At 41.7% G+C, this 69,516-nt stretch overlaps 3 protein-coding genes across 3 annotated transcripts; 1 reads left to right on the top strand and 2 right to left on the bottom strand.

The window, feature by feature from the left end:
* Nucleotides 1-11,754: 11,754 nt before the first annotated feature.
* LOC124151597 (sodium-dependent glucose transporter 1-like) lies at nt 11,755-27,527 on the top strand. The gene is made up of 4 exons (XM_046524129.2): nt 11,755-11,796; nt 18,660-18,741; nt 25,726-26,011; nt 26,493-27,527. The coding sequence occupies exons 2-4, from the start codon at nt 18,676-18,678 to the stop codon at nt 27,470-27,472; spliced, it is 1,332 nt and encodes a 443-aa protein (XP_046380085.2). The 5' UTR covers nt 11,755-11,796; nt 18,660-18,675; the 3' UTR covers nt 27,473-27,527.
* An 8,112-nt stretch (nt 27,528-35,639) lies between these two features.
* On the bottom strand, nt 35,640-36,665 carry LOC125371992 (GTPase IMAP family member 7-like). Its single transcript, XM_048380767.1, has one exon. The coding sequence runs from the start codon at nt 36,663-36,665 to the stop codon at nt 35,640-35,642; it is 1,026 nt and encodes a 341-aa protein (XP_048236724.1).
* A 16,403-nt stretch (nt 36,666-53,068) lies between these two features.
* Nucleotides 53,069-54,040, bottom strand: LOC125371991 (immune-associated nucleotide-binding protein 1-like). The gene has a single exon (XM_048380766.1). The coding sequence runs from the start codon at nt 54,038-54,040 to the stop codon at nt 53,069-53,071; it is 972 nt and encodes a 323-aa protein (XP_048236723.1).
* Nucleotides 54,041-69,516: the final 15,476 nt, after the last annotated feature.

Genomic DNA, 69,516 nt, shown 5'->3' with positions numbered 1-69,516 from the left:
TGGGGTTATGGCACACTGAATGCAACCACTTGAAATAATGAGCTTGCACCAGGAGAGTGTATAGCCATGTCGTATGGGATTATGGCACACCCAATGCAACCACTTGAAATAATATGCTTGCACAAGGAGAGTGTATATCCATGTCGTATGTGATCATGGAACACTGAATGCAACTACTTCAAATAATGAGCTTGCACCAGGAGAGTGGATAGCCATGTCGTATGGGATTATGGCTCACCCAATGCAACCACTTGAAATATTGAGCTTGCACCAGGAGAGTGGATAGCCATGTCGTATGGGATTATGGCGCTCTGAATGCAACCACTTGAAACAATGAGCTTGCACCAGGAGAGTGGATAGCCATGTCGTATTGGATTATGGCACACAGAATGCAACTACTTGAAACAATGAGCTTGCACCAGGAGAGTGGATAGCCATGTCGTATGGGATTATGGCACACTGAACGCAACCACTTGAAATAATGAGCTTGCACCAGGAGAGTGGATAGCCATGTCGTATGGGATTATGGCACACTGAACGCAACCACTTGAAATAATGAGCTTGCACCAGGAGAGTGTATAGCCATGTCGTATGGGATTATGGCACACTGAACGCAACCACTTGAAATATTGAGCTTGCACCAGGAGAGTGTATATCCATGTCGTATGTGATCATGGAACACTGAATGCAACTACTTCAAATAATGAGCTTGCACCAGGAGAGTGGATAGCCATGTCGTATGGGATTATGGCTCACCCAATGCAACCAGTTGAAATATTGAGCTTGCACCAGGAGAGTGGATAGCCATGTCGTATGGGATTATGGCGCTCTGAATGCAACCACTTGAAACAATGAGCTTGCACCAGGAGAGTGGATAGCCATGTCGTATTGGATTATGGCACACAGAATGCAACTACTTGAAACAATGAGCTTGCACCAGGAGAGTGGATAGCCATGTCGTATGGGATTATGGCACACTGAACGCAACCACTTGAAATAATGAGCTTGCACCAGGAGAGTGGATAGCCATGTCGTATGGGATTATGGCACACTGAACGCAACCACTTGAAATAATGAGCTTGCACCAGGAGAGTGGATAGCCATGTCGTATGGGATTATGGCACACTGAACGCAACAACTTGAAATAATGAGCTTGCACCAGCAGAGTAGATAGCCATGTCGTATGGGATTATGGCACACCCAATGCAACCACTTGAAATAATGAGCTTGCACCAGGAGAGTGGATAGCCATGTCGTATGGGATTATGGCACATTGAACGCAACCACTTGAAATAATGAGCTTGCACCAGGAGAGTGTATAGCCATGTCGTATGGGATTATGGCACACCCAATGCAACCACTTGAAATAATGAGCTTGCACCAGGAGAGTGTATAGCCATGTCGTATGGGATTATGGCACACAGAATGCAACCACTTGAAATAATGAGCTTGCACCAGGAGAGTGTATAGCCATGTCGTATGGGATTATGGCACACAGAATGCAAATACTTGAAATAATGAGCTTGCACCAGGAGAGTGTACACACCTAAACTACTAACGGTTTTTGTTGACACAAATCCATTAATTCGAAAGCCACGAATTGCTTGAAGTAAGCAATTAATAGTTCATCCCGGGGTCTGCAACAGTTCGAAGCGCTTGCGCACTCTTCCAAAATGGCGGCGCAACTACAGCTTGGTTGCCTTGCCGTAATGAAGAACGTAATAGAAGAGGCTACTTTGAAGATGTGGAGCAGACTGAGGATGATGTGGCGTTGGCTGCCTTGCTCATTACCCAGTTGATCCAGTCAATGATTTCTTGTTCCGCTCGCGTACTCAGTCGCCATTTTGATTTGAGAACGAAGCGACCTCTGTTAGCGATTGGTATGATTGCAAGCGGTGAAAGTTAGCACCCCGTTGTAAGTCAAATCGCTGTACATAGCTTGCAAACAATTGGCGCTTTACAACGCACCCCAATTCTAACCCAAGCAACAGATATTTTACGCTCGTTTCCTAAGGTTCAGGGGGCACGGGTGGCCCAGTCGTCTGAGTCGCCGCGATTCGCTTTGCAGAGTTGCGTCCCTAGGGCACGCCAACATTCTATGATTGTGGGTTCAAATCCCGGTTCGCCTCGATTATGTTTCTAGATTTGTCAGCACCATACCCGTTTTCGTGGGTTTCACCGAAATCACTTCGGGCTTTCCTCCAACATTAAGCTGGCACGCCGTGATATGACTGGAATACTGTTAAAAGCGGCGTTAAACCCAACTCACTCACTCACTCCTAAGGTACATGAAAAGTATGTTTGAAACATAAAATTGTTGATAAATGTTGTATTAAGTTTCTTCTTTCAAAACACTTTCCCTATTTTTTTATTGGATTCGGGTTTTAAATCTCATAAAAAACATCTGATGTGTTTTATTTTACACATAACCACGGACAGGGAGGTAAAACAACGAATGGGCTCAATAGATTTTACAAAACATCTCCGGGCAGACGCTCTGCCCACTAGACCACGGAGGCGGCCCCTGTTCACATGAACATGTTCCACGTGTAACTGTGGATACTGATTCCTGTGTTTGTGTAAGGGAACCAAAGAACCAAGATGGTACTAGTTGTTACCCCGCCAGGTGCTCGGTATTAAGATGATAAATCAAGGACTGGTCGGCTCGGGGTACGTGTACTGAATCTGAGAGGGGTATTCATGTTCAACTGCGGCATGGTATCTCAGTGAGCTGGGGTGGTCAGGTAGCCCAGTGGTTAAAGCGTTCGCTCTTCATGCCGAAGACTCGGGTTCGATTCCCGACATCGGTACAATGTGTGAAGCCCGTTTCTGGTTTCCCCCGGCGTGATATTGCTGGTATATTGCTAAAAGCGGCGTAGAATCTCACTCACTCACTATCTCAGTGCGCTAGCACTATAAAACCGACACAAGTCCAGACTAGTACACTCAGCTACACACACGTGTATGTACGTCGCTATATAAATGCAACAAGAGTTTGCTTCTAACGTGGCTATATCACCTGCCCCTGTTGCAGAATTTATGACATAATTAAATCTAAACAAACCCTAACCTTTTTTAACCGAGGTGGAACTTGTCATGGAAATTGTAAAAAAAGAAGAATTTGGAACCTAAGTCCATCTTGTTGCCATGGAAACGTAAAATGTAAAAATTCTAAAATGTCTAAATAGCAAAAGGCACCAGTTCAGCATGTACCTGACAAACCTCCAAAGTTTCATAACAAAATATTGAACGGTTTATGAGTTATGCTCCGGAAACGAACCCTACCCTTAAGGACCTCTTGTTGCCATGGAAACGTCAAGAATAAAAAAATTTAAAATTTCGAAATAGCAAAAGACCCCCAGTTGACAGACCTGCTCCGAAAACGAAACGTGACGGACGGACGTACGGACGGACGGACGGAGCCCGTTTCTATATCCCCCGCCAACTTTGTTAGGCGGGGGATAATAATCGATATTTTGAACGTGAGGCTAAACGTCATTCCACCGGAAATTACATCACGTGACAACGTTATATATTGTATATTATGTGCGACTTGGTTTAATTTTTTTTATAAGGGCACACTGCTTCACAATACTTACATCGTAAGCTCCGGTGATGCGAAGAGACATCCAAGGGAAGAACTGACTTAGTCACGTGTGTGACGTCATGGAGCAGTAACTTTATATTTACAGATACATGTTCCATTATCGTTTGCCACGGCTGTTACAAATGAAAGTGAAACATTGGCGTTATCAATGTCTAACATAGACTATAACCACTTGATTATTTAGCTCCAGTGGCGGTCGGGTAGCCCAGTGGTTAAAGCGGTAGCTCGTCACGCCGAGACCCGGGTTCGATTCCCGATATGGGTACAATGTGTGAGCCCATTTCTGGTGTCCCCCGCCGTGATATTGCTGGAATATTGCTAAAAGTGGCATAAAACCGAACTCACTTACTCACTCATAATTTAGCTCCAATCAAATGCCATGAATGGTTTGTCTCACCTGGGGCAGTGGAGTAGCCTAGTGGTTAAAGCGTTCGCTCGTCACGTCGAAGACCCAGTTTTATTCCCGACATGGGTACAATGTGTGAAGCCCGTTTATGGTGTCCCCTGCCGTAACATTGCTTGAATATGGGTAGAGCGACGTAAAACAAACTCATTTACTCACCAAAACTAAACGTTGACGTCACCCGTGGGACCCGGGGGAGAATGTGTCCCCAGCACAGATAGTAGGAGTCGACTATATTGGAAAACCATGGAGATTCTGGGTTAGAATTGATAGATTTGATACCTTGCATACCTTGATACCAAGGTCAAGGTCAAAGTACCCCGACGGGGAAGATCATTGCTCGTGCTATTGTCTATCACTGGATTGTCTGGTCCAGATTATTTACAGTTGGTTGGTTTGTTGTTTAACGCCGCACTCAGCAATATTCCAGCTATATGACGGCGGTCGGACAATCCAGTGATTAATATCATGAGCATCGAGCCACGCAATTGGGATCTATGACATGCATCAACCAAGTCAGCGAGCCTGACCACCCAATCCGTTAGTTGCCTTTTACGACAAGCATAGTCACCTTTTACAGAAATATTTTAAGCCGTGGAACAGCGATGCTGAATCATTAAAATGTGACCCATGAAGATTCTTTCGAACTTCAGCCACACATGCTTGTCGTACGAGGCGACTAAAAGGGATTGCTGACTTGGTTGATGTGTGTCATCGTATCCCAATTGCGTAGATCGATTTTCGTGATGTCAATCACAGGATTATCTGCTACAGACTCGATTATTTCGAGTTCGACGTCATGTTTTTTTTAAATATTGCTGAGTGCCACGTTTAGCAAGTAACAAACAAGCAAAATATAAAAAAATATTCCTTGACATATAGGTATGCAGTAATACTTAGCTATATCACGGCGGCCTGGACCCGTGAAGATCCGGGGTAGAATAGGTCTTCAGCAACCCATGCCTGCCGTAAAAGGCGACTATGTTTTGTCGTATGAGGCGCCTAACGGGATCGGGTGGTCAGGCTCGCTGACTTGGTTTGATGCATGTCATCGTATCCCAGTTGCTTATAATGTCGATCACTGGATTGTCTGGTCCAGACGCGATTATTTACAGACTGCAGTCATATAGCTGGGATATTGCTGAGTGCGGCGATTTTATTATTTTTTTCAAATAGACTATATCTGCTGTCCACCTTTGTTTCAACGCCATGCATCTGAGCTCAAATGGGGGATTTTGAGCTTACCAGGAACTAACCGGTGCACTGTTCACCCAAATGGCACAGAGGTTCTAGGAACCACTATGGAGTAAAGGGTGCAATCTTGTATCCATCGATAAGTGATAAATATGTTAATTGGTTGAATTGAAAACGAACATCGAATTTAAAAAAATAATTGTTTCTTGTGGTGCTTTCCCCGACGGCATAGATCATTGTTCCGAAATTCAAGCACTGGATTGTCTGGTCCAGACTCGGTTATTTACATACCACCCTCTTATAACTGCAGTGTGGCGTTCCACAAGATACACTCTCGCCCAAACACTTGAAGTATTATGTATATATTCTTGAAATTACGGGCTTGTAAATGATTGACATACCTTCCACAGTGACACCGGTTCCAGTGAGTTGCTTTCTTTCTGTAAGCTATGTGGAGATTACACACAGGTTAAACGGCCACAATGCAAGCTGATTAGGCCAAAGGTACCCAGTGTGCATACCCTGCAGCTGTCAAACATAATCATATTCAAGCCACTTGCATCTGCAATGCAAAATCCATAAATATTAAGGCAAAAACTATTTTATTCCACTTTATATGCAAATGACAAGGGATCATTTGAGTGTACATTCTTGTTTATTCCGCTGACGTCTGTTATGTCATTTAGTTCGGCGGGTTGTTAAACGTGAGAGATCAACCATTTGATATTCGGGGGAGGGGGGGACATCTGGAGAAATACATTGACCCCGCAAATACTTGGAAAAAATAGTTAGCTATGCTTCAGACATGCAACTTCCCGAGGCAAGAAATCCAGTTTCCACCCTTGCCGAACTAGGCTGGAATTCCTGGGCTCGATCGTAGCGCCACCAGTGGCTATTACGAGTTATGTCCATTCTATGCCTCTCCCATATGGACCAATCAGATTTCATCTCTCGTATCACATGCATTTGCTTCAAACAAAATGGTGGCGCCCAGTCAAGACGATCTGATCTACCATCAAGATCTATTTGTTGATAAAACGGTTATTACTTCGCGAAGTACATCAAATCACGTGAGCACCTTGATTAAAAACATGAAAAGATTCGAAAATATCCGTTTTACAATCCTGCAATCACCAAACTCTGCATGATAGTTTACGAACCGGATTTCGATTTCGGTGCGCGATTTTGATTGGACTATGCATAGACTCGTCAGTCAACCCAAAATCTAACTCCATAATCCCAGCCTAGTTCGGCAAGGTGGAAACTGGACTTTTATAGTCAGTTAACTCTCTTGCCTCGGGAAGATGCAGACATGAAGAAAAAGGATGTCTGCCACAAAAAGTGCATTGTTGCAGCAAAAGCTGAAAATTGAGCAAAAAAATTCCTAAATACCACCAACAAAAGGTGTAGCATGGAGCGGAGTAATCCAACAGATGACGGCCCACTGAGATGCCATGCCGCAGTTTAACATGAATACCCCACTCAGACTGATTCCGAGCCGACCAGTCCTTAGGGCCATTATTGCCGTGCTTCAGGCACTGTAACAACACGTACCATATTTTTGGTATGACGAGGCCGGGGATCGAACCCCTGTCCTTCCGCTCTCCGGGCGGCCGCTCTACCACAAGACCACGGAGGCGGTCTCGCCCTTGAGGAGGACGAGGCCGGGGATCGAACCCCGGTCCTTCCGCTCTACCACTAGACCACGGAGGCGGTCTCGCCCTTGAGGAGGACGAGGCCGGGGATCGAACCCCGGTCCTTCCGCTCTACCACTAGACCACGGAGGCGGTCTCGCCCTGAAGGAGGACACCAATAGGTATTGTGGTATTAGGCGAGGACAGCGTATGTTGTTTGCACACAGCGGACTTCTACAGCGTCGCTATATATGTTAGTGAAAGCTGTTCACATTAAAACGTACAGAAACCAAAAATAATCAATGATGTCATTGTCATGACATCGATGTTCGAGTGTTTATGAGTGAGTGAGTGAGCTGGGTTTAACGCCGCCTTTAACTGTATTCCAGTTATATCTCGGCGTGTCAGCTTAATGTGGGAGGAAAGCCCGAAGTGATGCAGGTCTCAGACGTTTACCATTTCGGTGAAACCCACGAGCAGGGGTATGCTGCTGACAAACCTAGAAACATAATCGGGGCGAACCGGGATTCGAACCCACAATCATAGGGTTCTGGCGTGGCCAAGGGACGCAACTCTGCACAGCGAATCGCGGCGCCTTAGACGACTGGGCCACCCATGCCCCCGAGTGTTTATGAGCTGACAGCGCAGCTTCATGGGTACTTCGTGCAATATGGTGCAACATTTTACTTGTTAGTGAATCCAAGACTTATCCTGATCGCAGGAAACCTGGTACGAGCTGCACTTATGGCATAGGCTGATGTCAGTCATCGGGGAGACAGGACCGCCTTCGTTGTATATTGGTGGTCCAGACCGGCCTCGTCCTCCTCAACATTACGTTGCGAAGATGAAATCCTCAAACGTTGCGAAGATGAAATCCTCAAACGTCATTCATCTGTTTCCTGTCATCGACCCTGCGAGAGTTCTTCAGCAGCACAACGATCGACCACATGGTGTAGGTGTCACTATTTCCTACTGAACCAGAACATTACTTGGCTTCTACGCCATCAAGATGTGCTGATTTAAAACCAACTGAACATCTACGGGATGAACTCGTTCGCTGTGTCCGACGACGTCAACCGCCGCCCAAACGCGTCCGCATCATTGCATGACGAAGGGTAGGAATACCACAGGATCGAATTCAGCAACTCATCAGGTAATGGGTAGGCGTAGCAGAACTGGTAATGCTGCCATATCACGTAGACTAACATCTAGTCTCTGAAATATACATATCGTACAGAAAAAACAGTTGTTCAGTTATCTTAATAAAAATATAATAAAAGGGAGCCCAGTGACTTTCTTCATTTTCAGAGACTAAACAAATCTGCAGTGCTATAATTTCTTGGCATTTTACGACACGGGTAAATGATCATATCACCCATCACTGGCATGCCATTGAAAGTACTACCATATCACGCTGTGTGAACGTTTGTGTGACATTTACGTCAGATGTGACAACAGACACTTGACTTTCATCATGTGAAGTTTGACAATCATAGATATGTGCTTCGGTTCAGAAATATCATTTGAAAGGAAGACACCGTATTTAAATATTTTCCCCTGTTCCTTTTTTTTTTGGGGGGGGGGGGGGGGGGGGGAGTATGTTTATTGTAAACAACTTGACAGTAGATGGTGAAAACATAAGTAGGCGAAATGAAGATATGTCACCCTCTTTTATCATTCAAATAATAATAATCAGTGAATCAAAGTTAGAAGATTAATTTGAACATCGCAACCAATATGGTAATCAATCCGAATGAAATTACAAAGGAAATTAAAAAAAAATACAACATCGCATTTCTATGTTTAAAATTTCAAACCCCTATATTGAATTACTTCAGCATTATTAGATAGTTATTATTCAACACATGCTTATGACAGAACTCTTATTGACTCACCTGTATAACCACATGACCTATTATGTGTTCTGTAATAAACGTTTAATTCGTAGTAGGTAATTTGTAAAAGGATATTCATCAAAATTAATATATCGCACAAAATGTTACGGATACTCCTAAGCACACAGTTTCAATTAATTTGGATGGTATCCATGTCATGATTTTAGCATATTTACTATTTGTTGCAAGGATGATGGCTGTGCGTCACACGGCACTAAAGCAGCTGCTGTGAAACTCTCTACAAAGGACCGCCTCCGTGGTCTAATGGTAGAGCGTCCGCCCGGAGAGTGGAAGGTCCGGATTTCGATCTCCGGCCTCGTCATACCAAAAGACGTTAAACGATGGTGCTTGTTGTTACCCTGTCTGGCGCTCGGCATTAAGGGCTAAAACAAGGACTGGTCGGCTCGGAGTCAGTATACTGTGTCTAAGTGGGGTACTCTTGTTAACTGAGGCGTGGTATCTCAGTGTGCGAGCACTATAAATCGGCATCGGTCCGGACTAGTACAAGCACTGCCTCGTCATTAATATTTTCATTTATATTTTTATTATTTAGGTCAAGTTTATTAAACAACTTAAAAACGTATTTCCTTAGGCTTGACAATATTTACAATGTGAAATACTAATTGATTTGACCGTTTTCCAAAATAGTTTCCTATCGCGTGATAACAGTTGACGTAAAAGGCGACTAACGGGATCAGGTGGTCAGGCTCGCTGACTTAGTTGATGCATGTCATCGTATCCCAACTGCGTGGGATGTCATGATGTCAGTCACTGGATTATCTGGTCCAGACTCGATTATTTACAGACCGCCGTCATATAGCTGGAATATTGCTGAGTGCTGCGTTTAGGAGATAAACCTACTGTGTTTTGAAATTTGATGTAGTCCCACTGTAAAATAGATACCTCTTTATTATAATCTTGAATCGAGCGCCCCAAACATCCGATATCAAACTACCGTATTTCCTCTTTTTGACGCTACGCCGTCTATTAATTTCGCGAGAGCCCTTGACTCGGCGTGTATTAGAGACCTGGCTGGTATTAGAGACCCAGCGTGTATTAGAGGAAATAAAGATTCGTTTTACAGTTTATATGGGGGTCATCGATCGGCAGCCTTTTTTTACGAATCGCTGTGTAGGCTTTCTATGTATTCATGCGCACGTTTTTTGTGAAAAGGCTAAATATATTTGAAAGGGGTTTCCGTAGCAAAATGGAAACCTCTTTTTAACCAATCAGAATCAAGCCTTCATCAATGTCATGGTAGAATAAACAACCAACCAACCAACCAAGAGTTGTCCACCGCTGTGGAGGGCGACATGGGATGTTCCCTTTACTTAGTTCATGTTCCCCGAACCCAAGGGTGGTCTGATTCCATGCGCCGGGGTCTTCCAAAGTATTATTCAGAATTACTTATATCACTTTCTAGGATGCTTAGCTAAAAGATCAGAGGCGCCGACTGTAATTTATCATGCGAAACAGTACACTTTTTGAGTTACGCCATAATGGGGTGACGTCATGACGCTGTTCAAATTACCCCCTCCATGATCTAACGTATCCTTGGTAACATCGTTCTATCTTTCCTGTCAATCAATATGGTGCATTCAACGTCAAATATCGATTAGAGAAATAGTTTCTGTGAACTAGTGAATTTTACTTCTTGAAACATGGCAAGATGATGTCAACCACATACATACAAACATACATACATACATACATACATACATACATACATACATACATGTACATGTCAATCACTGGATTGTCTGGTCCACACTCGGTTATTTGCAGACCGCCGTCATAAAGCTGGGATATTGATGAGTACGGCGTTAACCAACTAACATCATCATATTGTAACACGCCGCTTTCGGCAATTATTGAAACCATCAAATCTGGACCAGATAATCCAATGACTGATATTACGAGCAACGATCCACGGATGTCTAGTTCACGTAATCAACGGGGATACCGGTGGCCCAGTGGTCTGAGGTGCCGCGATTCGCTGTGCAGAGTTGCGTCCCTTGGGCACGCCAGAAACCTGTGATTGTGGGTTCGAATCCTGGTTCGCCCCGATTATGTTTCTAGGTTTGTCAGCACCATACCCGTGCTCGTGGGTTTCGCCGAAGTGATAAACGTCTTAGACATTAAGCTGACACGCCGTGATATAACTGGAATACTGTTAAAAGCGGCGTTAAACCCAACTCACTCACTCACTCACGTGATCAACCATGTTACCAAGTCGGAGCACTCCATTCAGGAAGTTGCCGCATCTTTTGTCCGCACGGGCATCACTGCAATGATGATAATACTTCAACTATGTATATGTCACCTGAAAGTTTTAAAAGTTTGAAATCATCATCCTAGAATATATTTGTGTAAGTCACAGTAACTACACTTATCTTACTTGTTCAGTAAATGAGCGAGCTAAAATTGAACGTCGGCATTGTTTCAGCCATATAGCGATACGTGTTCAGTATCCTTGGGTATCCTTCAATAAATATGTATATGTGAATACAAAATAATAAAATTATAAAAAATAATTAAAATTATAAAAAAAGAAACAAACAGCAAATAATGTTATAACGTTTTGTGCCTTGTTTATTATGGGTAATTAATGTTGTTTTAAGTACTCACTTGTTATAAAATCAATGCCAATCCATGTCAATGTCACGTTGCTGGTACTATAAATAAAATGTATTGTTATAACCTAAAACGTGCCTTGTTTAAATACACAATGGTGACACCGTTGTCGCACGATGTGAATATATCATTTGAGGAAGATATGCACACCGATCCCAGGGGCCCCTGTGGCATGTACTACATCTACATCTAACAATAGAAACAGCCTCATCAGTTTAAACAAAACCAGTATAAATTTACATATATATGTTTCATTCGATTATCCTGGATTCACGACTGAACTACCATTCCAGCAAACCGTCCACATCACGCACATACAACAACGTATACGACCATCTGTCACCAATGCTAATAGAACAAGTGCCATGCATATTCACAGAGTGCACTCTTGCCGAGACGTACAGTTGCCATCTAGGAAGGTCGCCAGCCGTAAGTATTCTTTGCTTATTATTCAAACACTTTGCTTATTATTCAAACACTTTGCTTATTTTATTAAAATGAACCTTGAACATATTTCTGTTACTGACTGTATATCTAGATTGTGGTTAAGTAGCTGTTCTGCAAATGCTGTTAGATGTGGAATGAAGAGATCCCATTGCATCTCTTCGTCCGGTTCTACAAGTGGGATGGCAGTGTACAGGCAAATGCGTTCTATGTAAGGACGTTCATACTGTCAGTTATATTTACAGGGTGGGCTGGTTATAACTGATCCTACTTCAGCTAAGACAGGGGTTCAGTGTTCATGATGGACTAACCATCCCTTAGGTATTGTCGCAGAGTTACTTTATAACAGTTTGTTTTGACGACGTATATATAGTTTTTGAATGATACCTTTTTGACTACTTCACTTGTTCAGAGTTACATATGCTAAGGCAATCTGGACTATTTCACATGCTGCATCTATGCGTTATAGCGGTCAGTTGTGCTCTTGGTTGGTTGGTTGGTTGGTTGTTTAACGCCGCACTCAGCAATATTCCAGCTATATGACGGCGGTCTGTACATAATCGAGTCTTGACCAGACAATGCAGTGATTAATACCATGAGCATCGATCGACGCAATTGGGATCGATGACATGCATCAACCAAGTCAGCGAGCCTGACCACCCGATCCTGTTAGTAAAGTCGCCTTTTACGGCAAGCATAGGTTGCTGAAGACCTATTCTACCCCGGATCTTCACGGGTCAAGTTGTGCAATTGTGCACTTGTCCAACACTGCAATTCATACTAAGTCTTAATATAATAACATTAATAACCTTGGTCGATTAGTCCCTGTTTTAGATTTATAGGTGTTAGATCTACTTCCAAAACCACTAAATTGATATACATTAACTACGGTTATAACGAACTCAAAGGGACTACTAATTTTAGTTCGTTATAACCGTAATTCGTTATATGCATATATACAGCATAACTACAGCAAATAGTCGGGACTAAAAAGTTAGTTCGTTATATCGGTCAGTTCGTTATAAACGTGTTCGTTATAACCGTAGTTTACTGTAGTAGGTTCTACCATGACAGTTACTATATGACGGAGGCCCATACATACCCAGGGCCATATAAACCAGCGATCTGATGTTTTGACTAAAAGCCACAAAACAATTACCATAATTCATTGTACGTTTCTGACTATGTCATGAGCATGTGTTTATGAATCACTATTAAATTGTTTATGATGCCAGGTGTTCGCGAAACGGTGAGTGTATCGCCACATCGGTGGCACTTGTCACAAATACTTGCAGAGGAAAGTCAATTATTCACCTTAAAAGAACACGGGAACATACGGTACAAGCGAAAAGAAGGAATTGATCGGACAAAATCTTGGCCACCGATGCGTTAAATTGGGAATTGTCCATCGCAGTAATCCTCTTTGAAAGTTCCGATATTTCACGATGAATAGATGTTGGAGCAGATCTCCAAGCAAGATTCGTGATACATTGATGCGTTTGAAATAACTGCCGCCACTACATTTATCCATAACGTTTAGTGAAATTGTATATGACCAGAAACGTTCAATTAATCCTATTGACATCCGTCATCCAAGGGTCATTCTTTGGTCAACTCGACTTTGAACAGAGTTACATTTAGTACGCCTGTCGTTCTTATTCGGCCGGAAAGACTGAAGCGATGATGGTTTTAGACCTTTACCACTTTTATAAAAAAATATTATACCGGAACTACTTTCATTCTGCCTCAGTGTGACACCAGGAAGATCAGTTAAAAAGTACACAACAAATATTCCTTCCATCTGTGTTATATTGTGACATAACATGATCGTTGCGAGGCCCGACCATGCTACCATTATTAATCTATCTAATCTGCGCCACTCACACCTTAAATGTGTTTGTGTACATATAGGCTAGGGGCGGTCGGGTAGCCTGGTGGTTAAAGCGTTTTCTCGTCACGCCGAAGACCCGGGTTCGATTTCCGACATGGGTACAATGTGTCAAGCCCATTTCTGGTGTCCCCCGCCGTGATATTGCTTGAATATTGCTAAAAGCGGCGTAAAACCATACTCACTCACATATAGGCTAAAGGTTCAAATACAAATAATAACGAAAATACATTATGCGCATGTTTGTAGCATGGACTGATTGATACCCCTCCCCCCACCCCAAACACACACACACACCACCCCACCCAACCCTCGTTCCCATCCGACCCAAAAGACCGGACGCAGGGCAAGAAGACTGGAACCTTTGTTTAGGTCACTGAATGAGGCAGCCATGGCATTTGACAAGAAAATACAAGAAGCACTTTCTCTGCTAACGGGGTGTATAAATATTTTGAATTTGTACTTCATTGTTATAAAACAAACGCCATAGGAATCATACATATGCATGACACAATCACTTTTTGCACCAAGAGTTGCGTGTCATCTGTTTGTCTGCGTCACGGAAACGCTTGTCCTCTGAAGCATACTCATCAGAGAATCCAGGCTCTGTTGCCAGGCAACATCGTCCGCTGGTATGCAGACATGTGAAATTCCAGAAGAGCTCCTGGAATATCCTGACATCCTGTGAGTGTAACATCTGGGATGACGCTTTGGAAGGCGTTGCAACACAGACGTACTCCGTTCATCAACAATGTCGCAGCATCCTCATCCCTTGATTGTAAACATACATACGTCCGGAGGCTGGTTATGTAACACCACTCATATATTTTCAAATATGCTGATCTTTTACTATCTATGCATTAGTGTCGAATTAAAATTAAAATTGAATTTGACCTAATTTTGATAAACGTTTACATACAAGCGACACCTGTTGAATTTGGTCTCTATCACTTAATTAAAGGGGTTGGTTGGTTGGTTTGTTGTTTAACGCCGCACTCAGCAATATTCCAGCTATATGACGGCGGTCTGTAAATAATCGAGTCTGGACCAGACAATCCAGTGATTGACATCATGCGCATCGATCGACGCAATTGGGACCAATGACATGCATCAACCAAGTCAACGAGCCTGACCACCCGATCCCGTTAGTCGCCTTTTACGACAAGCATAGTCACCTTTTACGGCAAGTATGGGTTGCTGAAGACCTATTCTACCCCGGATCTTCACGGGTTTTAATTAAAGGGGCTAAACTCTTACCAAATTCCTATTCTTTGTGCTCGGATGAAACACAATATGTACTATCTACGGAGAAAATGGGGCCTCCCTCACCCCACCCTGCAAATTGCGTGGCGGCAAATTACCCCCTAGGGGGGTGGAAATAGGCCTGATACGGAAAATCGTAGTTGCTCCCAATCAACATCCAGCTTGGTTCGGACAACGCTCATACCACACGTTTGTATGACTTAAAGAAACAGGAGAACCGAACGGGCTGTCAATTACCAAATACCATGGAATAGTTACAGTACATGGCAGTAGAAAATAGGTTTCTGTTTCTTTAGGATAGAAGGCGTATTTCACGAAAGCAAACATGTTTCGTCAGAAGATTTCAAAATGCCTATTTGTACGTGTATCTCCCAGATTGACCACTGATTATACGTTCTCAAAAGCGTCCGTTGGTTGAGAATTGCGGACGCACGGCACTGGGTCTACTTCATCTACTAAAATATTACCCAGCGATGTAAATGATAAATTCCCCATCTGGGTAAAAAAATATACGGAAACTGGTTTGAAAGGGATACGGTAATAAGTGTTTTGCGAAAGTGTATTATGTGTGTGAAACAGCATATTGTTCCACTGTAATCGGACAGGCTTGAAAATCCTGTGACACGATTTATGTTTTTTGACAGCTTTACCTAAGCTATTTATACAATACTACCCTATATCTGAACGACATAGGGGCGGTCGGGTAGCCTGGTGGTTAAAGCATTCGCTCGTCTCGCCGAAGACCCGGGTTCGATTCCCGACATGGGTACAAAGTGTGAAGCCCATTTGTGGTGTCCCCCGCCGTGATATTGCTGGAATAATGCTAAAAGCGGCGTAAAACTAAACTCACTCACTGAACGACATAGTGATACATCACATGGACAACTCCATGGGAAAAACACATTTCTAAGAATACATTGCTTGCTTGCTTGTTGTTTAACACCACAACCCAGTCGCAATGGGGCCTCAAATACTCAATAACAGCGACGACCCGTGGGGTTTCCGTGTGAGAATAAGTCAGAAGCAGTCTGTGCTGTTCGTTAGATTCAACTAACTGAATAAAGTTGTTAGGCTCGGTGTTTGGTAGATGGCTGCTCACAATATCAATCACTGAATTGTCCGGTCCAATTGTGTTAACTATTCATTTTAGTTTTGTTTTGTTTGTTTGTTTGTTGTTTAACGCCGCACTCAGCAATATTCCAGCTATATGACGGCGGTCTGTAAATAATCGAGTCTGGACCAGGCAATCAGTGATTGACATTCTGAGCCTCGATTGGGATACGATGACATCCATCAACCAAGTCAGCGAACCTGACCACCCGATCCCGTTAGTCGCCTCTTACGACCAGCATAGTCGACTTTTACACCAAGCATGGGTTGCTAAAGTCTATTCTATAAATGACAAAACTCGATTTCCCTTATGACAGAAAAAGACAACAGAGAGCTACACGCACGCACGCACGCACGCACGCACGCACGCACGCAAAGACACTATTCCTATGCTTCGAACAAGCTAAAATCACCTGTCCTGACGTGAATGTACTATGGATCGCGATATTACATTCTCGTATTGCGTTTTGGTCACGCGTTACCAAACTTCTGTCACAAATATCGATATTTCAAAAGAATGTACATTTGGGTACCAACGTAAATTACACGAAATAATGAAATCGGACTACATAGAAAAAAGTCATAGCGAAATGTCTGCCCTATCTAAAAATCAAAGTGGGCGTTGGTTCCCCACACTCGCTTGTGTAATTTCACTTATATTGCCGAATTACTTTGATATTATTTTGATGACATTTTATTTTGAATGTACTCAATTTGTTTTTAAAACATAGAGTATCCATACTCAGAAATATTCACAGATACCTATGGGTTCTGATTGACAAAATATTTGTCAATTTGTGGGATAGAACATTAGACATAGAGAATCTCACCCAAGGTTATTTAGATGTAAATATATCAACACGAGTTGATACACGTTTAAAACTCCGAGGCCTGCCGAGTATAAAAACATACGAGAGCACTAAAAGGTTTATCATATTTGCTATCGTAGTTTGTCAACAGCACTATACAGTGTCTTGAGTGAAAAAAGTACAGCTAACCAAAATATAGTGATGTCTTTTGCTTGTGACGTCATGGTACCCAGAGCATTGCCATGAAATTTCATTGAAGTGTTTGTTTGTTTGTTGTTTAACGCCACACTCAGCAATATTCCAGCTATATGACGGCGGTCTGTAAATAATCGAGTCTGGACCAGACAATCCAGTGATTGACATCATAAGCATCGATCCACGCAATTGAGATACGATGCGTGCATCAACCAAGTTAGCGAGGCTGACCACCCGATCTTACGAGCATAGTCGCCTTTTAGGGCAAGTATGGGTTGCTGAAGACCTATTCTATCCCAGATCATCACGTGAAGATTCCGGGGTAGAATAGGTCTTCAGCAACCCATGCTTGCCGTAAAAGGCGACTGACGGGATCGGGTGGTCAGGCTCGCTGACTTGGTTGATGCATGTCATCGATTTCAATTGCGTGGATCGATGCTCATGACGTCAATCACTGGATTGTCTGGTCCAGACTCGATTATTTACAGACCGCCGTCATATAGCTGGAATATTGCTGAGAGCGGCGTTAAACAACAAACCAACCAACCAACTAAACCAACCACGGGTCATGTGTTCATAAGATATGCATCATGGATGAAAATGTAATTAACGGGATACAAGAAAAATATAAAATAATCAATATATGTACACTGATGTTGACGTAAGAAATCACCACCTTTCACATCATTGCGTTCAGCGACAGCTGCATGCGCGATGTACAGCGGTGACTCAGGGATCAGAATACATCGACTCATACATGTATAAGTCAGCAGAATTAATCTCGCAATGTGTGCATTGTTATTTTTGATGATATTCACTGTAACCTAGAGAAAAGCAATCACCATTATGCGTGAGTTTGCTTTGAATATTGAACCTATTTAACATTTCTGTTTAATAGGAATTGGAACAATCATTGTAGTGTGTATGTTTTGAATTCAGTAGTGCTAGCTGTGGTTATCGTCCCATGAATATCGCCATGAATGGAAACCTATGCATATTAGTGAATACACGAATAATCTCTTAAATTATTTTGACGCAAGTGGCTTCAACTATCATAAGTCGGTTTTGTTTGTGTTGCAATATTCCAGCTATATGATGGCGGTCTGTATATGATCGAGTCTGGACCACACAATCCAGTGATTGATTTCATCAGCATCGATCCACGCAATTGGGATACGATGACATGTTTCATTTGTTTGTTTGTTGTTTAACGCCACACTCAGCAATATTCCACCTTTATGACGGCGGTCTGTAAGTAACCGAGTCTGGACCGGACAATCCAGTGATTGACAACATGAGCATCGATCCACGCAACTGGGATACGATGACATGCATCAACCAAGTCAGCGAGCCTGACCACCCGATCCCGTCAGTCGCCTCTTACAACAAGCATAGTCGCCTTTTACGCCAAGCATGGGTTGGTGAAGACCTATTCTACCCCGGATCTTCACAGGAATAATCTTGGACGCGACGTTGAACCCCATTTCAGCTCACCTCAACGGTAACTAGCAGGGACAGTTAACATCGATACATTGAGATAAATCTGAAGCGCTAACTGAACCATTTAACATACTGTGTTTCAGACACATTGACATCAGCATGGAGATGACGACCTGGAGAAAGTTGGGGCTGACAGGGCTACTAGTGTACACAGCATCACTGGAGGTAGGTACTGGTTGGTTGGTTGGTTTGTTGTTTAACGCCGCACTCAGCAATATTCCAGCTATATGACGGCGGTCTGTAAATAAACGAGTCTGGACCAGACAATGCAGTGATTGATCTCATGAGCATCCATCCACGCATTTGGGATCGATGACATGCATCAACCAAGTCAGCGAGCCTGACCACCCGATCCCGTTAGTCGCCTTTTACGACAAGCATAGTCACCTTTAGGTTAGAACAACGCTCCGGACCCGTGAGGATCTAGGGTAGAATAGATCTTCAGCATCCCATGCTTGCCGTTAGAGGCGGCTAACGGGATCGGGTGGGAAGTCTCGCTGACTTAGTTGATGCATGTCATTGTATTCTAATTGCATAGATCGATGCTCGTGTTGTCAATCACTAGATCGTCTGGTCCAGATTCGATTATTTCCAGACCGCTGTCATATAGCTGGAATATTGCTCATTGCGGCGTTAAACAACAAACAAACAAAACCACGCTCCAGCGACTTGATGACTTGCATCACGTGACTGAAACTTTCTCTCTTTTCTAAAAAAAACCCGTGCTTATTTTGAAATCAGAAAAGATTGCCCCAAAGCTAGCCTTTCGGTGCGCTTTACATATTGTTTCGCATAATAATATACATATGCTACTACTACTGCATATTTATACATTAACGTCACCATATATCGCTTGCGCTCCGTAGAGCTTTTATGACAGCACGTTGAGCCGTACAACCAATGTAAACAATTGATAAATACGCAAATAGAAAGTTTTTCACGTTTTAGGATATTTTCTCAATGAGAGTTAACCATTCTTTGACGTGTTATCTGAGTTTGTAGACTCGTCAAAAATGAAACAGATCAAAAGCATATGCAATATTTTGAATGGACCGTGTAAGATGTGACGAATCGTCACATTGCGCTGGCCTGTGGTAGAGGCAGGAGAATGGTTTGGAACAGGTCCGTGGAAATCTGTGCTCAATGGAGCTCTGTAGTGGGTGTCGTAGATCGTTGACGGCGGTTCAACTACTCCATGTGAGAGTCTGGGTTATACTTGTTTGTTTGTTTGTTGTTTGACGCCGCACTCAGAAATGTTAAATCTAAATGACGGCGGTCTGCAAATAATCGAATCTGGACCGGACAATCCAGTGACTGATATCATGAGCATCGATCCACGCAAGTCGGTTGGTTGGTTGGTTTGTTGTTCTACGCCGCACTCTTCAATATTCCAGCTATATAACGGCGGTCTGTAAATAAACGAGTCTGGACCAGACAATGCAGTGATTGATATCATTAGCATCAATCCACGCATTTGGGATCGATGACATGCATCAACCAAGTCAGCGAGCCTGACCACCCGATCCCGTTAGTCGCCTTTTACGACAAGCATAGTCACCTTTAGGTTAGAACAACGCTCCGGACCCTCGAGGATCTAGGGTAGAATAGATCTTCAGCATCCCATGCATGCCGTTAGAGGCGGCTAACGGGATCGGGTGGTCAGGCTCGCTGACTTGGTTGATGCATGTTATTATATTCTAATGGCATAGATCGATGCTCGTGATGTCATCCACTGGATTGTCTGGTCCAGACTCGATTATTTCCAGACCGCTGTCATATAGCTGGAATATTGCTCATTGCGGCGTTAAACAACAAACAAACAAAACCACGCTCCAGCGACTTGATGACTTGCATCACGTGACTGGACCTTTCTCTCTTTTCTTAAAAAAAAACGTGCTTATTTTGAAATCAGAACTGATTGCCCCAAAGCTAGCCTTTCGGTGCGCTTTACATATTGTTTTGCATAATTATATACATATGCTACTACTACTGCATATTTATACATTAACGTCACCGTATCGCTTGCGCTCCGTAGGGCTTTTAAGCGGCACGTTGAGCCGTACAACCAATGTAAACAATGGATAAATACGGAAACGGAAAGTTTTTCACGTTTAAGGATATTTTCTCAATCAGAGTTAACCGTTCTTTGACGTGTTATCTAAATTTGTAGACTCGTCAAAAATGAAACAGATCAAAAGCATATGCAATATCTTGAATGGACCGTGTAAGATGTGACGAATCGTCACATTGCGCTGGCCTGTGGTAGAGGCAGGAGAATGGTTTGGAACAGGTCCGTGGAAATCTGTGCTTGTCGTCCGTGACGTCTCACTGGAGCACTGTAGTTGGTGTCGTAGATCGCTGACGGCGGTTCAACTACTCAATGTGAGAGTCTGGGTTATACTTATTTGTTTTTGTTGTTGTTTGACGCCGCATTCAGAAATGTTAAATCTAAATGACGGCGGTCTGCAAATAATCGAATCTGGACCGGACAATCCAGTGACTGATATCATGAGCATCGATCCACGCAAGTCGGATACGATGACATGCATCAACCAAGTCAGCGAGCTTGACCACCCGATCTCGTTAGTCGCCTCTACAGACAAACATAGTCGCTTCTTACAGCAAGCATGGTTTGCTGAAGACCTATTCTACCTCGGATCTTCACGGGTCGCCTTTTACAATAAATAGGCACAAATTAAAGTGGCATCACCAACAAGGATGCAGCGTCTGGGTTAGAGTATGTTCCCATCAACACATGGTTGTCGTAAGAAGCAACTATAAAGGCGATGGGATCAGGCTCCGTGGCGTGGTTGATTGTTCGCTGCTCATAATAACAATCATACGATTGTCTGGACCAGACTCGATAAACTACTGCCCGCCTTCATATAGCTTGGTTGGTTTGTTTGTTTGTTGTTTAACGCCGCACTCAGCAATATTCCAGCTATATGACGGCGGTCTGTAAATAACCGAGTCTGTACCAGACAACCCAGTGATTAATATCATGAGCATCGATCCACGCAATTGGGATCGATGACAAGTATCAACCAAGTCAGCGAGCCTGACCACCCGTTAGTCGCCTTTTACGACAAGCATAGTCGCCTTTATGGCAAGCATGGGTTTTGAAGACCTATTCTACCCCGGAATCTTCATGGGTCTAATATAGCTTGAATATTGTTGAGTGCGGCATGAAACAAACCGTGTCCTAACGCGCGCAGGGCGTGGCCGTCTTAGTAGGGACGGGAAGCTCATCTGTGTGAACAGTATCTGACAGAACCTCTTCTATCGATAACCTAGTGAGGGTAGGCTACGTGGTCTTGAGAGATGAGACACTGTGATATTTAAGATAACCCACCAAAAGCAACATCTGTATGCAACATATACAACATTAAAAACACTTACAGTAAACTACGTTTATAACGAACACGCTTATAACGAACTGACGGATATAACAAACCTACTTTTTGGTCCCGATTATTTGCTGTAGTTATGCTGTATATATGCTTATAACGAACTACGGTTATAACGAACTAAAATTAGTAGTCCCTTTGAGTTCGTTATAACCGTAGTTTACTGTATATGCTTAAATCTGAGTGGGTGAAAACGTTGTTGAAATGAATTCGAATCCCGGAAACCTTACAGACCTTACACGGTGTAGGAATTATGTCATTGACGAGTATCACGTCCTTAATTTGAAATAGAAAAAAATGAATCCATGATGAATATCGTATCGATTAAATACTGCGCCGGAGAAATATTATTATAATCAGATGATTATTTTTCCACACTCTGCCAACCTTGCCGGTTCAATTGTCACGACAGCATGTGAAGCATCGATTTTAGCACAGTCGTGCTAGCATTCCAGAGTGTTGTCATTTTTTATCAATTTACTGTCGATAAACAAGACGTGTTTTCAGTTTTTCTATCGGTTCCAAGCCAAACTTTTGGACCTCAAATACTTAATACCAGCGGCACCCGTGGGAATTCAGCGTGAGAATAAGTCCGAAGCTATCTGTGCTGGTCGTTAAATTCTACTAACTTTATCAAGTTGTTAGGCTCGCTGTTTGGTAGATCGCTACTCACTGTATTGTCTGGTCCAGTTCTGTAAATAATCAGACAATCCAGTGTTTGACATCACGAGCGTCTATCCACACAATTGGAAAACGACGACATGCTTCAACCAAGTCAAGGAGCCTGACCACCCGATCCCGTTAGTCGCCTTTTACGACAAGTATGGGTTACTGAAGACCTATTCTCCCCGGATTTTTTGTGTAGTCAGGCTCAATGAACTACATACTACCTGCGCGTTTCTTTTTTTTGGAGTGTATGTATATATATTTGAACAAAAATAATTTTGATCCGGGAAGGAATAGGTCTTCAGCAATCCATGCTCGCCGTAAAAGATGACTATGTTTGTCGTAAGAGGCGACTAACGAGATCGGGTGGTCAGACTCGCTGACTTGGTTGAAGAATGTCATCGATCCCAATTGTGTGGATCGATGATCATGATGTCAATCACTGGATTGTCTGGTCAAGGCGAAAAACATAAAACAGTGCGGCGTAAAACATAGAAACCAATCAATCATTAGGCGTAAAAATCAAATTAGTGGTAAAAATCATATGAATGGGCCACTGAAAAAGTGATGTCTGCGAACAAGATAATCATGTCCTTTTATGCCGGTCGTACTCGCCAGAAGGCATCAACTAGTGGCTGAGGAGACGTAAATCCATGTAACTGGTATAGAATCGGATGGCATCGCGTATTCTGTTTAGAAGCGTTATATCATATTCGGGCATGTGAAACCTTGAAGAGTTTAGTTATAAGCACAACCTTTCATGAAATTTGAAATGAAAGCGACAAAACCCGTTCTAATATTCATCAAAAATCCCAGATTCATTAGAAATATACATGCTCAAAAATAACTAAGCAATTGAGAAATATAGACGCCACAAGATTGATCTCATGGTTTATTGATCCACATGCACGGGACGTTCCGACTGAAAAATCAAAATGAGGCTTCTTGTAGTAGACCGTAATACAGAAGATGCCACCGATTGAAATATACTGTTAGTAGATCAATGTAAGTACATGTACAGATATAATGATGTGTTACTTCAACATGTAGAGACCCGTGAAGATCCGGGTTAGAATAGGTCTTCAGGAACCCATGCTTGCTGTAAAAGGCGACTATGCTTGTCGCAAGAGGCGACTAACGGGATCGGGTGGTCATGCTCACTGATTTGGTTGATGCAGGTCATCGATCCCAATGCGTGGATCGCTGCTCATGATATCAAGCATTGGATTGTCTGGTCGAGACTCAATTATTTACAGACAGGTGAGGTGAAATGGGGTTTAACGTCGCGTCCAAGATTATTGCACTTATATAGCGACGTGCATGCACGTGTGTGTGTGTGTGTGTGTGTGGCTGCTTGTACTAGTCCGGACTGATGCCGATTTATAGTGCTAGCTCACTGAGATACCATGCCGCAGTTTAACATGGATACCCCACTCAGACACAGTATACTGACTCCGAGCCGACCAGTCCTTGTTTTAGCCCCTCAATGGCGAGCGCCAGACAGGGTAACAACAAGTACCATCTTTTAACGTCTTTTGGTATGACGCGGCCGGGGATCGAACCCCGGACCTTCCACTCTCCGTGCGGACGCTCTACCTCTAAACCACGGAGGCGGTCTATTTACACACAGACGTCATATAGCTGGAATATTGCCTTGTGCGGAGTTAAACAACAAACAAACAAACAACATAAAGGCGACAAAAACTTGTCCACATTCTCAAGAAATCTCTGCTAAAAACCGAGTCGATTGCACAATTCCAACCATATCATGCGTCCATGAATAGCGATGATACAAGGTGTTCGTGATAAGGTGATCGCATCCTGCCCTTCCGGTAGCACCCTTGACAAACACCTGTAAAATCAAGTCAATTGTTTACCTGAAAAAGTCACGCGAACATATGGTTCAAGTCAAAATAGGGAATTGCATCGGACATACCTTTTGTCCCTGATGCTACTTTTTAAATGCCATCTTTGGCATGTCTACCATGAACAATTTTAAGCTTTAATGGGGCCTTGAATATAGTAACCTTGAAAAAAATATGAGTAAGAGTCAATGTATCTGTAAAGCTTTTGAAACGTTTTATGGTAAACTTGGGGATGACGTTTCCAAATTTGACGCATAGTGGCCAACATCATTTCTCATGCAATTGCCTTGTTTTTCACAGTTGGACATTTGACTTGGTGTTGCATGTGTTTGTGACGGGTGCCACCGATGGGGCAGGATACGTTTCCCTTTTCGCGTTAACTGGTATCATTACTATTTGACAATACCATATGTGTCACTTGTAGGAATTTGATAGAGTTCATTAACATGTGCTTATGATATAGCTGGAATCGCACAATGGACTCTGCTTTCAGATGGTTGATTTGTGTGTTTGTTGTTTAACGCCGCACTCAGCAGTATTCCAGCTATATGACGAATGTCTCTAAATAATCGAGTCTTGACCAGACAATCCAGTGATTTACATCAAGAACATCGATCCACGCAATTGGGATAGATGACATGCATCAACCAAGTCAGCGAGCCTGACCACCCGATCCCGTTAGCCGCCTTTTACGACAAGCATAGTCGCCTTTTACGGCAAGCATGGGTTGCTGAAGTCCTATTCTACCCCTGTAATCTTTCAGAAGATATTCCCTATGCAGAGTTTTGCGCGTCGCACAATTGTGTGTCCGGTTAGGCACAGATGAAGAAATGCCTGCACGGGTGTCCCAGTCGTCTAAGGCGCCGCGATTCGCTGTGCAGAGTTGCGTCCCTTGGGCACGACAGAAACCTATGATTGTGGGTTCGAATCCCGGTCGCCCCGATCATGTTTCTAGGTTTGTCAGCACCTTACCCGTGCTCGTGGGTTTCACCGAAGTGGTAAACGTCTGAGACCTGCATCACTTCGGGCTTTCCTCCCAAATTAAGCTGACACGCCGCGATATAAGTGGAATATTGTTAAAAGCAGCGTTAAACCCAACTCACTCACTCACTCACTCCATGCCTATAAGGGCCCTCCAAATACATTATTGAGGGTACCTGGACCTCCACTTTTGTAAGTCAAGTAAAACCCTACTTATGTTATATTTCCAGGGCAGTTTTACAGGAGTGCTCGGACCAACATTGCCAGCACTGCAATGCCTCTTCGGTACCGATTTAAAGACGATCTCTATCATCTTCTTCGTGTTTGGTATGATGAATGCCCTCGGCTCAGTGTTGGGCTGCTTCCTGTTGTCCAAGCTGGAGCTCCACCTTGTGATGGCAGCGGCAACAACAATAGCCCTTGCGTCACAGTGTGTCTTCCCATTCCTGGACAGTGTGTACTCAGCAATAGTCATGTCCGCCATTACCGCTCTATGCATAGGGGTGCTATTTAACAGTAAGTACTTTGATTTACATTACCTGATTGAAAATTCAAAGCATGACCACTCGATCTTTGAAGTCATCTCGTAGAACACACAATGCCATTTACGAAGACCGATAACTGGTAGTCTAGATCACCTACTCTGTGTACCACTCTGACAAAAGTAAATTGGCAAGGCTCCTGTGGCCGAAAGCCATGACCACACGATGCCACTTAGAAAGTGTTCAAATGTAACAAATGTTATATTTGGGATAACACTTCCTTCGAACAGTTTAGGTTCGAATCCCGGATGGGAATCAACCCAACAAAACGAAGTGTTATCCCATATATAACATTTGTTCTGTCTGGTCTGGTCTCGATACAATGTGTAGAGATGGGATTACATTTCAATAGAGATGCCATTGTATTTATTGGTATAACATTTTGATATTTTGATACACGCAACCGAACAAACTTATTATAAAACAATTAAAATCTTCCATGTATTCGCTTGCAGGTCGTATATTCCGAGCAGATGATTTATGGCCACACCAGCCGTTTGCTGTTCATCTGGTCATCGCTGGGTTCGCCCTGGGTCCTATCATAGCGTCCTTAGTGGCTGCCCCCTTCCTACACGAACAGGAATCACCACCCAATACGACCATCCCCATCACAGAAGACGGGTCGTTGTGTCCGAATGAGACCCATCGTGTTCAGTATGTGTACGTAATCCTCGCTTCCTCTGGCGTCCCTTTATCTATCATCATGTTCGTCCTGTACACGTTTTTCAGGCAGAGATCTCCTTCCTACTCCACGATCTTTGAATCTCGTTCCACTGGCGACAGTTACAACAACCGACGAGGATACACCCTTTTCCTTGTGTTTTTTTACCTTCTGTGTATGCCTGCAGGAGGAATATTCGTAACTTATGGCAACCTTCTTTCGACTTACGGAGTGAACAGCGCGATGAACATCAGCACCAGCTACATGGCGTTAATAACAGCGCTATTCTGGGGAGCCTTTGTGACTGGGCGAATCGTCATGACAGTAATCTCAATCTTCATTCGTCAGATTTGGATCATAATAGTTTGCTATATTGGTTTGTTTTCAGCATCTGTAATGCTTATTGTCTTCGGACGAGAAAGTGAAACGTGGCTTGCATCTGTTACAGCCTTTTTCGGATTCTTCTGTGCTCCTTTCTCAGCACTGAGTTTCTCTTGGGCCAGGGAGCATATTCAGTTAACAGGATTTGTAATAGCTCTTGGAAGTGTGGGGGAATACACAGGAGCTATGGTCGGCCCCTACGTAGGGGGTGTGCTCATAGGAACGTACGGATCAGATGCGTTTCTTTACGTTGTACTGGGCATTGTAACCTATCAGTTTTCTATATTTTGCTGTTTCTACTTCATAGGCAAATACGTACTCGACAAAAGGGTAGATGAACGAATACAGCTGCTTCAAACAAACGTAAATGACTCAAGCTCTAACTCTGATTAGTAAAAGTGTGTTTCGTGTGCCTGTCAGTGACTTTCCCCTGATTGTGTTCGATTGAAGACATGTGGATGACATTTCAAAATTTCATGCAACAGCGACAAAAATGATGTCCGATGCAGGTCCATGTTTTGACATGTACAAGCTGTTCCCGTGGGTCTTTTTTTCAGGTGGACAGGTGACTTACTTTTGTGTGTTTTGGGTGCCACCGGTACGGCAGGATACGCTCACCTTTCGCGAACACCTGGTGTCATCACTATTGAATTCCGGGACGCATGATCATGACATGGTCGGACCTGTACAATCGACAAGATGTCTTATGAAAATTGAAAGGGTTTTGTCGTTTTAATTTTTTTGTGACGGGTGCCACCGGTGGGACAGAATAGGCTCACCTGTTCGCGAAAAGACAGAATATTATCACTATTTCATAATGACTCATAATCACTTGGCCACGGCACAGTCAGATATTTCTTTTCGTCCACCTGTTTCTGATTTATTTGAGTATACAACCATACATGATGGGGGAAAAAATGAAACAAACCAGAAATGGTTAATCGATGGTGATGTACTTGATACGGATATCATAGTTCTATCTGGGACCTTACTCTTGCAGTATTTGGACGACTCTGTTCACCCTGACTTCTTTTCATAACGTTTGTAATGTGTTGGTCAAACCAAATTTTCAAGTGTATATATAATTTTGACCAGCATTTGTGTTTGTTTTATAGTGACTGTGATATTGATATCGGTGTATTGTTCATTAAGTTATTGAATGTGTAATACAATGTATGTTCTGGTCTGTTGCTTAATGACTGAAGTATTACCGACGCACTGAATTGTAATTCACTTTATAGGTATGCCATGCATGATTGGTTGGTTGGTTTGTTGTTTAACGCCGCACTCAGCAATATTCCAGCTATATGACGGCGGTCTGTAAATAATCGAGTCTGGACCAGACAATCCAGTGATTGATCTCATGAACATCCATCCACGCATTTGGGATCGATGACATGCATCAACCAAGTCAGCGAGCCTGACCACCCGATCCCGTTAGTCGCCTTTTACGACAAGCATACTCGCCTTTTACAGCAACCATGAGTTGCTGAAGACCTATTATACCCCGGATCTTCAAGGATCACATTTCATATTTGACAAATTGGCATGCACCTAAATAACATCACAACCGTATAAAGACGATGCTATCGGCAAGGTTAACCACTATCGACGAGGAAACGCTGAATGATGACTGGTGTTTCTGTGTCAGTACAGTAGATCATCCGAAAATGTAATATCTAGGAACAATTGTGGTATCTGTTTCAGACCGAAATCTGCCGTGCACGGCTAGGTCTGTAAATAATCAACTTTGGAGCAGAGAAACCAGTGATCCATATTAAGTCCCACGATGTCGGGGTGCGATGACACACAATCAAATTTTTTCCCCAGTTCATTGAAATCAAACGCATCGTCCTCACGGATGCAGCATATCATAGGATCCAGGGTATGCAGTGTGTCATAGGATCCAGGGTATGTAGTATATCATAGGATCCAGGATATGCAGTGTATCATAGGATCCAGGGTATGTAGTATATCATAGGATCCAGGGTATGCAGTATATAATTGGATCCAGGGTATGCTGTATATCATAGGATCCAGGGTATGCATGTCATAGGATCAAGGGTATGCAGTGTATCATAGGATCCAGGGTATGCAGCATGTCATAGAATCCAGGGTATGCAGTATACCATAGGATCCGGGGTATGCAGTGTATCATAGGATCCAGGGTATGTAGTATATCATAGGATCCAGGGTATGCAGTATATAATTTGATCCAGGGTATGCTGTATATCATAGGATCCAGGGTATGCATGTCCTAGGATTCAGGGTATGCAGTGTATCATAGGATCCAGGGTATGCAGCATGTCATAGGATCCGAATATGCAGTATATCATAGGACTTTGGGTATGCAGTGTATAATAGGATACAGGGTATTCAGTGTATAATAGGATCCAGGGTATGCTGTATATCATAGGATCGAGGGTATGCATGTCATAGGATCCAGGATATGGAGTGAATCATAGGATCCAGGGTATGCAGCATATCATAGGATCAGGGTATGCAGTGTATAATATGATCCAGGGTATGCTGTATATCATAGGATCCAGGGTATGCAGTGTATCATAGGATCCAGGGTATGCAGCATGTCATAGGATCCGAATATGCAGTATATCATAGGATCCTGGGTATGCAGTGTATCATAGGATACAGGGTATTCAGTGTATAATAGGATCCAGGGTATGCTGTATATCATAGGATCCAGGGTATGCATGTCATAGGATCCAGGATATGCAGTGTATCAGATGATCCAGGGTATGTAGCATATCATAGGATCCCGGGTATGCAGTATATCATAGGATCCAGGGTATGCAGTGTATCATAGGATCCAGGGTATTCAGTGTATCATAAGATACAGGGTATGCAGTGTATCATAGGATCCAGGGTATGCTGTGTATCATAGGATCCAGGGTATGCAGTGTATCATAGGATGCAGCGTATGCTGTATATCATAGGATCCAGGGTAGACAGTATATCATAGGATCCAGGGTATGCAGTGTATCATAGGATCCAGGGTATTCAGTGTATCATAAGATCCAGGGTATGCAGTGTATCATATGATCCAGGGTCTGCAGTGTATCATAGGATCCAGGGTATGAAGTATATAATTGGATTCAGGGTATGCTGTATATCATCGGATCCAGGGTATACATGTCATAGGATCCAGGGTATGCATGTAATAGGATCCAGGCTATGCAGCATGTCATAAGATCCAGGGTATGCATGTCATAGGATCCAGGGTATGCAGTATGTGATAGGATCAAGGGTATGCAGTGTATCATAGGATGATGGTATGCAGTGTATCATAGGGTCCAGAGTATGCAGTGTATCATAGGATCCAGGGTATGCAGCATATCAGAGGATTCAGGGTATGCAGTGTATCATGGGATCGAAGGTATGCAGTGTATCATAGGGTCCAGGGTATGCAGCATATCACAGGATGCAGCGTATGCTGTATATCATAGGATCCAGGGTATGCAGTGTATCATAGGATCCAGGGTATGCAGTGTATCATAGGGTTCAGGGTATGCAGTGTATCACAGGATCCAGGGTATGCAGTATATCATAGTATCAAGGGTATGCAGTATATCATAGGATCCAGGGTATGCATTATATCATAGGATCCAGGGTATCATAGGATCTAGGGTATGCAGTATATAATTGGATCCAGGGTATGCTGTATATCATAGGATCCAGGGTATGCAGTGTATCATAGGAGCCAGGGTATGCAGTATGTCATAGGATCCAGGGTATGCAGCATGTCATATGATCCAGGGTATGCAGTGTATCATAGGATCCAGGGTATGCAGTGTATCATGGGATCCATGGTATGCAGCATGTCATAGGATCCAGGGTATGCAGTGTATCATAGAATCCGGGGTATTCAGTGTATCATAGGATCCAGGGTGTGCAGTGTATCATAGGGTCCAGGGTATGCAGTATATCATAGGATCCAGGGTATGCCTCTTAAACTACCTAATTGTGCTGCACTGACCCTAATCCAAGTCATATTGCATGTACAGTCGCCTGACCATCAGCGCACATGTTGAATGGATCCCTGAAGATTCCGGGGTAGAATAGGTCTTCAGCAACCCATGCCTGCCGTAAAAGGCGAATATGCTTGTCGTAAGAGGCGAATAACGGGATCGGGTGGTCAGGCTCGCTGACTTGGCTGATGCTTGTCATCGCGATCGATCCCAATTGCGTTGATCGATGATCATGGTGCCAATCACTGGATTGTCTGGTCCAGACTCGATTATTCACAGGCCGCCGTCATATAGCTGGACTACTGCTGAGTGCGGCGTTAAAAAGCAAACAAACAAACACACAACATGTTGAATGTTAAAGCGCGGGCTTCGACCATGTTCAGATACCATTTAACAGTGTGGTTTTCCTTGTTTTTAAATATTTTTGTCCGAATGGAATGGAAACGTCATCTTCAGCGTCCTCCGCTCGGCCTTTACTTTATGTCAGTGTGACCTACGTAACAAAGCCATAGGTAACACAGTCCTGCAGTTTACGAATTTTATTTGATTACGACAAAGCAGTACGTCATGAACAGTCCATAATGTTTGTGGAAAATACAAAGCAGGTTAACAACAAATTGAAATCATTTGTGTCTTGAAATATTACTATCCCGAAACAGCAAAATTATATTCATATCAATCAAACTAATATGATTAAACACATTTCTTATCAAGCTATTTTGATTAAACCAAACTACAAAAAATTAAAAAGTCAACACGAAAAAAACCATCCATTCCAATGATTTGTTTTAAAAATATATCAGCCTAATAACAAAAAAAGAAAGAAGAACAAACTTTCAGAAATAAGAAAAGTATGAAACCATTTATACATGGCTGAACACCACCACCATAAAGCGATTATACGAGACGATAAAGCGATTATACGAGACGATAAAGCGATTATACGAGACGAGAAAGCGATTATACGAGACGAGAAAGCGACAAAGCGACTGTGATAACACCATTGTCACAGCGAGAGGGACGGTGAGGGAACCCAGTGGTTAGTGCTTTCGCTCATCAACGCCGGTTCGATTCCCCACAAGGGTACATTTTGAGGAACCCATTTCTGGTGTCCCTCGTCGTGGTATTGTCGGAATATTGCTCAAGCGGCGTAAAATCATACTCACAGTGGTGTTTATCAAATGTTCATAAATCAAATTTCAAAAGAATACTTTCGGACATTAGAAGGGCAAACATGCATATTTTATGAACGCTTCTATCGCCTTAATTCCATAGGTGCAATTTGTTTGGGATTTTTTCAAACGTTCGATTTCGATAAAGATGTTGGGTACGCGATTCTGTCACCCATACTGTTTGTTTGTTGTTTAACGCCGCACTCAGCAATATTCCAGCTATATGACGGCGGTCTGTAAATAATCGAGTAATCAATGTACGCAATTGGGACATGATGACATGCATCAAGCAAGTCAGCCAGCCTAACCACCCGATCCCATTAGTCACCTCTTACGACAAGCATAGTTGCCTGTTTCGGCAAGCATAGGTTATTGTTAACCTATAGAAAGCGTGTTCTGTGTTGTGATTGGCTAATTTGGGTCACATGACCAAATGTCAAAGGGTGAAAATATTATTTGCATTCCCTGAAGCAAGCGACCGAATCACTGTGTAGGAATACATAATTACTCAGCATTTTTTGCATACTAATTAACAATGGACGCAAATTGAAATACAAAATTAACATTCATAACAAATATTTTGATTTTTTCATTAAAATTAATATCCAAAGTGAAATTTATTGTGTGAAAAAAATGTACAAAAGATATGCAAGATCTACATCATGAAACAGTAAAAAGCAGTTAACAATGATCGTGTGTACTCTCATTCAAGGACCTTCAACTCAGAGAAATTACCAAATATGTACAACAAATATGTTGAAGTTTGACATCACTACCGGTGACCGAGTTTTACAAAATGGCGTGTTGACTATCAACAGTGCGCGGGATTTTACGAGGGGACTTTCGTTGATTCAGGGTTCGTATATACATAACTGTGACATGTAAGTAATCAGAAACATTCTGACAATCTGTGTACTGTTTTTTGTTGTTGTATTTTTCATTGAAACCAACGTAAATAGTCAGAAATTCTGATAAATACCGTTGTCGTTGTGCGTGATTTTGCGTCAGTCATGGCGTCACACAGAACGGGAACTTCGACAAGTTCTGTTGAAACTATCAAATTATTGCAATATATATATGTTTAATTCCCTAATTCTTCCTACGATTCTCTTCCCGTGTATATTCTGAAAATGCAGATCTCGAGCCAATGTACTCAACGAATAGACGAATGGCTTTGTTTACATTTCCAACAAGTGCAGTTTTTTCAGCGTCCGTTTTCACACCTCATTTATTTTGCTTCATTACATTTAGACAATTTGTATTGGTGACAAAGACCATTTGGCATTTGATTCTAAAATGTATGAGGAATTCAAGGATGTAGGTATCGCAGCTGAAATATACGTGATGGTATTTGCGTCTCAATACCGGTGTACCAAAATCACAATCACCATAGCAGCAACAGAACGTTCGATGTTGACGCATCACAACCGAGAAAGTACGAGGTGTTAAAGAGTGCGCATGTTTTTTTCTAAATATAACAATAGGTTTACAATATCGATAAATACGGTCTCGAATGAATTTCCAAGATGCAAATACTCGATAAAATCCCGGAAATAGACACACACATAGTATTTATCTTCTAACTGAAGACCTAATCTCACCCGGATCTTCACGTGTAGCCTGTATATCCATGATGGCGTACGTCGCTATATACATAACCGTTAATGCATAGCAACCTTGTGTCCTTGCAATTTTTCTTTTTATCACATAACAAATCCTCATCTAAAATACACTTGACTGAAATAAAAAAAATTCTGTATTTTAACTAGTATTAATTTACGAAAGCCTAATGATGCAATTTTGGTAGCATGCGAAAGGAAATTAAGTAGAGAAAGTTTCGAAGTAACGAGAAAAGGACGTAATTTAGAGAACATAATTGAAATAACGAGAACTGTCGATTTATAAAAAATAGAATTATGCAACCAAAGTGACACAATTAGACGTTCGTATTAATGGATTGCATAACCAAACAGTTTTTTTATCTGAAACAAACATAAGGCTATGCTTGTATACAGTACTCTTCACCGTTAACTACATAATCAACCTTCTTTGGCAACAACAGTGGAACGGAGTACGAGAATGTTTAGATTAACGTCACTTTATTGAAGAAAATGGAGTTTGCTCTACCCCCATGTTTCGTGTAATGTAAGATAGTTTTTCGTCCGAGTGCGTTGGAAGTAATAATAGTTTGGTGCCGATTGTTAGCGGACTGAAACAACTACAAGCTATGAAATACTCAGCTTACTGATATGGCTGCACTACATGACACCATAACAGACATGAATCGACGGCGTGGGACGTGATAGTACGTCACGGCCGCAGTGTGACGAACATGGAGAAGCAAGAGCAACAGCGTTAACACAAAGGACTAGTAGCCTCTGCTGTAAAGTCAAGAGTCGTCATCCACCTCTTGTTGGCATCACACGCATGAAGCTGATCAAGCCAATACAGGATTAAAACACCACCGCACACAATTATTGAAACAAATGGCCCAACAATGAATACAAGTTTATAAGTTGGGGTTCACGGAATTGATTGATACCTACTTCTTCTGCCTAAGTGTTCCCTAAAGTTAAGATATTAGTGTAATGTATTGTTAAACAATGATTGTATTGCATTCTTTCTGTTGAGATGCATGATCAGTAGAAGTCCATTGCGTTGTATGCGTTTTATATGATTAGTTGTCAGGAATGTAAGCAGTAGTGAGGAAGTTAGCATATTTAGACGCTCGAATTATCTGTAAACTTCCGGAATGGATGTCAAGTGTTATAGAAACATGTGAAATAATTGTGATGTTCTGTTGATACTGATTCTGTGGAAAGTGCTGGAAGCTTTTTAGACTGTATGAGTGGAGCGAGCACGCGCCAATTTCATCTCATATTTTATCTGACATTACATCAAGACCAGCTTTCGTGTGAAGATCACATTTCACCCTGGATTCCCAGCCCAGGCCCGTCTCGGACGCTTGACCACTGTTGTTACCGGGTCTTATAACTGACTTCTGCTATCACCACAGTTATTTTTGTATACTGACCACAGCTATCATATTATATATTGTCATTGAATATTGTACTACCACTCTATTGTTTACTGCCATTGTAATTGTTGTGCAGTTATTGTATCGTAAATCTAGTGAATCTTGTTGTCCATTAGATTGTGTACCATATATATGTATACCCTGACTCAATAGAGTGAGTGAGTAAGTTTTTACGCCGCTTTTAGCAATATTCCAGCAGTATCACTGCGGGGGACACCAGAAATGTGCTCCACACATTGTACTCATGTTGGGAATTGAACCCGGGTCTTCGGTTTTACAAGCGAACAAAACTAGGCTACCCGGCCGCCCTTGACTGACTGAATAGAACATACAGACAGAAGAAGCAAGTGTTAAAAAACACAACTTCATAAGTGATCATAACTACAATCTGATATATTTTCACCAATCATTCCGTCTATGAGGCCACCTACAGCATAACCAGCGGTGACACCTGCTGTCACACCTGCAGATGAACCAACAGGACCGGCAACAAAGAATCCTGCCACAGCTGCTGGGATAGCTACTAAACATCCCACAATCTTTCCAACACCGCTTCCAATGTATGACCTTACGCGTCTTCGGGCCAATTTCCGATGGCTATCTACCAAGAAATCCATAAAGGCTTCCTGTTCTTCTTTCATCTTTATTGCATATTCTAGCGCAGGTAGACGATGTTTCCTCAACTCTGCTTCTATCCGGGCTCTCTCTATTTCAATCAGCTTTTCATCCTTGGCTTTGTTTGCGGCAGCAATTTTCTTCACCTCTTCATCTTCAGCCTGCTTCTGTTGAATCTCTGCCTTCCTGTACATGTCGTTGGTGTAACACATCCCGCCGTTAGCTCGAACCATTTGTAAGATTGTTTCTACAAGTTCCTTTGTAAATGTTTTCTTGTCCGGGGACATGTCGTTGTTGTTCACTGCCATATATCGGCCTTGGACAGTAGAAAGGAACATTTGGAGAGGTTTCGGACAAGATCTGACGAATTCATCTATCATTTTCTTCCTTTTATCCAATTGATCCTTTCCTGTAAAAATAACCAGAACATATTTTCTGCATTCTTCACCAAAACATGCAATGAACGCTTCTATCGTCTTCTTGTCTTCATCTGTGAATCTTCCAACTTGAACTATGAACAGAATGGCGTGTATTCCTGGAGAGGACATAGCTACGCACCGACCCACCTCCTTTCTGATGTCCTCAGCTGACATGCCTGTGTCACAGAAGCCAGGGGTATCCACCAGCAGCAGTTCATACCCATCCCGCTCAAAGCTGAGTTGTTGACACTCTGATGTGACTGATGTTCCACTAAAATCTTCTCTAAACTCATCCTTGCCGGCAATAGTGTTTCCCGTTGCGCTCTTCCCTACTCCTGTCTTACCAACAAGCACCATCCTTATCTCTCTATCTATGTTTTGTTTTGACTTCACATGTGGTGAACCTAAAATAAACAGAATTAACACTTGATCACAACTTCTTCGCCGTACCACTTCATAGTCAACATTATTCTTTTACATGTACGCCTGTGTTCAATCTGTCCTTAGGGTTGCATTATAATGATTGACTGACTTACACAGACGAGTTCAGCGTTAATGAAAGGTAACTACACGAGGGCTGGATTTATCATATATTTCATTGTGAAATTTGAGAAAAGTTATATTCTCACTGCAGTGGACATAACACTTTGAAGGAACTATTTCATACAAAGATTACCTCCCCTCAAATTGTCTCCCTTTATTGAAAGTGTCTTGCCTGTTGACGTCCTTTTTACATTAGTTCCACATTGAGAAGGCAAAATAATGGTAGATGGTCATTTATGGAATTAATATCACTTCTTGCAGTTTGTTTTGCTTTCGAAAATGTTTCGTTATAAACTGTAAATTTCTCATTTAACTGAATGTATTTTTTGTTAAATTTGATTTTGTATATAATCATTTCTAAATGTACGATAAAGACTTTTTGTAACCCTAAATATTTTTTGATACCTTTGTTTATATTTTTTAAGATTTTGCTAACGTGAAACTTATTTTTAAGTCGCAAATACAAGGGGTGTTGAACCGTCCCTATGTATTAGATAGGGAGAGTTTACGTTTCAAGGTTAACATTTGTAATAAAACGATTTAATTTTCCGGTAGACAAGTAAAAAAAGTATACAAGAAATAGGATATTCCATGTGTCTCGTGAAATATCATGTTTCTCTCATATCATGATGGGGTAAAAGGAGATATTTTCTATTTTAGGCCACTCGTGAAAATATCTCCTTTCCACCCGTCACTCGAGTAGAAAAAACATGATATTTCACTTGACACATAAAATATCGTCTATAACCTCTTTTTTTTAGGAACAACCAAAAATTCACTCCCAGGTCTCTAGATTTTGGTTAATGACTCCTACCTGTCAATGAACTTACTTTTGCTAAGTGGCATTGTAGACGCGTCTCGTGATACCTGTATCGGTGTTCCTGAATCTTGCAAGAGTAAGGACAGAAGCTCTTTGGCCTACCTGAAATGAAAGGTAAGAATTACTTCAAACAGTCACACCAATCAAACGCTGACCAAGCGCACTCGCTCACTCGGCAGTCTGTATACAAGGCCAGTGTTCATTTGGTTCCATCACATATTCAACAAAATGAATGATGTTATCAAATACCTACAATTTACTTTCACATCAATTTCATGGGAGACAGATCAGGAGAATAAAGCGTTCAAAGCCACATTCGTGGATCGTAGGCATGGCAATGGCTGACTTGTGCAATGTTGCACTGTCCTGATGCAAAAGCACATCTTTTTCAGCTTCTCTTCTCTTTGTTTAATTTCATGCTACAATTGCCTTTAATATACAGCAATATAGACTCCATTAACTGTCTGATGTTTTGGAAGATGATGACATTATGATGACATCCTCGGCATCCCAGAACAGGGTTAACATTTCCAGCTGATGGGACAGTCTTTGTCTTCTTTAGCGCTGGTGATGTCAAATGATTCCACTTTTCAGAATGTAGTATCGTCCACAGTCACAAATAGTTGCAAGAACCTTTCTAGTTCAACTTCAAACAGAGATAGAATATCACAAGACATGTGCCTGGTACGGTTTTGATCAGATGTTAGAAGCGTTGAAACTCAACGAGCTGATACTTTCTTCATTGCCAAAGTTTCTGCGATAATGGGATGTAGGGAAATGTCTACTGAATTATCGGTGAAACCGACTTATCAGTGGCACGAGAAGGGTCTGTCTGCTTGCTTACTCGAAGGTTCGAGGTGGGAACACATCTGAAATTAATTTGTACTTGAAGAGAATATGTACTACGTTAAAAAACGTATTGCGATCTACTATTTTGCCTTTTTATAAAATGTAACATGACTTTTAATTGGATAAGAATATACAAATACTACAGAACTTACTTTGTTTGAGGACATTGGTCACAGGCTTGTATCATGTCCGAGTTCTATTCAAGCGAAGACATAATTTTCAGGTTTATATCTCTATCGACATTTATGATCAGATTGAACTGTTATCCCGGAAAATGCAGATTGACTGCCATTGCCTCTCGAAATTTAATTTGAAGTAAGTGTCTTGCGTTGTAACTTTTAAAACCAGGTTATGGAAAGAGAATGATCAGCTGGCAACGTTATTCAAACTTTATATACTATGTGTACCTATCGTGGAGGTAACGTCACACTAAATAATTTATAAAGACATTTCCCATCAATATAACAAAATGAGAATTATAGATATATTGCAATATATCCATGAAAATAACCACAAATGTGAGCCGCATAAACTATTGAGTCAACCCAATGAAGCCTAGCGATACACTAATGTGGTCCCACCTACTTGGATCAATATATATTTTATAAAATGGTTATAAGTAAGCAAATCTGATGAAGTGAAGCGATTTACTAATGTGGTCCGTCCTGTTGCAATCACTATGGCGGAAAAAGTGGGCCCAAATTTAGAAATTATTCCTCAAAGCTATCATGTCATGCCAAACACCAAATATTTCACTTTTACGCAATCCCGTCACTGTGAGGCTCGGCGGCTACGTCAATGAGCAGCCATCGATGTTTTCCAGCAATAGAAGTAATCACATCATGCTGAAGCGCCTCTCCACTGACCATGATCGAGTCCATCAAAAGAACAAGTGCAGTAAACAACATATCTGTGATGGATGTTATGGTTTTATATTTCGGCCCAATAGTCACCTGACATGTCAAGTATTCATATCAGTATTTGCAAACAAACGATCAGATAACAATATGACCCTGCAGCCAAAACACTGCAGGTGAGCATGCCATGGACAGACAATATACCACGGTAACTCAATAATCCTACATCAACCAGCATGAAAGTAACAGAGTATGTTGTAAAGCAAATGTGGTACAGACGTGACTAGATGGTGGAGCTTTAGTGGAGCAACAGTAGGCGCAACAGAAGCTAGAAGGTAGCACAATAGTGGCACTTAGTGACGCTATGCATACAGTTAATTTAGCAACTTTATTGTTTATCTTCCCATGGGGAATAGATACGTATTATATACGTAAATCAAACAACTAGCTGAATGTGTCCCATGAGAAATTATTAATTTGTTCTTTAGACAGTACTTGATGAAGTTGAGGGCAACTTGTGAGAGAGTTTTATAGGCAATATTTCCCTATTTCAACTGTCACCCATACTAATAAAGTGGTGGAAGAAGGTATTTATATGTAGACACAGTCATTGCATAATCTAAATTATGTCAAAACATACAAAATATTTTCATTGTTATATTTAAGGGTTTATTTCCTTTTCATGGCTGACGACTAAATATTAAGCAAAATCCCTTTAGGTTAAATCATACATCATACAAACCTTAAACTGTCTGCTTTGTCACAAGTTATCGTGTCTGTACCAAACACCTCGGTGTTGTCCAACAGAAGTATCCGAGCATACGTTATTTTCGAACAGGCAACAAGTCCTCGATAATAGGTGACCTCCACTGACTCGTGTGCACACATCGAGTTACGGAACCTGATTGGTTGGTATTTTAGCGGGATTTCAATCCATGAGCATGTGTGGTGTACGGTCGTCAACAGTATTCTTGCAGACCTGCATTAAAATTCCAAAAGTAATTACAAGTTTGAAACCTATTTAGAAAATATGAAAGTCAAAATTTACAGCAGCATTGCAGCACAATGACTAATGGGAAGAGCGGTAGAAACTAATCGGATTGTCACCATACCTCGTCCTTTAGCCACTGCATCAATAACATGAAAGTACTAAATTTGACATGGAGAGGAAATACACATATACGTATATGATGCAAATGAAAGCAACATGTGGGGTATTGAAACCGGGTCTTCAGCGTGACAAGCGAACGCTTTAACAACTGTGCTACCCCACCGTCCCTGACGTAGAGACGAGGAGTCAAGTTAATTTTGCATTAGCCGACATTAGATCCAACATTAATTAATTAGTCAAATGTTTGGCGGGCTACGTCCGTCGCGTTTCGTTCCCAGAACACACGAACCAAGCAGTAAATTATGGAGCATGACTGCTCCTTGGCAACATTTAATCATAAACTAACTGATAAGGTCGCCATACAAAACATGTAATAAAATGTGGTATATCTCTCACCACCTGTTCCTTTTAACAAACATTAAAATTGTGACAGTTTTACCTTTATGTTTCGACCATGCTCTAAAATGCTATCATAATGCGTATCTGACTGTTAACTTCGCCGAATTAGGATCAATTGGTTGTGGTTATTACTAATCTTCCCATGAGACATATGATGTATCAAGGGTTGACCACGAAAATATATAGGTATGGGGTTGTGTTGTCTTAGAAGGCCACGCTACTCTATAAGGTAGACATTGTGACCAACTGAATGAGTCATGCTTTTCCCCGAGAATAGCGACTTCTCCCCGAGAATAGCGACTTCTCCTAAAGACGTATACTGTGCCCTTGAACCTGTATTGCTCTACAGTGTATAGTGGGAGGAGCACACCGCTTGCATTATCCCTTCAATAATCTTCACTAAAGATTCACCCATGGTATTGAAACGTATAGACAGACGTTTCCAAAACAGGTTTGTATTCAATGTAAAAGTACAATTCAGTATCAAAAGACAAGTATTCCATACAATTAACATCCACAAATCGACACATAAACACATCAAATATTTCTACTAACTGCATCACAAAATCCCCAAGTCAAAATTGAAATAGACATTTCCATAGATGTATGTCTCTGAATATCCAAGATATCTCTAAATAATTATAAACCACTCTGGGTCCTAACCCCGAATAGTGTTACAAAATGGTTGAGAATCAATCGCAAAAACACAGCCATGGCAATTTGTTGAGCAATACAGTGCTACAGTGCCCAGATACGTAGGAGTTTGAAGTTAAAATGTTGCTGCATGTCGTGTCGTGTCTCCACCAAACACCTCGATGTAATCCTGCAGTAGTGAGCCTTATCTCGTCTGTAGTAGAGGCAGTGTGACCTTGCCAGTGAGTCATGCTTTCCTCGGGAATATCTACTTATCGACAAACGTTTCCAGTACAGGTTTTTATTCAGCGCAAAAGTACAAGTCAATATAACAAACAAGTCTTCAAGATACAATGTATATGTATTTTAACAAGTGGTTTCAATTTGTAAAGGTAGCTTAGTATCCTGGTAGGGAATGTTGGTTAATCAAGCACATAATTATGAGTTCTTTTATCAAGCACTTTGAGGACAATTAACATCCACATGAACATCACATTTATCTACAAACTGGATCCAAAAGAGTCTCTGAATATTCTATTACAAATAATCATATGCCACATATAAATACATTTTAATGATTTAACTGAAGAAATAAATTAAAGTCGATTTAAACAGAGAATTCTCAAAACATGTGCGCCTTAAGAATGTTTCAAGTTGCATACAAGAACTGCAATCTCATTAAAATCAAAACTTTGTTTCCGCTACTGCAACACCAGCGATCGGATTACTTCCAAATGCAGGTCGCGTCAGAACGACCTTTCGTGAACTTTAACTGGCAATTGAAATGACTAACTGGATGCTCAACATCTACCAATCATAAAGCAGCTTTCTCGAAACTAACGTGTCCTCCATCTAAGGACTTGGTTTCAGAGGCGACTAGCATTGGCCATCCACTTTCGCCTTGTCATCTTGAATATAATATTGATATACATGTGAATGCGGGAACAGAAACTAAACATAAACAATTTGGACAGACACATAGCATTTTCCTTCCGTTGATGGCACCCAACAGCTCGTAGTGATTGTAAAGATTCCCCGGTCTTACACCCTCAGTCAGGGAGGTTTTTAGACCCGTGAAGATATAATTGGGCTTCAGCAACCCATGCTTGTCGTAAGAGGCGACTAACGGGATCGTGTGGTCGGGATCGATGACTTGGATGATGCGTGTCATCGCATCCCAATAGCATAGAAAGACGTTCATGATGTCAGTCACGAGATTGTCTTGTGCAGACTCGATTATTTACAGACCGCCGTCATGTAGCTGGAATAATGCTGAGTGTGGCGTTTAAGAACAAACAAACAAACAAGGACAAAGATGTAAGTTATTTTAGTTTACTTCTGTAGACACTAGATCAAACATTAATTAATTAGTCAAACATTTGGCGGGCTACGTTCGTCACGTTTCGTTCCCAGAACACACGAACCGAGCAGTAATTCCGCCTGAAAATTATGGAGCATGACTGCTCCTTGGCAACAGTTAATCATAAACTAACTAATAAGGTCGCCATACAAAACATGTAGTAAAATGTGGTATATTTCTCACCACCTGTTCCTTTTTACAAACATTAAAATTTTGACATTTTGTGTACCTTTTTGTTTCGACCATGCTCTTAAATTCTATCAAAATGCCTATTTGACTGTAAACTTCAGCGAATAAAAATCATCTGAATGTGGTTATTACTAATCTCCATGAGAGACATTGTGTATCAAGCGTTATATGGACCACGAAAATTTATTGGTCCATGTAAATACACGTGGTGGTGGTAGATACACGTGGCGGTGGTATATACGCGTGGTGGTTTTCGATACACGTTGTGGTGGTAGATACTCGTGGTGGTTGTATATACACGAAGCGGTGGTGGTAGATACACGTGGTGGTGGTAGATACACGTGGTGGTGGTAGATACACGTGGTGATGGTAGATACACGTGGTGGTGGCAGATATGCGTGGTGGTTGTCGATACACGTTGTGGTGGTAGATACTCGTGGTGCTGGTAGATACACGTGGTGGTGGTAGATACACGTTGTGGTGGTAGATACGCGTGGTGGTTGTAGATACACGTGGTGGTGGTAGATACACGTGGTTGTGGTAGATACACGTGGTGGTGGTAGATACGCGTGGTGGTTGTAGATACACGTGGTGGTGGTAGATACGCGTGGTGGTTGTAGATACACATTGTGGTGGTAGATACTCGTGGTGGTTGTAGATACACGTGGCGGTGGTTGTAGATACACGTGGTGGTTGTAGATACACGTGGCGGTGGTTGTAGATACACGTGGTGGTTGTAGATACACGTGGTGGTGGTAGATACACGTGGTTGTTGTAGATACACGTTGTGGTAGTAGATACACGTGGCGGTGGTAAATACACGTGGTGGTTGTAGATACACGTGGTGGTAGTAGATACACGAGGTGGTGGTAGATACAAGTGGTGGTTGTAGATACACGTGGTGGTGGTAGATACACGTAGTGGTGGTAGATACTCGTGGTGGTTGTAGATACACGTGGCGGTGGTAGATACTGGTGGTGGTTTAAGATACACGTGGTGGTGGTTTAAGATACACGTGGCGGTGGTACATACGCGTTGTGGTTTTCGAAACACGTTGTGGTGGTAGATACTCCTGGTGGTTGTAGATACACGTGGTGGTGGTAGATACACGTGGTGTCGGTAGATACACGTGGCGTCGGTTGTAGATACTCGTGGTGGTGGTGGTAGATACACGTGGCGTCGGTTGTAGATACTCGTTGTGGTGGTAGATACACGTTGTGGTGGTAGATACACGTGGTGGTGGTAGATACACGTGGCGGTGGTAGATACACGTGGCGGTGGTTGGAGATACACGTGGTGGTGGTAGATACACGTGTCGGTGGTGGTAGATACACCTGGTGGTGGTAGATACACGTGGCGGTGGTGGTAGATACACGTGGTGGTGGTAGATACACGTGGTGGTGGTAGATACACGTGGCGGTGGCTGTAGATACACGTGGCGGTGGTAGATACACGTGGCGGTGGTAGATACTCGTGGTGGTGGTAGATACACGTGGTGGTTGTAGGTACACGTGGCAGTGGTAGATACTCGTGGTGGTGGTCATGGGAACAAGGCGTCCGATCTCGGATCAGAAGGTCCGTGGTTCGAATCCACCTCAGTACCCTACTGTGCGGCCCGGGACGTGCCTTCTGTTGACGGGGTACTCCATACAGTATATCTTCTGGATTTGTTGGCTTCAGATACTATTGGAAAGACAATCAATTCGAGTTGCATTATAAAGCTTAGTGTACGTGGTGTCTGCAGGTTTTCCGCCAGATGAATTTTTATTACAAAAGTTAAGCGCCAACTTGTGTCCCCAAAACTTTCCACACTTATCCGACGACGTACAAAATTGCGTCTTTGAGCCTTTGTCATACATAAACACTTGCTTATGATATATACACAATCGTACAAGCAGGGATTTTGTATGATTATGGAAATGGTTTTGTCACTTATATTTCAATGAGGAACAATTTAATACCACTTTAGCCCTGACTCACGAGGAAAGGAAGGTATGTGTTGAAATAAACACCGACCCAGGAGGTGATAATTTCAAAAAATGACGATACTGATGTGAATTAATCGAAAGGTAGTCCAACTAATGGCTGAAATGAATGTGAAATGAATGTGGAATGGGGTGTGACTTGTTATTAAAGTGAAGAACACGCAAGGTCTCCTCTTCACAGCTGTTAACATGATCACCCTCACATGCAGGGTTATTGTCAAAATAACCATTAAGTCAGGATTCGGGATTGATTCAAGAATAGACTCGACTGACATTATACAGCTCGGAATTCAGTAGTACAGACGATCTCAGCGCTACCTTTACATGGACTGACGACTGTCGTAGCGCTAAGGTGGTGTTGTGCAACTGTAACCGGGTCTATTGTAATATTATTTAACAGCTAGGTTGAAATATGTGGTAATACGTTTTGAGACCATTCATAGTTTTTTATAAACACCTTTTCCTCCAACATAAATAGTATCCAGTTAATATTGACTATACAGTCACAGTGATTCGTTTTCAATGCTCACAGTTTGCGTGACAACAATATATTTCTCAACACATATTGACGAATCGCATTACATTGTCTATAACTAAGACCTTCACATATGAAATGGAGTATTGAAATACAATCTTAACAAAAAGTTATGGACACTCGGAAATAATTTAAAATTTCCAAAAGAAATATTAGTTTCTAGTGATAGTTGTGTGATAATATTGAACGAACTGGAAACATATTACAACCTACAGTGAAGTATATGACAGTAGATGTTATGACCGCACACGGTTTTAAAGGTGGATAGGGGTAAGATAGGAAATTTCAAAGTTCACGTTTTTGGATCAGTATACATAAATAAATGGCCCAGAGCGATCAGTCGACCTTCCTTAGACACCCCCAACACGTGTGAGGCGCTACTTCGTGCGTGTATTGGTGTTAAGTTGTAGAAACATAAACGTTCTACCGTAGGATATTTTTCTTTGTTCTAATACTTGGTAATAACATTTATGTTTTATGATCCCCTACTTTTTTATCTGTACATATGCATAATCAAAAAGAGAATAACAGTAAACTACGGTTAACGAACTCAATTGTAGTTCGTTATAACCGTAGTTCGTTATAAGCATATGAATAGCATATATACAACAATGGTCGGGACAAAAAAATGAGTCCGTTATAAGTGTGTTCGTTATAAACATAATGCAAACAACACACAAAAACGGACAGACGTACATATGCACACAGTATCACACAAAAACGCGTATACCTAATTGCACACACACACACACACGCGCGCGCACACACAAACGCACATACACACATATATGCATGCGTACACACACACACATATATAAATATATATATATATATATATTTATAGCGAACTCAAAGGTACCACTAATTTCAGTTCGTCATAACCGTAGTTCGTTATAAGCATATAAACAGCATATTTGGAGCAAATATACAGGAAATGGACGGGATCAAAACACATTTCGTTATAGCCGTCGGTTCGTTATAAGCTTGTTCTTATAAACGTAGTTTACTGTAGTCGTTGATACCTGAACTATTGTGACGTTTGTCAAGAACGATATGACAAGTGAACACTTCTATTCCTGGTGTAGTAATGCTCACTTGTTGTATGTTTATGTTATAAAAGAATATAACGATCTATTCAGTTATTGCAACATTTCCACATTGAGAAGAGATATATCTCAGAAGCACAGAGGCAGTGTTTTTTTCTATCGACAAGCAGGGGAGATTAAAAGCAATCTAAATCTAATAAATTTAATCGATTTGTCAGTCACAATACTACCGTATATTTATAGTACCTATGCTACAGCAAATTTTTAATCTAGTTCATCAGTGAATGAATTAGAAAGGCACATATTTGCCGAAAGGAAAAAACTTACCTTAATGCTGACCTGCAATATTTAGTTTTCTGAACAGCTAGTATGGGGGTGGTGGGGTAGCCTAGTGGTTAAAGCATTCGCTCTTCACTCCGAAAACCCGGGATCGTTTTCAAAAATGGGTACAATGTATGAAGCCTATGTCAGGTGTTACTGGGCCTGATATTGCTGGAATATTGCTGAGAGCGACGAAAACCCAACTCACTGACTGATCCGGGGTAGAATAGGTCTTCAGCAACCCATGCTTGCCGTAACAAGCGACAATGTTTGTCCTTAGGGGCGACTAAGGGGATCGGGTAGTCAGGTTCGCTGACTTGGTTGATGCATGTCATCGTATCCCAATGGCGTGGATCGATGCTCATGATACCAATCATTATTTACAGACCGTCGTCATATAGCTGGAATATTGCTGAGTGCGGCGTTAAACAACAAAAACAACAACAGCATAATCTGTGTTTCAGGCTCGAGTGACCTGTGTCAGAGCCAGAGCGAGAGGGTTACACAGATCCCGGTAACGACGCGAGAGTCTGATCAACACGGTAGGTGGGAGAACCAAGCAGGTGGTAGATAGTCTCACAGTCCAATAGTGCACACATATGGCCACATTATCATGTTACAAATACAGACCAGAAGGTTGACTCCACAAACCTTCGTATAAACATTATCTACAATAACAAGCTGATAAATGTAATCTCTAATTATTCTATTAATTTTAAACAAGTCAACAATTGTTTTGAAGACCACCATTAGATTCAATCCAACAAGCGTGATTAGATACGTGGCTTAGATGAACAGCAATCTCAATGTTTGTGTTGTATATTTATGATACTCGTTTAAGTGATTTGTCAGTCGCTAGGCTAACTTATATTTACACCTCTACTAAGATAACCTGCAATTTTATTCACCAGTCAAAATGTTTAAATACATTAAATTTGTCGAATGGCCATAACTTGTATGAATAATGCTTGTGTTTATTACATAGTTTTTGAACAGCATATTGTGTGTTTAAGCCTCGAGTGATCTGAGTCAAAGCGAGAGAGCACCACGGCCCCCTGTGACGAAACAAAAGCCTACTACACATGGAAGGTGGGAGAACCCAGCAGGCAGAAAGCTCATTCCTTGAACGCTCATACAATTAACAAGCTAATGTATAGACCCGTTGGGGCTCAGACTTGCTTCTTGCATGTCATTGTATTCCAAGTGTGTGGATCTGTGCTCATATTGTCAACCACCGGACTGTCTGTACCAGACTCCACAATCTTATTGCTTGAGTACTGCCGTGTGCGACGTAAAAAACACAAACAAAACAGGCTGACATAATCCAAACTTATTATCCTATTATAATATCAAACAACAATGGTACTGACGTTATCATCTTGTGAAGCTCAGTTAATCAAAAGTTAACACTCTACAACCAAACACAGAATAATGTTACAACTACTAGATGTCACAGACAGTCTTTAAACAGTAGCTACATAGAGAATACTACACTCATTCTCGTTAGATACCATTTTTACGAAACGAATGGACTTTTTAGGGTATGGTACCGAGCTAACGCGAGGTCAGATACCATAGAAAGTTCAAGAGTTTCGTAAAAATGGTATCAAACGAGAATGAGTGTGGTATTTTATTTATTACCGACGTTAAATATATATTTAAGTGTAAATATATAACAACTTGACAGACCAAACTGAAATCTGTTGCAAAATCTGGTTGCGCATGAATATTGATATGTGCATAAATTGTTGACATTTCTATACATACGCATTAACAACATGCGCCTGCAGTTGTGTTTGCAAACAAAACAGCACCGACGCTGAAGATCCTTTAGGAAGAATTTCTTCAACTTATCCTTATTGAAGCGCCATGTTGTTAATACGCAGGACAGCTATAAAAAAATTTACTCGCACTGCCGAGGTCCCGTCTGCGCAATCAAAAAGGTTCGGTATCCTTGATCTCTCATGTCAGGGAGCGGTCGGGTGGTCAAAGCGTTCGCTCGTCACGCCGAAGACCCGGGTTCGATTCCCGACATGGGTACAATGTGTGAAGCCCATTCCTGGTGTCCCCAGCCGTGATATTGCTTGAATATTGCTAAAAGCCGCGTAAAACCATACTCACTCACTCACTCTCATATCCGTTCCATTTTGGATGAGGGAAATCAGAGTGTTCGCCAGAGACATTCATGTGAACTGTACCACCCTATACTGAAGACATGAAAATCAACAAACTCAAGTCTGCTTGCATGTCAGTGACAGCGTCGACCGATCAAAGAGCAAGGTCGCCACCGGAATAAGAAAAGACAACACTAATCTACTCACAGCGTTTTACGCCAGAGATGGGAAATGTTATTGTTCACATTTGGGATATTTTGGGCCACATAATCAGAAATCAGGCACACTTCTACGGAGTTTTCGAATGATTTGTATCGGAAATGTTTACTTTGAGTGATCTGGTCGTGCAGTCGTGAACAAACAACTCCCGAAACAGTGCCACAATTACGTTTCGGAGGGGACACTGATGGCACAAGCGGATCATCCCAAGTAAGTCTAGTATCTGTCCAGATAGTTTAAATGACTTCATTTCACCACGCTTATCCTTTCACGTTAAATCAAATTGAAAGTTGCGAAAGTGGTCGGGTGCGTTATGCTCATGGGGACTCTCGATCTATTGATTGGTAGTCGTTCATTGTAAATGGATATAGTTAAATTATATAATGTCTGTAGAATCTCTGTGAATAACTTAGAATGCGAGCCGAATTTCATGCGTGTGACTATCTTGTTTGGTTCAATAAAGTGTTTGTAAATATCTCTCGCTCTCATGATTGCTTCAGTTCTGCCGTGTAGTTTCAAAATGATTGACGTCTCGCGATTTATGAATGAAAAAAGTAGTACCGTTGTAACAGGTCACGGTTATCCGATCAAAACGAATAAAACAAGGTCAACATTGTACGACACACGTGTGACGTACGGATTTAGTATCTTACCGCTTGTATCTTCACCTCGTGGGTAATAAATAATCCTAAATTACATGAACCAACTGTCGTCATTCCCCTAAATCGTGATATTGTTGTCAGCCATGTTGAAAGTGTTCAATGATGTATCCATGTTCGTGCCACGTATCAACATTTTGAGGTGTAAACAATGTAGATGTATGATGAAGATGAGATGTGTACAGAGTTTACTTTGTGTTACAGCGACTCTTTCAGCAGCAGACTGCCGCCATCTCCTTCAGCAGGAACGGGAACCTGGAGGAGGTGAGGTGGATCCTGTCACGGGTGTCAACATCGACTGTAGTGGGGTGGTGGAGCAGGACACTGGTGATGTGGGCAGCACACGGGGGAAACAGAGAAGTGGTGGAGCTCCTTGTGAGTGAAGGAGCGGATGTGTCACTGATGGACAAGTACGGTTACAACCTCTTTCACTTGCCCTGTCTGGGAGGAAATGTGGAGACGATGACGTTTGTGCTGTCACTGAACGGGGTGGACATCGACGCCAGGAACAAGTGTGGGGAGACAGTGGTCGGCGTGGAGAGACGCTGGGGACGTCTGCAACTGATGAATCTCCTGGAGTCCCGCGGCGCTCACTGACGTCAGTGTTGTGTTTATGTAGACGGTGAAGTAGTACGGTGTCACTGACAGTAACGTGGTGTGCTGTTCACGTCGTCGGGTCTAAATATGTCATGATTTAGGTGAAACTGTTTTTATTTGTGAAAATAAGTATATATTATATTTATATTCTCTTCTGAAAAGTCCATTGTGTTAGAAGAGCTTGTGTCCTTTACTCGCCTATTGCTGGCCTCTGATCAGTCCATTGTGTTAGTAATGCTTGTTCCCTGCTGGCCTCTGACCAGTCCATTGTGTTAGTAATGCTTGTGTCCCTTGCTACTTTCTGACTGAGGTATTGTGTTAAGTACAACTTGTGTTCCCTGCTTGCCTCTGACCAGTCCATTGTGTTAGTAATGATTGTGCCCCTTGCTACTTTCTGACTGGTGTATTGTGTTAAGTACAGCCTCTGATCAGTCCTTTGTGTGGAGTACAGATTGTGTCCCTTGCTGGCCTCTGACCAGTCCATTGTGTTAGTAATTATTGTGTCCCTTGCTACTTTCTGACTTGTGTATTGTGTTAAGTACAGCTTATAAATGTCCCTTGCTTGCCTCTGACCAGTCCATATGGAAATCGATGATTAATTTAGGATTCAGTTTACCCAGTAGTCTCAAATGCCGGAATTTGCTGTTGCGTGTTGCGTTCCATAGGCGTGACAGCATCACAACAATTGGTTCGAATACAAGATTTGCCCTGTTATGATTCTCGTTTGTTTGTCAGCACCATACCCGTGCTCGCCAGCTTCTCAAAGTCCGAAGCGTTTCCCCACACAATGATGCAATCTTAATGAATATGTTTGTTTGTTTGTAGATTTTTTGTTTGACGCCGCAATATTCCAGCTATATGACGATGGTGTGTAAATAATGGAGTCTGGCCCAGACAACCCAATGATTGTCATCATGAGCATCGATCCACGCAATTTGGATACGATGACATGCATAAACCACCTGATCCCGTTAGTTGGTTGCTGAAAACCTATTCTACCCCTCATCTTCACGGATGTAAAGACGTATCAGCAAGGTTAACCATTATAGATGAGGAAACGCTGAATGATGACTGGTGATTCTGTGTCAGTACAAGAGATTTTCCGAAATTGATATATCTATAAATGGATGGATAAGCAATTGTGGTATCTGTCTCAAAATGTGATTGCGGCATAAATGACTTGAAGGACGACTATCTCTATAGAATGCACTGCTGCCAGACCATCGGCGCTCATGAGGAGTAAAAGGGCGACGTTCAGCGATGTTCAGATGCTATTTAACAATATATCTTTCATTGTGCTCAAAATACCTTTTCAAGATTTAATTCAATGTAGGAATGGCAACGACACTTGAAGCGTCCTCCACCCAAACTTTACTTTCTCGGTTTGATCTGCCGACCATAACTGTTGATAACACTACAAGTTATGCATCTTAATAACTTTATTTGTTTACGACAAAAACATCTGAGCGCCCAAAAATATCTTACAAGCCAATATGTACAATGAAAAGCAGCTTAATATGTACAAAAGGTCCAGTATGTGCAGGATATATGTTCTAGTAACGGGCTAGCAGAGGCAAAAACAACTTTAGAATAATCTGTCCGAAAATATAAACATTACCAAACAATCAAGCTAATCCAATATAAGATTAGTTTTTAATCAATCACACATGTGCTGTAAAACTACAAACCTATAAAAATATATTCTCAGCGATAAAAACCGAGAAATACCAAACATATCAATCAAGCTAATATGATAAAACAAATTTCTTATCAAGCTAATGTGATTAAACAATAGTTTCTAACCAAACTATAAAAATATTAAAAGATCAACATGAAAAAACCCAATTCAATCCAATGATTTGTTTTAAAAATATATCAGCCTAATAACAAAAATAGAAAGAAGAACATGCTTTCAGAAATAAGAAAAGTATCAAACTATTTCTACGTGGCTGAACACCACCACGATAAAGCGATTATACGAGACGAGAAAGCGATAAAGCGACTGTGATAACACCATTGTCACAGCGAAGGGGACGGTGAGGAACCCAGTGGTTAAAGCGTTTGCTCATCTCGCTGGAGACCCAGGTTCGATTCCCCACAAGGGTACATCTTCACGGTTCTAATCTCATGAAGTTCTGCATCGCACACATAACAAAACAGCAACTTGTACTTATATCATAGCTATAGATTATTCCTATCACATCAAATACCAAATTCATTTATCTAAAATACAGAGAAAACAGAAAAGAAAAAGTCATTTAATGGGCTTAACACTTTGTACCCATGTCGGGAATTGAACCCGTGTCTTCGGTGTGACGAGCGAACGCTCTAACCACAAGGCTACCCCCCCCCCCCCCCCCCCCCCCCCCCCCCCCCCCCGGTTTACTTTTGAAATGTATATATCTTTTTATAGTCAGACGGAAGAAGTATGTATCAATACATTCTGTGGAGCACACTTAAGAATACGGTAATCATTGTTGTCAATCATTAACGACGGTCCATTTTCAGCACATCTAAAATACTTCAATCAAAAGCAGAACCAAGTAAGTAACCACCGCGTGCACCTGCAAGTGCGCCACCAGGGCCAGCCACAATGAGGCCAGCCGCTGCTCCTACCGCTCCTACCAAAACTCCCCATAAACCCCCAGAATCCTTTTTAACATTTTCTCTCATGTCTCTTCGGGCCATCTTCCGACGTTCATCTTCCAATTGAGCCCTGTAACGTTGTTCTTCTTCTTCCTTCTTTCGAGCAAGCTCTTCCTCACATAGACGTTGCTTCCTCAACCCAGCTACAATCCGGGCTTGTTCCTTTTGAATCAGCATGTCGTCCCTGGCTTTGTTTGCTGCAGTAATTTGCTTCACCCTTTCATCTTCTGCAATTTTCAGTTGAATCTCCACATTCTTGTACATCTCGTTTGTGTAACACTTTCCACCATTCGTTTGAACCATTTGTAAGACTCTTTTAACAAGTTCCTTGGTAAATGTTTTCTTGTCTGGTGACTTGTCGTCGTTGTTTACTGCCATGTATCGGCCGTCGACAGTAGAAAGAAACTGCTGGAGGGATTCCGGACACGTTCTGACGAATTCATCGATTGTTGTCTTCTTTTTATCCAAATCATCCTTTCTAGTAAATATAACCAGAATATGTTTCCTGCATTCTTCTCCGAAACATTGCAAGAACGCATTTATAGTTTTCTCGTCTTCATCTGTGAATCTACTAGCAACTGTGACGACGAACAGAATGGCGTGTATTCCTGGAGAAGACTTAGTTACGCACAGACAAACCTCATCTTTGATGTCTTCGGCTGATCTCCCAGTGTCACAAAAGCCAGGGACATCCACCAGCTGCAACTCATAACCATTCATGTCAAAGCTGTGTTGTTCACACACTGATGTCACTGATGTTCCACAAAGTTCTGATCTGAAAACCTTCTGACCTGCAATTGTGTTTCCTGTTGCACTCTTCCCTACTCCTGTTTTGCCAACAAGGACCATCCTTATCTCTCTTTCCAGGTAATTACCCGACTTCACAGGTGGTAAATCTATAACAAATACACTTGATCACAATTTCTTTGCTATAACACTTTATACACTTGATAGTTTACAGACCACCGTCATATAGCTGGAATATCGCTGAGTGTGGACGTTAAACATCAAACTTCAAAGCAAATATTGCCTTCCTTTGGATATAATTCAAGTAATAATCCCACATATCCATGATAATGAACAATTGTACAATGTGTACATCAGTCCCCCACTACCAATTCGTGGTGATTCAAGCACATCAATATTGTCATATGAGTTTGTTGGTTGGTTGCTAAACGCGGCTCTCAGCAATATTCCAGCTATATGACGGGGGGTCTGTAAATAATCGAGTCTGGACCAGACAATCCAGTGATTATATCATGCGCATCGATCCACACAATTTGGATCGATGACATGCATCAACCAAGTCAGCGAGCCTGACCACCCGATCCCGTAATTAGTTACCTTTTACGGCAAGCATGGGTTGCTGAAGACCTATTCTTCATGGGTCATGAAGACGTAGACGTAATGTTGCTGATATTGCTGTAAAGTATATTTTATTTTCGAACAGAAGGCATCTGGCCCATAATTTTGGTTGTTGTTGTTTGTTGTTTAACGCTGCACTCAGCAATATTCCAGCTGTATGACGGTAGTCTGTGAATAGTCCAGTCTGGATCAGACAATCAAGTGATTGACATCATGAACATCGACCCACGCAATTGGAAAGACCTATGGTTGCCATAAAAGGCGACTATGCTTGTCGTAAGAGGCGACATTCAGTATTGGCTCAAGCATTGAGAGGAAGAATCTCTGTGTTATGGAGGTCGGATACATTGCCTGTTTTCGTCTGTCTCTCGCACATCTCTCCCTCCAGTGTCGACCCTGGGTAGAATAGGTCTTCAGCAACCCATGCTTGCCGTAAAAGGCGACTATGCATGTCGTAAAAGGCGACTAATGGTATCGGGTGGTCAGGCTCGCTGACTTGGTTCATGCATGTCATCGATCCCAATTGCGTGGATCGATGCTCATAATGTCAATCACTGGATTGTCTGGTCCAGACTCGATTTATTACAGACCGCCGTCATATATTGCTGGAATATTGCTGAGTGCGGCGTTAAACAACAAACCTACCAACGAGCCAACCTTCAGTGTCAGTTCTACTACTGACCAATGTCTACTGACCAATGAAAATGCTTCAAGGGTTCATGACACGTGTGTAACATATGGTTTGTATGTACTCTGCTATTTGATATCTTCTCTCCGACAAATTACCGAAAAGATAATCTCTCCAATTTCTGTAAAATATCCCAAATTCTTACAATTAACTTACTTACCGGAAATGTTAGATCCCATTGTAGTTACGTCGTTATTGCTATCTGTATCGGTGCACCGCAATATTACAGGTGTCAGGACAAAAGCTCTCTGGTCTACCTGAAATGTAGGAGAAGCATTACAGACAAACCGTAGAGTGTTTTCCGATTTGTTGTCAGCATGTTCAAGTCAATTTCCAAATAGTTCCTGCAACATTTATTGACGCACAAATCACATCTGTCAAACACCTACCATTTGTTTGTTTCCGTGTTTGATGTTTAAAGCCGAACTCAGCAATATTCCAGCTATGTGACGGCGGTCTGTAAATAAACGAGTCTGGAGCAGACAATCCAGTGGTTGACATCATGACCATCAATCCACGTAATTGGGATACGACGACATCCATCAATCAAGTCAGCGAACCTGACTACCCAGTCCCGCTAATCGCCTCTTACGACAAGTATAGTCGATTCTATCGATTCTACCCCGGATCAAAACTCAAAGATGTGTCTCCGGCGTATAGTCTGACGGCGTATGGTCTTGTATACTGAACCGCAAAAGAAACGTCACCATGGATAGAAATATGAGAAACCTTATTTGTCCAAACACTGTAAACATACTTTGAGACATATTAAAAAGATGAAAGTTGGCAAAACTGATCATCAAGGTTGAAATTATGGTGGCAAATGTTCTAAAAGTGAAACACAACACTAGTCTCTGAGAAAATGGCATCACAAGTCAGTATCTCGTGTGTCCGCAATGTGCATTGATGATTGCCGTGCAACGTCATCATGCTGAAACTCGTGGTTGCGGCGACGTGCCAAAATTAGGTATGGCGTATGGTCTCGAGACTTGATCAATGTACCGAGCTGCTGTGGCATCATTGTATCTCCCTAGACAGATGTTCTGGGGCTGACCCTCTGTGCAAGACCAATTCCACCCAACACCATGATGCTCGGACCACCCCACGAGTCTCTCTCAACAACACAAGCATCCGAATAACGTTCCCAATGGCGTCGCCAGACTCTCTCTCTTCCATCTGCTGTTGAGATACAGTAACGGCTCTCCTTTGAGGAGAGGACTCTTCTCCACTGCTGGTGGCGCCAATGTTGGTGCTGTGTTGCCCACTGAAGACTGTCCCGGCGATGACATGGTGTCAGAACGGGTCCTCGGTGTGGCCTGTGACAGTGGAGGTGTCTGCTCGTCAATCGGCGACGACGGTGTGTCCCCATGGTCTGTTGAGCAGTAACAAAGCGATCTTGAAGATACTGTCGCACAAGCTGACGATCCTGACGTCGGGTGGTGACCCTTGGTCTTCCACTACGCGGTCGGTAATCTATAGTGCTGGTGGTCTGGTACCTTTGCTGGAGCCTGTATATGGTCCTTACGTGGACTTGAAATGCATTGGCAACTTGCCGGGCGGTTTGTCCAGCTTGCAGTCATCCAAAGGCTTGGTGTCGCTGATTTTTTGTCAGTCTTGGCATGTGGTAGCAATTCAATAACAAATGAATGTTATCCGATCTGGATGCATTTTTTTAGGGCAAGAAATGGGGGAACGCATGTGCATTTCAATGTGCACGGAACTCACGTGCATCGGGTTACCATGGCCGTTGCCGTGATGCGTTTGGGCGATGGGTTTTATTGTCATCTGCTTTGTTTTTTTATCATCAAATTTCATTTTTCCGGACAAGGTTATGTTAAATTTTAGAAACTTTGACAAAAATTATACAGATATTTAAATGACAACTTTCCATGCAATGTTACTTGGGGTTCAGTATATTATTAGCTTTGGGTCGACTCCATTTTGTCACCTGATTAATTTGGTGGAGCTATCGCGTATGGAAGACATCTGCGTCTGTCCTTCCCAGCGCCTCTTTGCAGGAATATGTATGGTTCACAATATTGTCGGTCATTAAAAGGACGCGATACCGCCCTGAAGGCCAATTATTAACTTAAGATATAAAGAACGAAGAAACATCAAGAAACAAGATCGAGGAAGTAACATCAACCTCTCCGAGCTAGATTAAGACTAAGTCCTCCGATGCCAAGCTTTTCCTGATCAAAACTAATACTGCTAAGATTACTCCCTTCAAGATTTAGCTCCTACATGGGGCCAAGCAAGAACACTCGTCTATCCCACAGAGTGAGTGAGTGAGTGATTTGGGTTTAACGCCGCTTTTAACAGTATTACAGTTATATCGTAGCGTGTCAGCATATTGTAGGAGGAAAGCCCGAAGTGATGCAGGTCTCACCATCACGGTGAAACCCACGAGCACGGGTATGGTGCTGACAAACCTAGAAACATAAGGCGCGAACCGGGATTCGAACCTACAATCATAGGTTTCTGGCGTGCCCAAGGGACGCAACTCTGAACAGCGAATCGCGGCCCGATAGACGACTGGGCCACCCGTTTATGGAAAGATGCAATTCAATCAAACAAATCACCAAGTCTGACCATCCGATCCTATTTATTCGGCTCTAAAGACAGGCATTGGGTTCTGAGAACTATATTCGTCAATGGAATTTGAAGCATAAATGTCATGATTCACAGTGTCTTCTTGCGGCCTTATTATCTCGTCCCTTTTGCAATCCGCTGTGCCGGGTTAAGCTCCTATGAGGATCCTGTGATCTAGGGGTCTCATTTAAGATTTGCCCTAACTTTAATCCTTGGTTTTTGTCAGTACCATACTCATGCACACATATTTCAGAAAATAATACAAAGATAAAAACATGCATCGCCTCGGGATTTACATCACCGTTAATCTGACGGGTAATGAGTTTCTGTTATCAATATAGTCTCTCCAATGTGACGGCAATAGTCCAGCCAGTTAAAACTCGATATTGGCAGCGAATTAATTTCAACTCGCACCATGTGGGAACTCCGGATCTCCAAAATGCATTGTTTTATCATGTGCGTTAATGATTTGCGATGTATGTTTGTCAAGATATCTCCAACATGGTGTTTTGTGTCATATGTTGGCGACGCATTAAGCGGCACCACTGTTGATGAACTTGCTCAGATGGGGCGTATCTACAGAGTGGATCGAGGTGAGTATTGGAAATATAACCAACTGTCTTTGAATTTTGAGATAATAAAATATATATTTTTAGTCTGGTACCTTTGAGGTACCTTGTTGAAAAGTAGTCACTTAAATGTACGGGGCGGTCGGGTCGGCCGTGGTTAAAGCGTTCGCTCGTCATGCCGAAGACCCGGTTTCGAATCCCGACATTGGTACCATGTGTGAAGCCCATTTCTGGTGTCCCCCACCGTGATATTGGAAAAAGCGGCGTAAAACCTAACTCACTCACGCACTTAAATGTACCATGGTACTCAGATTTTTGTTAGAGACAGTCTGTCATTTTTCATAACCAACCTTTTGGCATTTGTATTTAGCATGCCCGGAGAAATTTATTGTTGTTGTTGTAAACCGGAGACATCATCATTAATTTGAAGATATTCTGTAACTAATTATTGTTTTTTTAAAGCAACAACAATACCCACAGGGAGTGAATAATGTGTTATGCTGCACTTATAAAATAATGGGAGACACTGGGTAATGGCTTTTCATGTTGTTCCAATGTTGGGGATCGCCTCCGTGGTTTGGTGGTAGAGCGGCCGCCATACCAAAAGACGTAAAAAGATGGTATTTGTTGTTAACCTGACTGGTGTTCGGGTGTTCGCCATTAAAGGGCTAAAACAAGGACTGGCTCGGAGTCAGTATAGTGTGACTATTGTGTGTGTGTGGGGGGTGGGGGTGGGGGTGGGGGGGGTGGGGGGGGGGGGGGGGTGTGGGGGGGGGGGGGGGGGGGGGGTATTCATGTTTAACTGCGGCATGGTATCTCAGTGAGCTAGCACTATGTCCGGACTAGTACAAGCAGACACACACACACACACACACATACACATACACACGTGCATGCATGTTGCTATATAAGTGCAATAATCTTGGACGCGACGTTAACACCACATTTCACCTCACCTCCAATGTTGGGAATCAGGATTACACATTTAGTGGTATATCATTTTCATATATTTGTCAATGTCACATTGAATTCCATCAAAGGACATCATATTTGGTTTATGTGCTGGATACCTCAAGCAATAGTGAAGGTCATTCATAAAGAATTTGTTTCCATTATCACAAAAATGCCTATCTCTGGAGATATTTGTGAAGTATTATGCATGCAGTATTATATGTTTTGTTATTTGAATACTCATGTATGAGCAGTGGTAAATGACAGCCACCTAATTTCAATGAGTAACATAAGCCATATTTTCATTGTTCCATATAATTCTGCCTAGGGCCTTCATAAGTGGTATTAGTGATATGATTCCCTTTACAATAATTGAATTTTTTTAAATAGTCGCAACTGATATTGAAGGTCAAATTAACTTTCGATGTCTTTCAGTAAACATGTTCACAGTAACTGAGGAAGAGCTCTCTGTAGTGCGATGAAATCTGGTACATGTCACCCTCAGAGTGAGGCATATTGTGTTTCAAACTTCAATGAAGCTGGTATGTCTAGATATAACAAGTACTTGTACTGTTACAAATAATATTATCATCAAGTGAGCACAGTCAATGACTTTATACTTTCACTCCGAACAAACTGGAAGTCTGAACATGAAATTTATGAATATCATCATACATGTATTAGAACTTATGTTTGTTCATTAAAGAGCTTAACATCTAAAAGGAATTATAGATTAAATTGAAAAATAGTCTTCTCCAAAAGTACATGCCAAGAGACCTCAACTTTAAGGGGATGGTTACAACTAAAATAACACAGAATATTAATACAGCTATCTGATCATGATATGCCCAGGCTGACATTATTTACCAGAAAAAAAGACATCTGGAAAAATTGAACCTGGATACCTGCCGGATACCTACCGGATACCTTCAGCATTGTTAAATTTTCTTAGTTAGTTTCAATATATTTTATCGATGTTTCACACTTAATTGAACAAAATGCAACCCTGGATCCTTTGACACCCAGGTTGACGTATCCGGTACCGGATACCCGGATTCCAGGAGGCATGCTTTCCGGTGTGGTGTCCAATGTCGGATACCATGGATCTGGTATCCCGCAAGGTATCTGCCGACAGATCCCTTGGTGAATTTTGGGTAAGTGTCCGGAAACTGCTTTTTTGTTTTGCTGTGAGCTAAGTAAGCTTGCTTACTCGAAGGTTCGTGGTGGGAACACATTTGAAATGAAATGCACTTGTAGAGAATATGAACTACGTTAAAAAATACTTATTACGATCTACTATTTTGCCTATTTAAAAAATGTATCATGACTTTTAATTGGATAAGAATATACAAATACTACAGAACTCGCTTTGTTTGAGGACCTTGCTCACAGGCTTGTATCATGTCCGAGTTCTATTCAAGTGAAGACATAATTTTCAGGTTCATATCTCTATCGACATTTATGATCAGATTGAACTTTTGTCCCAGAAAACGCAGATTGACTGCCATTGCCTCTCGAAATTTAATTTGAAGTAAGTGTCTTGCATTGTAACTTTTAAAACCATGTTATGGAAAGAGAATGATCAGCTGGCAACGTTATTCAAACTTCATAGACTATGTGTACCTATCGTGGAGGTGACGTCACACTAAATAATTTATAAAGACATTTCCCACCAATATAAAAAAATGAGAATTATAAATATATTGCAATATATCCATGAAAATAACTACAAATGTGAGCCGCATAAACTATTGAGTCAACCCAATGAAGCCTAGCGATACACTAATGTGGTCCCACCTGCTTCGATCAATATATATTTTAGAAAATGGTTATAAGTAAGCCAATCCGATGAAGCGAAGCGATTTACTAATGTGGTCCCTCCTGTTGCAATCATTATGGCGGAAAAAGTGGGCCCAGATTTAAAAAGAATTCACTATTACGCAATCCCTTCTGTGTGAGGGTCCGCGGCTACGTCAATGAGCAGCCATCGCTGTTTTCCAGCAATAGAAGTAATCAGATCACGCTGAAGCGCCTCTCCACTGACCATGATCGAGTCCATCAAAAGAACAAGTGCTGTAAACATCATATCTGTGATGGATGTTATGGTTTTATATTTCGCCCAATAGTCACCTGACATGTCAAGTATTGATATCAGTATTTGCAAACAAACGATCAGATAACAATATGACCCTGCAGCCCAAACACTTCAGATGATCATGCCATGGACAGACAATATACCACGGTAACTCAATAATCCTACATCAACCAGCATGAAAGTAACAGAGTATATTGTACAGCAAATGTGGCACAGACGTGACTAGATGGTGGAGCTTTAGTGGAGCAACAGTGGCGCAACAGACGCTTGAAGGTAGCGCAATAGTGGCACCTACTGCCGCTATGCATACAGTTAATTTATCAACTTTATTGTTTGTCTTCCCATGGGGAATAGATAGGTATTATATGCGTAAATCAAACAACTAGTTAAATGCGATCAATGATAAATTATTCATTTGTTCTTTAGAAGTACTTGATGAAGTTGAGGGCAACTTGTGAGAGAGTTTTGAAGGCAATATTTCCCTATTTCAACTGTCACCCATACTATTTAAGTGGTGGAAGAAGGATTTATATGTAGACACAGTCATTGCATAATCTATATTATGTCAAAACATACCAAATGTTTTCTTATATTTTAGGGTTTATTTCCTTTTCACGGCTGACGACTCTCTATTAAGCAAAACCCCTTTAGGTTAAATCATACATCATACATACCTTAAACTGTCTGTTTTGTCACAAGTTGTCGTGTCTGTACCAAACACCTCGGTGTAGTCCAACAGAAGTATCCTAGCATGTTATTTTTGAACAGGCAATAAGTCCTCGATAAAAGGCTGCCCTCCACTGACTCGTCTGCACACGTCGAGTTACGTCACCTGATTGGTTAGTATTTGAGCACGATTTCAATGAAGGAACAGCCATGTATGGTGTACGGTCGTCAACATTATTCTTGCAGACCCGCATTTAAACTCCAAAAGTAATTAAAAGTTTGAAACCTATTTAGAAAATTTGAAAGTCAAACTTTACAGCAGCATTGCAGCACAATGACTAATGGGAAGAGCGGTAGAAAGTAATCCGAATGTCACCATACCTCGTCCTTTAGCCACTGCATCGATAACATTAAAGTACTAAATTTGACATGGAGAAGAAATACACATACACGTATATGATGCAAATAAAAGCAAAGTGTGGGGTATTGAAACCGGGTCTTCAGCGTGACAAGCGAACGCTTTAACAACTGTGCTACCCCACCGTCCCTGACGTAGAGACGAGGAGGCAAGTTAATTTTGCATTAGCCGACATTAAATCAAATATTAATTAATTAGTCAAATGTTTGGCGGGCTACGTCCGTCGCGTTTTGTTCCCAGAACACACGAACCGAGCAGTAATTCCTCCTGGAAATTATGGAGCATGACTGCTCCTTGGCAACAGTTAATCATTAACTAACTGATAAGGTCGCCACACAAAACATGTAATAAAATGTGGTTTATTTCTCACAACCTGTTCCTTTTTACAAACATTAAAATTGTGACTTTTTTTTTTAACTTTTGTTTCGACCATGCTCTTAAATTCTATCATAATGCATATCTGACTGTTAACTTCGCCGAATTGGGATCAATTGGTTGTGGTAATTACTAATCTTCCCATGAGACATATGTTGTATCAAGCATTGACCACGAAAATATATAGGTATGGGGTTGTGTTATCTTAGAAGGCAACGCAAATCTATAAGGATACACATTGTGACCAACTGAATGAGTCATGCTTTTCCCCGAGAATAGCGACTTCTCCCCGAGAATAGCGACTTCTCCTAAAGACGTATACTGTGCCCTTGAACCTGTATTGCTCTACAGTGTATAGTGGGAGGAGCACACCGCTTGCATTATCCTTTCAATAATCTTCACTAAAGATTCACCCATGGTATTGAAACGTATAGACAGACGTTTCCAAAACAGGTTTGTATTCAATGTAAAAGTACAATTCAGTATCAAAAGACAAATATTCCATACAATTAACATCCACAAATCGACACATAAACACATCAAATATTTCTACTAACTGCATCACAAAATCCCCAAGTCAAAATTGAAATAGACATTTCCATAGATGTATGTCTCTGAATATTCAAGATATCTCTAAATAATTATAAACCACTCTGGGTCCTAACCCCGAATAGTGTTACAAAATGGTTGAGAATCAATCGCCAAAACACAGCCATGGCAATTTGTTGAGCAATACAGTGCTACAGTGCCCAGATACGTAGGCGTTTGAAGTTAAAATGTTGCTGCATGTCGTGTCGTGTCTCCACCAAACACCTCGATGTAATCCTGCAGTAGTGAGCCTTATCTCGTCTGTAGTAGAGGCAGTGTGAGCTTGCCAGTGAGTCATGCTTTCCTCGGGAATATCGACTTATCGACAAACGTTTCCAGTACAGGTTTTTTTTTAGCGCAAAAGTACAAGTCAATATAACAAACAAGTCTTCAAGATACAATGTACATGTATTTTAACAAGTGGTTTCAATTTGTAAACGTATCTTAATATCCTTGTAGGGAATGTTGGTTAATCAAGAACATAATTATGAGTTCTTTTATCAAGCACTTTAAGGACAATTAACATCCTCATGAACATCACATTTATCTACAAACTGGATCCAAAAGAGTCCCTGAATATTCTATTAAAAATAATCATATGCCACATATACATTCATTTGAATGATTTAACTGAAGAAATAAATTAAAGTCGTTTTAACAATGTTTCAAGTTGAATACCAGAACTGCAATCTCATTAAAATCAAAACTTTGTTTCCGCTACGGCAACACCAGCGATCGGATTACTTCCAAATGCAGGTCGCGTCAGAATGACCTTTCGTGAACTTTAACTGGCAATTGAAATGACTAACTGGATGCTCAACATCTACCAATCATAAAGCAGCTTTCTCGAAACGAACGTATCCACCATCTAAGGACTCGGTTTCTTTGGGTGATGTCACTAGAGGCGACTAGCATTGGCCATCTACTTCCGCCTTGTCATCTTGAATATAATATTGATATACATGTGAATGCTGGAACAGAAACTAAACATAAACAATTTGGACAGACACATAGCATTTTCCTTCCGTTGATGGCACCCAACAGCTCCGTAGTGATTGTAAAGATTCCCCGGTCTTACACCCCCAGTCAGGGAGGTTTTTAGACCCATAAGGATCCGGGATAGAATTGGGCTTCAGCAACCAATGCTTTGTCGTAAGAGGCGACTAACGGGATCGTGTGGTCGGGCTCGATGACTTGGATGATGCGTGTCATCGCATCCCAATTGCAAAGATAAATGTTCATGATGTCAGTCACGAGATGTTTTTGTGCAGACTCGATTAGTTACAGACTGCCGTCATGTAGCTGGAATATTGCTGAGTGCGGCGTTAAAAAACAAACAAACACACAACATGTTGAATGTTAAAGCGCGGGCTTCGACCATGTTCAGATATCATTTAACATGTTGAACACCAAACAAACAAACAAGGTATAAGAATTAAGTTATTTTAATTTACCTCTGTAGACATTAGATGAAACTTTAATTAATTAGTCAAACGTTTGGCGGGCTACGTCCGTCGCGTTTCGTTCTCAGAACACACGAACCGATCAGTAATTCCTCCTGAAAATTATGGAGCATGATTGCTCCTTGGCAACAGTAAATCATAAACTAACTGATAAGGTCGCCACACAAAACATGTAATAAAATGTGGTATATTTCTCACCACCTGTTGTTTTTAACAAACATTAAAATTTTGATATTTTGTGTACCTTTTTGTTTCGACCATGCTCTTAAATTCTATAAAAATGCCTATTTGACTGTAAAGTTCGGTGAAAAAACACAATTGAATGTGGTCATTACTAATCTTCCCATGGGACATATTGTGTATCAAGGGTTATATGGACCACGAAAATGTATAAGTACATGTAAATACACGTGGCGGTGGTAGATACTCGTGGTGGTCGTAGATACTCGTGGTGGTGGTAGATACTCGTGGTGGTGGTAGATACACGTGGTGGTGGTAGATACACGTGGCGGTGGTAGATACACGTGGCGGTGGTTGTAGATACTCGTGGCGGTGGTTGTAGATACACGTTGTGGTGGTAGATACTCGTGGTGGTGGTAGATACACGTGGCGGTGGTAGATACACGTGGTGGTGGTAGATACTCGTGATGGTTGTAGATACACGTGGCGGTGGTAGATACACGTGGTGGTTGTAGATTAACGTGGCGGTGGTTGTAGATACACGTGGCGGTGGTAGATACTCGTGGTGGTTGTAGATTAACGTGGTGGTGATAGATACACGTGGTGGTGGTAGATTAACGTGGCGGTGGTTGTAGATACAAGTGGCGGTGGTTGTAGATACACGTGGCGATGGTAGATACACGTGGTGGTGGTAGATACACGTGGCGGTGGTAGATACACGTGGCGGTGGTGGTAGATACACGTGGCGGTGGTAGATACTCGTGGTGGTTGTAGATACACGTGGTTGTGGTTGTAGATTAACGTGGTGGTGATAGATACACGTGGTGGTGGTAGATTAACGTGGCGGTGGTTGTAGATACAAGTGGCGGTGGTTGTAGATACACGTGGCGATGGTAGATACACGTGGTGGTGGTAGATACACGTGGCGGTGGTAGATACACGTGGCGGTGGTTGTAGATACACGTGGCGGTGGTAGATACTCGTGGTGGTTGTAGATACACGTGGCGGTGGTTGTAGATACACGTGATGGTAGTAGATACTCATGGTGGTGGTCATGGGAGCAAGGCGTCAGACCTCGGATCAGAAGGTCCGTGGTTCGAATCCGCCTCAGTACCCCTGTATGCGGCCCGGGACGTGCCTTCTCTTGACGGGGTACTCCATCCAGTATATCTCCAGGATTTGTTGGCTTCAGATACTATTGGAAAGACAATCAACTCGAGTTGCATTATAAAGCTTAGTGTACGTGGTGTCTGCAGTTTTCCCACCAATATTTTTGTGACAAAAGTTAAGCGCCATCTTGTGTCCCCAAAAATGTCCACACTTATCCGAGGACGTACAGAATTGCGTCTTTGAGCCTTTGTCATTCATAAACACTTGCTTATGATATATACACAATCGTACAAGCAGGGACTTTGTATGATTGTAGAAATGGTTTTGTCAGTTATATTTCAATGAGGAACAATTTAATACCACTTTAGCCCTGACTCACGAGGAAAGGAATGTATGTGTAAATAAACACCGACCCAGGAGATGATAATTTCCAAGAATGACGATACTGATGTGAATTAATCGACAGGTGGTCCAACTAATGGCTGACATGAATGTGAAATGAATGTGAAATGAATGTGGAATGGGTGTGACTTGTTATTAAAGTAAAGAACACGCAAGGTCTCCTCTTCACAGCTGTTAACCTGATCACCCTCACATGCAGGGTTATTGTCAAAATAACCATGAAGTCAGGATTCGGGATTGATACAAGAATAGACTCGACTGACATTATACAGCTCGGAATTAAGTAGTACAGACGATCTCAGCGCTACCTTTACATGGACTGACGACTGTCGTAGCGCTAAGGTGGTGTTGTGCAACGGTAACCGGGTCTGTTGTAATATTATGTAACAGCTACATGTAGGTTGAAATATGTGGTAATACGTTATGAGAACATTCATAGTTTTTTATAAAAACCTTTTCCTCCAACATAGATAGTATCCATTCAATATTGACATGTGGATGTAGTTCAATGCTCACAGTTTGCATGACAACAATATGTTTCCCAACACATATTGACGAATCACATTACATTGTCTATAACTAACACCTTTACATATGAAATGGAGTATTGAAATACACTCTTAACAAAAAATTATGGAAACTCGGAAATAATTTAAAATTTCCAAAAGAAATATTAGTTTCTAGTGAAAGTTGTGTGATAATAATGAACGAACTGGAAACATATTACAACCCGCAGTGAAGTACATGACAGTAGATGTTATGACCGCACACGATCTTATTGATTGGTTGGTTTGTTGTTTAACGCCGCACTCAGCAATATTCCAGCTATATGACGGCGGTTTGTAAATAATCGAATCTGGACCAGACAATCCAGTGACTAATATCATGAGCATCGATCCACGCAATTGGGATCGATGACATGCATCAACCAAGTCAGCGAGCCTGACCACCCGATCCCGTTAGTCGCCTTTTACGATAAGCATAGTCACCTTTTACGGCAAGCATGGGTTGCTGAAGACGTTTTCTACCCCGGAATCTTCACGGGTCCACACGATCTTAAAGGTGGATGGGAATAAGATAGGAAATTTCAAAGTTCACGTTTTTGATCAGTATACATAAATAAATGGCCCAGAGCGATCAGTCGACCTTCCTTAGACACCCCCAACACGTGTGAGGCGCTACTTCGTGCGTGTATTGGTGTTAAGTTGTAGAAACATAAACGTTCTACCGTAGGATATTTTTCTTTGTTCTAATACTTGGTAATAACATTTATGTTTTATGATCCCCTACTTTTTTTATCAGTACATATGCATAATCAAAAAGAGAATAACAGTAAATTACGGTTATAACGAACTCAATTGTAGTTCGTTATAACCGTAGTTCGTTATAAGCATATGAATAGCATATATACAACAATGGTCGGGACAAAAAAATGAGTTCGTTATAAGCGTGTTTGTTATAAACATAATGCAAACAACACACACAAACGGACAGACGTACATATGCACACAGTATCACACAAAAACGCGTATACCTAATTGCACACACACACACACACGCGCGCGCGCGCACACACAAACGCACATACACACATATATGCATGCGTACACACACACACACACATATATATATATATATATATATATATATATATATATATATAAGACCAGTATTAGGGAGACCGATTGTATTTAAAAACCAGCATTAGGGAGACCGCAGAATTTTCAAGCAGTCGGGAATTGCATCAAACAGTACTCCTTTCCTATTACCTTTGGTTTGTTTTGTTCATTTTAACATTTACTTTAACATTATCAGACGAAAGTATCTATTTGATAACATTTAAAGGCCATATGTCGATGAATAACGACAGTCGCATATATATACATGTATTTAAACTTACGCTTTAAGGCGACCGTTTCAAATGGCAAATAAAAGCATTATACTGATATATATGGATCTATTAGTACCAGAGTATTATACAAAGTGTTTTCAACCTCAATTATTGTCAGGAAAACATGACTATAAGCTATTATTTGTCGAAAACGAAAAAATCGGACCGTGAAGCGGTGCTGTGGTGCGCGACTCGAGATCTGTGTCAGCCCAGCACCAGACTTTCTTTCCGACAAATATTTCACTGAAAAATCAAACCTGAGACGAATTTTTATTGTTCGATCTAAAAATCATAACAACGACCAAGACAATTAACTAATCGTTGGTTCGTCCTATACTTATTACTTTAGAGACAGTTTGTGCGGTGCTCAATTTTAGATTCGGCGGCCATTTTAAATCTACATATACCATGCTGCCTTTGCTTCGATCTGGCTACTTGTGCTCAGCCGTCTTTTACGGAGAATACTAAAAGGGACATGTTGCCCATTTGTCCCGCAATCTAAATATTTGGAGGTTTTGTGTTGAGTTGGCTGATAATCACCAAGTCATCAGCTTCCGGTCAGTACTTTCACGAGAGTTAGGCCTAGGTAAGTAGGTTACAAATTTCGTTCACTGTGGCATTCACGCGGTGATGTCTCGATGTATTCGGCAAGGGTGCATTTCATAGGTGCAGCCCCAAACTGCACAATGTATGATGGTACACCAGTAGGTCTATTCAGTTTCTTGACTCACGCGTCAGTCACCCGCAGTCACTGCAAATATAAATCTTATAGCCTAACGATTTTATGTTTATTTTTATTTTTTCGGATAGATCTAGGCCTAATAGGTTTTCGGACATTGTACCTTTTCGGACGGCCATGTCTATCGCGATTATTCGCGTTATAAATAAGTTTTGTGGCGACTCGCATACATTGTAAATACCCAGATGAATTTTCGATAAAGTTGTCTTCTATAACCGAGTGGGAAGTTTTAC

The sequence above is a fragment of the Haliotis rufescens genome, unplaced genomic scaffold (genome assembly GCF_023055435.1).
Source record: "Haliotis rufescens isolate VD_foot unplaced genomic scaffold, xgHalRufe1.0.p SCAF_33, whole genome shotgun sequence".
In the NCBI taxonomy this organism is placed as follows: domain Eukaryota; kingdom Metazoa; phylum Mollusca; class Gastropoda; order Lepetellida; family Haliotidae; genus Haliotis; species Haliotis rufescens.
This window is presented reverse-complemented; position numbering and strand designations above follow the sequence as displayed.

Bases quoted from the DNA above. Each gene is read 5' to 3' on its own strand.
- LOC124151597 (XM_046524129.2), top strand. From the start codon at position 18,676: ATGGAGATGACGACCTGGAGAAAGTTGGGGCTGACAGGGCTACTAGTG. The intron at 18,742-25,725 runs GTAGGTACTGGT...TTATATTTCCAG, and splicing joins TGTACACAGCATCACTGGAG to GGCAGTTTTACAGGAGTGCT. The intron at 26,012-26,492 runs GTAAGTACTTTG...ATTCGCTTGCAG, and splicing joins CATAGGGGTGCTATTTAACA to GTCGTATATTCCGAGCAGAT.
- LOC125371992 (XM_048380767.1), bottom strand. From the start codon at position 36,665: ATGGTGCTTGTTGGTAAGACAGGAGTAGGGAAGAGCGCAACGGGAAAC.
- LOC125371991 (XM_048380766.1), bottom strand. From the start codon at position 54,040: ATGGTCCTTGTTGGCAAAACAGGAGTAGGGAAGAGTGCAACAGGAAAC.